The sequence below is a fragment of the Oncorhynchus nerka genome, linkage group LG25 (assembly GCF_034236695.1).
Source record: "Oncorhynchus nerka isolate Pitt River linkage group LG25, Oner_Uvic_2.0, whole genome shotgun sequence".
NCBI classification, from domain to species: domain Eukaryota; kingdom Metazoa; phylum Chordata; class Actinopteri; order Salmoniformes; family Salmonidae; genus Oncorhynchus; species Oncorhynchus nerka.
Genome location: NC_088420.1, coordinates 24,483,926 through 24,556,014, shown reverse-complemented (window position 1 = coordinate 24,556,014; position 72,089 = coordinate 24,483,926). Strand labels below are relative to the sequence as shown.

Genomic DNA, 72,089 nt, shown 5'->3' with positions numbered 1-72,089 from the left:
AAATCCCAAATCACACTGGTTGACGTTGGCTAGCTAAACTCATGCGTAGAAACACTTAATCGCGTTTAACGGTCGTCTCACCACAAACTGCGCATGTGCAGTCGTCAAATCAAAGGCACTCCTTCGATATAAAGTTATTTTTGACAAAAATGAAAACGTGTCAGTTTATCACTTTCACAAGCTTGGAGTAAAAATAAGATCAACTACTTAAGACATTGGGTGTAATCTAGGTTGTGACTTTGGATTTCGAGAAAATGAACAAATAAGGAAGACATTTTGACTTCTCTCATTTACTTATTAAAACCCAAAACCACAGCCTGCTCTGTTTGCTCTGTTTCGCAAGCGTTCCCGGAAGCGTAACTACGTTGCGCCTCTCAGTTTAGAAACTCTGTGATATAGCCAATTTTGACTTTGTGGCTGTGGTAACTACTGACAACAGTGGAGACAGTACAGAGTAAAGAAGGGGACAAGAATGATTCGCTCACTAGAATATACGTAACGCATATAATGAAATACTTCAAACTCTTCAAATCTGTTTATACATTTATATTATTCCACATATTCAAGCTAGCAAAATAAATAAAAAATGCAATCTTGAAGTATGCCTAAATTAGCATTTTCTCTCACTCATTTTGACAGAGAAGTACATCAGATACAGATAGTTAGCTAGCGAGCTAGTCAGTCTGATTTTACAAGCCGAAAGAACTCGATTTATGGCTAAAATATGACTTGGATGTTTCTTTAACTCATGGGACTAAGTTGAGTATTGTAACCCGACCACATATATAATTTTCTCGTGATTTTTTAAGAAATTAAAATGAGCAAAATACACATTTATAAAGACGTTTGGGGAAAAAAATCAAATGACCAATATATATTTCACTTTTCTGATGGCAGTTCTATGCGTTATTGCCACATGGTGGTGCTTTTGTGTCCTATATCTATTTACAGATGATCTCCAGCAAATATTGCAGTTCAGCAGGTAAAGTATTCTATTCCTAATTTCTTCATATCAATGTACAAGATTGTGGTACATTTAGTGACCAGTTGAGAACCTATTGGAAATAATCCTTGTGATGCTAAAAGAACCAGGGCGCAATGAGATCATGCTGGTCTAAATGACCAAATCGCCCTCTAGTATCCTCATGGATGGAATGTTATTAATGTTTTCCATAATTTCCTTATTAATAAACATGGTTTAAAAACAACTATGAAAGTCTGTTGTTTCTATGTCAAACGGTTTTGTTATATTTCAGTCTTCTGTGATGTACAGCGCATTCAGAGAATATTCAGAACCCTTGACTTTTTCCACATTTTGTTACTTTACAGCCTTTTTCTGAAATTGATTAAATAATTGATTTCCCTCATCAATCTACACACAATACCCCATAATGACAAAGCAAAAACAGGTATTTAGACATTTTTGTAAATGTATTGAAAATTTAAAAAAAAACTGAACTGTCATATTTACATACAGTACCAGTCAAAAGTTTGGACACACCTACTCATTCAAAGGTTTTTCTTTCTTTTTTATTATTTTCGACATTGTAGAATAATAGTGAAGTAATTAAAACTATGAAATAACATGTATGGAATCACGTAGAAACCAAAAAACTGTAAAACAAATCTAAATATATTTTATATTTGAGATTCTTCAAAGTAGCCACCCTTTGCCTTGATGACAGCTTTTCACACTCTTGGCATTCTCTCAACTAGCTTCACCTGGAATGCTTTTCCAACAGTCTTGAAGGAGTTCCCACATAGCTGAGCACTTGTTGGCTGCTTTTCCTTCACTCTGCGGTACAACCTGTAATTTAAATAGATTTTTATTTGGATTTCATGTAATGGACATACACAAAATAGTCCAAATTGGTGAAGTGAAATACAAAAAATTACTTGTTTAAAAAAATAAAAAATAAATTAAATGAAAAAGTGGTGCGTGCATACAGTATGTATTCACCCCATTTGCTATGAAGCCCCTAAATAAGATCTGGTGCAACCAATTACCGTCAGAAGTCACATATTTAGTTAAATAAAGTCAACCTAATGCTATGTCTGGTGCAAACCCAACACTTCTCATCACCCCGAGAACACTATCCCCAGTGAAGCATGGGAGTGGTAGCATCATGCTGTGGGGATGTTTTTCATTGGCAGGGACTGGGAAACTGGTCAGAATTTAAGGAATGATGGATGGCGCTAAATCATTTTCCCTCAAGGGAAAATCTTGAGGGAATCCTGTTTCAGTCTTCCAGAGATTTGAGACTGGGTCAGAGGTTCACCTTCCAGCAGGACAATGACCCTAAGCATACTGCTAAAGCAACAGGGGGGATACATTTAAATGTCTTGGAATGGCCTAGTCAAAGCCCAGACCTCAATCCAATTGAGAATCTGTGGTATGACTTTAAGATTGCTGTACACCAGCGGAACTCATCCAACTTGAAGGGGCTGGAGCAGTTTTGCTTTGAAGAATGGGCAAAAATCCCAGTGGCTAAATGTGCCAAGCTTATAGAGACATACCCCAAGACACTTGCAGCTGTAATTGCTGCAAAATGTGGCTCTACATAGTATTTACTTTAAGGGGATGAATAGTTATGCACGCTCAAGTTTTCTGTTTTTTTTTGTCTTATTTATTGTTTGTTTCACAATAAAAACATATTTTGCATCTTCAAAATGGTAGGCATGTTGTGTAAATCAAATGATACAACCCTCCCAAAAATCCATTTTAATTCCAGGTTGTAATGCAACAAAAATAGGAAATATGCAAAATGGGGTGAATAATATCGCAGGCTACTGTACCTTGAAGATCGGCCAGACCCCCCTGTGGACATATTCCACAACCGTGCTGGTGTGGCTGCAGTCAGAATCCTGTCACTTCAAAGTTTTTGTAGACACCCGGGTGGCCGAGATTCAAGAAGTTACAGACCTCCGTGCATGGCACTATGTGGATTTGGCGGGGAATCCCGTAGATGACATCACAAGAGGCAAGACTCTGAAAGACCTTGCGGAGCCCAACAGATGGAGTCAAGGACCACCGTTTCTCCTTCAAAGTCCAGGCGAGTGGCCAGCTAAGCTAAATGCTCATCCTGAAGAGGACACGTCTGAACTCCGAAAGCCCATCTTCTGCTGTGTCTCTACGGGTTGCTGGTCCCCAAAACCCAGATGTGAGCCAGTGTACCACATGGAAGGAGCTTCTGGAAGTCACAATGCAAATGTTACAAGGGGCGGCAGATCAGGGTGGTTACCCTACTGCCGAAGACTACCAGAAAGCGGAGACCGTCATCTACAAGAGAGCTAGCGAGAGAGTTTCACAGATGAGCTCTGTCTCCTGAAAGCTGGTAAGCCTCTCCCATCCAGCAGTCGCCTACTTACTTTGTCACCTGAGCTTGACGAGTCCGGAGAGCTCATCCGCGTTGGTGGGACACTAAATCGTGCTGAAGATCTAGAACATGCTACAGTTCATCCCAACCTTGGTCATCCATCCACTACACTCCTGATCCAAGATTACGACAACTGTCTGTGCCATCCCGGCCCTGAGAGGGTGTTTGCAGAGATCTGCCGCACCCTTTGGATCCTCCGCAGGTGGGAAGCCATTCGTTGCTTCGAGCACACCTGCACGGATTGCCGTAGGTGGAAATCCAGATCTGCTGTCCCCAAGATGGCTGACTTGCCAGCTCCACGCCTGTGCCTCTTCAAGCCAGTCTTTCACTCCACGGGCATGGACTGTTTCAGGCCCTTCCAGGTCAAACTGGGGCTGCGCATCGAGAAGAAATGGGGGATAATCTTCAAGTGTCTCACCACGAGAGGTGTATACTTGGACCTCCTGACCAACATCAATGCCGACTCCTTTCTGATGGCTCTTAGAAGATTCATCGCCTGCCTAGTGACGTCTGCTGAATTGTTCTCTGACCAGGAACAAACTTCCGGGGAGGCGAGAAGGAGCTGTGTGAGGATTTCGCTGATTTGTCTCCCAACCTGCATGTGCAGCTTGCAAAACAGAAGATTGCCTTCCGCTTCAACCGCCCTGCAGCACCGCACTACAGAGGAGTTTGGGGGAGAGAGATTCACTCAGTTAAGACTACCCTTTACACTACAGTGGGTGCCCAGTCAGTGACCGATGAAGTGCTCAGAACTGTCCTCATTGAAGTGGAAGGTATCTTGAATTCAAAGCCCTTGGGCTATGTGTCCTCCAGTATTGCAGACCTGGACCCCGTGACCCCTAACCTCCTGTTGAGGGGGCGGTCAGATGGATCCCGGAGACTGAGCTCCTCAACAGACGTCGATGGAGACACTGCCAGATCCTGCCAGATCACTTCTGGTCCAGCTACATCAGGCACTACCTACCCAGCCTGCAAGCCCGGTAGAAGTGGCATGCCATCCCTGCAGACCTCAAATAGGATATTGTGGTTATGTTGGTGGACCCCCAGCTTCTGAGAGCCCTCTGGCCCATCGGATGTGTCATTAAAGTTCATCCAAGCGCAGATGGTCATGTGAGGTCTGCCGAGGTCAAGATCAAGGACAGAACATGCACACGTCCTGTGGCCCGATTGATAGTCTTCCTAGCTCTCCCTGACAGAGAAGACGATGACAGTACGCATGCCGTAACCCCTCCCAAGAGCCCTTAGCCTTTCTCAGGAGCAAATTGATATCGCAATTTAGGGGCAGCTGTACGAAAGACTATTGAGAGGAAATATTAGTTCATCATAGGAGAGATGTAGCTCTGCCCACCGGTGATATGGAGCAGTGAATGCTGGGTGATCTCTGAGGAGAAGGAAGTAACTAGAGAAAGTACACACGCCGTGATAAGTTCCAGCCATCTCCTGTGATTACCTTTAGTTAGCACTCTTTGTTTTAGCCAAGGCCAGTGTGCGTCCTTCAGAAATGTCAGTTCACATTTCTTACAATTCATATGTTGTGGACACACCTCGTTGTTATGCTAATTAGCATTTTTTACCATGAGCTAGGAACTGTAAGTCATCTAATTTCAGAAATGTAGCATTTCAGTGTCTAGTCTTATTATATGGATGTATATTGTACAGATTATGTGGGTATTTTGTTAGAATTGAGCCTTGTCGATGCATTACACATTCAAGTTCATGCAGTTGTGTGAGGATGATGGTGCTGCTCTGTAGTGTTGTGTAGTTGCACTCTTCTGGTCATTCATTAGTGAAGTCACAGCCATATTGTTAGGTTGTATTTCCCTCTGCAGCAGATGACCTATTGTAGTCATATTATTTATAGCTTATGTAATTGGAGGTTGTATTAAGCCTATACCTGCCATTTACTATTGTGTTTAATGTCCCCCTTTTCAGAACCACACACACTCTTGGTTAACACAATTGTCAAGCCATACACTGTGCTGTTCCGTTACTGTTCTATGTGAATCAGCGTCATTAAACCACCTCAACTGGAATCCTACCGGTCTGTCATCTGTGCCCTTACAAGCACCTGGGATGGAACACATAGGGCTGAGTAAAACCTAACCCTGAAGAATGTTACAGTCCACCAAGTCCAACTACAGTAATATTGGGATGCAAACTCAACATTTTATACATTTCAACTCTTTATCTGACATGGTACAGGTGTCATCTTTTATTTAAGCTTATAACCATGTGTTTAAGGTGTATACTTTTGTTTCAAAGTAGATTTACTTAAGACTACCAAGAAACACTCTGTGTGACCCTGATTTAGCCTACTGCAGAAAAAGGTTATATAATTACATATTTTGGGGATTTGACAAGCTGTGGGTTTCAAAGATATTTTAAATATACAAAATTAATATGCAGATAGTATTAATCTATTTATCTGTTATAAATGCACATAATAGTTCAAACATCACATTTTTAATGCAAGAATGTACTGCCCAGGTGATTTTGTAGTTATGTAAAAGCAGGAAGCTTGATTGATAAGACCCAGTGCACCATGCAGGTCTGTTTTTATTTTGGATATGAAAAATACATGTCCTTTGATATTTCACTCTTTCACAAGTAGCTTTAATGTTATCTCTAGAGAGACATAACATAAGTGATTTATGGTCAGCTCTGGTCGCTTTATAAGATATCACTCCAGCATGGAGGGGTATTGAGTTTGCTGTGCTACCTTGAGACACGCAGTATTTCCAGTACTTGGCACCAAATGTTGAGAGTAAGTAGGAGTTTCCGCCTAACTGTCCTGCAGCCAATCTCTGCTCTCCAATCTGCTCGGCTGATTTTGATGTGTTATTTCATACTCCTGCCATGCCGAAACCATTATTTTTAGCAAATACAGAATCCATATACCAAGCATAGAATAGAATGAGGCCAAAGTAGGGTACTTTTTTATTGATTTGGACTAAATACAACATGTTGTTGCCAACATACCTTTAAAGCTAATTAGAAAAATGGCATAGTAAACACATAATGTACAAATTGCCTCGCCTAATTTACAAATTACCATGTCCTTGTGGGTCATTATGCCTTTAAAAAGATTTTCCATCACATTAGCTAGTCCAACATGAGGATTATTTATTTTTATCAGCTGAGAACATTTCACAGTGATATAATATTATGTCCCACTGGGCACACCACTTCATTTTAACGTGGACATTTAGGTAATATCTTGTTGAGACGTTGATCAACGAGATTTCAACCTTTATTCACCCACAAAAAAGATCATCCAGAAGTTTGTTGAATTCTCAATGTGTTATCAATATGCTTTCAACCATCTAAAGCAAGCAAAGATAAAATGGGAATACTATGTACATATATTGTTTATTTATGCAACAGATTAATGTGTTATCACTGTGCATCATTTAATAGAACCACCACATGATCTGGATTGCAGTTGATATTACATTGAAAGTACATGTGCAATTGATCAATTCTGTTCGAGATTCTGCACAGGTTATTATAGCAATTGTGAAGATCTCCACAGACCTGCGACCTGCTATCTTGAACATGCACGCTTTCTATGATTACATATAAAGACATTTATAGTTACAGTAACCCCAATCTGGCCATGGATGTGTTACTCATTTTAAGGTTGAGTAAACACTGTTACAATAGTTTGTCAGATAGCCTTAACTTTAGGCTTTTAACCTTATTACGAGAGTAATATTGAATTATACTTGGTTGACAATGCAAACGAATATCAACATTTTAAAGAAGATGCACAGTGCCTTCAGAAAGTATTCATACCTATTTCACATTTTGTTGTGTTATTCAAAGTTGATTTTTAAAAAACATCTCACCCATCAGCATACAGTACCCCATAATGACAAAGTTAAAACATGTTTTTATATTTATTTTTACATTTGTTGGAAATGAAATGGATGGGTGAGTCAATACTTTGTAGATGCACCTTTGGCAGCATTTACAGCTGTGAGTCTTTCTGGGTAATAAGTCTCTCTAAGAGCTTTCCACACCTGGATTGGACTAAATGTACCCATTATTATTTTCAAAATTCTTCAAGTTCTGTCAAATTGGTTGTTGATCATTGCTAGACAACCATTTTCCGGGTTTGCCATAGATTTTCAAGTAGATTTAAGTCAAAACTGTAACTCGGCCATTCAGGATCATTCACTATCTTCTTGGTAAGCAACTCCAGTGTAGAATTGGCCTTGTGTTTTAGGTTATTGTCATGCCGAAAGGTGAATTCATCTCCAAGTGGAAAGCAAACTGAACCAGGTTTTCCTCTAGGATTTTGCCTGTGCTTAACTCCATTCTGTCTATAAGTTATCCTGAAAAACTTCTTAGTCCTTAACGATTACAAGCATACCGATAGCATGATGCAGCCACCACTATGCTTGAAAATATGAATAGTGGTACTCAATAATGTGTTCTATTGGATTTACCCCAAACATAACACTTTGTATTCAGGACAAACAGCTAATTGCTTTCACACATTTTTGTAGTATTACTTCAGGGTCTTTGTGCCAAAAGGATGTATATTTTGAAATATTTCTTATTTTCACTCTATCAATTAGCTTAGTATTGTGGAGTAACTACAATGTTGTTGATCCATCCTCAGTTTTCTGCTATCACAGCCATTAAACTCTGTAACTGTTTTAAAGTCACCATTGGCATCACAGTGAAATCCCTGAGCAGTTTCCTTCCTCTCTGGGAACTCAGTAATGAGTATGAGGGTGATGCGGTCTGCGCAACGCATCACCGGGGGCAAACTACCTGCCCTCCAGGACACCTACAACACCCGATGTCACAGGAAGGCAAAAAGATCACCTGAGTGGGTTGAGTCACTGATGTGATCATCCTGTCTGGGTTGCCCCCCCCCCCCCCTTGGGTTGTGCCGTGGCGGAGATCTTTGTGGGCTATACTCAGCCTTGTCTCAGGATGGTAAGTTGGTGGTTGAAGATATCCCTCTAGTGGTGTGGGGGCTGTGCTTTGGCAAAGTGGGTGGGGTTATATTCTTCCTGTTTGGCCCTGTCCGGGGGTGTCCTCGGATGGGGCCACAGTGTCTCCTGACCCCTCCTGTCTCAGCCTCCAGTATTTATGCTGCAGTAGTTTATGTGTCGGGGGCTAGGGTCAGTTTGTTATATCTGGAGTACTTCTCCTGTCCTATTCAGTGTCCTGTGTGAATTTAAGTGTGCTCTCTCTAATTCTCTTTTTCTCTCTTTCTTTCTCTCTCTCGGAGCCCTAGGACCATGCATCAGGACTACCTGACATGATGACTCCTTGCTGTCCCCAGTCCACCTGGCCGTGCTGCTGCTCCAGTTTCAACTGTTCTGCCTTATTATTATTGGACCATGCTGGTCATTTATGAACATTTGAACATCTTGGCCATGTTCTGTTATAATCTCCACCCGGCACAGCCAGAAGTGGACTGGCCACCCCACATAGCCTGGTTCCTCTCTAGGTTTCTTACTAGGTTTTGGCCTTTCTAGGGAGTTTTTCCTAGCCACCGTGCTTCTACACCTGCATTGCTTGCTGTTTGGGGTTTTAGGCTGGGTTTCTGTACAGCACTTTGAGATATCAGCTGATGTACGAAGGGCTATATAAATACATTTGATTTGATTTGATTTAACCACCCGAGCCACTGCCTGTTCACCCCGCTTCTATCCAGAATGTGAGGTCAGTACATGTGATTCAAAGTTTGGACAGAGAGATTGAAATACAGCTTCTATCTCAAGGCCATCATATTTTTAAACAGCCACCACTAGCACAGAGGTGGCTGCCTACCTACAGACCTACAGACCTACATCATTGGCCACTTTAATATATGGACCACTGGTCACTTTAATAATGCCACTTTAAGAGTGTTTACATATTTCACATTACTCATCTCATCTGTATATACTGTATACTGTATCCGTCACTATCTATTCTTTACTATCTATTGCATCTTAGCCGCTCTGTCACTGCTCATCCATATATTTTATACTTATATTTTCTTATCCCATTCCTTTACTAGATTGCGTGTATTAGGTTTAGTTGTGGAATTGTTAGATATTACATGTTAGATACTGCTGCACTGTCAGATCTGTAAGGACAAGCATTTCGCTAAACTCACAATAACATCTGCTACCCATGTGTATGTGACCAATAACATTTTATTTTATTTGATGAAGGACTGGGTCTATTGATACACCATTCAAAGTGTAATTAATAACTTCACCATGCTCAAAGGGATATTCAATGTCTGCTTCTTTTTATTTTTTTACCCATCTACCAATAGGTGCCCTACTTTGCGAGGCATTGGAACACCTCCCTGGTCTTTGTGGAATCTGTATTTGAAATTCACTGTTCGACTGAGGTACCTTACAGATAATTGTATTTGTGGAGTACAGAGATAACGTAATTCAAAATCCTGTTAAGCACTATTGTCTATTATCATCCATGCAACGTATTAAGTGATTTGTTAAGCAAGGTTTTACTCCTGAACTTATTTAGGCTTGCCATAACAAAGGGGTTGAATTTCAGCTTTTAATTATTTTGTATTAATTAGTTTAAAGAAATGTAAAACATACCCCACAATGTCAAAGTGGAGTTATTGTGTGTAGGCTAGTGAAGGGATGTGAATACTTTCTGGAGGCACTGTATCTAATGTTTGGATAGTTCCATCTGAGCCACTAGCTTAATCCTATTCTTTGACTTGTATTTTTGGTTTAATTGGAGACGTGAATCCAAACATATTATTTGTAAATTGTCGACAAGTTAATAGGCTAATTTTACTTTATTGCAAAAGTGATATTAAATTGTGTTTGCTTGTCAACACAACCAAATATCAACATTTGAAGTCGGAAGTTTGCATACACTTTGTAACGCTTGTCGTCTGGGGAAGGAGAGGAGGACCAAGGTGCAGCTTGGTAAGTGTTCATATTATTTAAATATTTTAATGAACACTGAAAACAAAACAATAAACAACCAACGAACAGTCCTGTAAGGTGTAACACAAAACTAAACAGAAAACCACCCACAAAACACAATGGAAAACAGGCTACCTAAATATGGTTCTCAATCAGGGACAACGATTAACAGCTGCCTCTGATTGAGAACCATACCAAGCCAAACACAGAAATAGAAAATCATAGACAAACTAACATAGACAACCCACCCAACTCACGCCCTGACCATACTAAAACAAAAGACAAAACAAAGGAACTAAGGTCAGAACGTGACAGTACCCCCCCCCCCCCCCCCCCCAAAGGTGCGGACTCCGGCTGCAAAACCTAAACCTATAGGGGAGGGTCTGGGTGGGTGTCTGTCCGCGGTGGTGGCTCTGGCGCGGGACGTGGACCCCACTCCACCATAGTCCTCCACCTCCTTAACCGCCTCCGTGGCCTCTTAAGAGCGGCGACCCTCGCCGCCGACCTCGGACTGGGGACCCTAGCTACGGGTCCCGAATGGATGGGAGATTCCGGCAGCGCCGGAGTGAAGGACGACTCCGGCAGCGCCGGACAGGAGGGAGACTCCGGCAGCTCCAGAGTGAAGGGCAATTCCGGCATCGCCGGCATGACAGGCGGCTCTGGCAGCTCATGGCTGACTGCCAGCTCAGGGCAGGCGGGAGACTCTGGCAGCTCTGGGCAGGCGGGAGACTCTGGCAGCTCTGGGCAGGCGGGAGACTCTGGCAGCTCTGGGCAGGCGGGAGACTCTGGCAGCTCTGGGCAGGCGGGAGACCCTGGCAGCTCAGGACAGACGGGAGACCCTGGCAGCGCTGGGCAGGAGGAAGGCTCTGGCAGAGCTGGACAGGCGGCAGCACCTGTAGGGAGCAGACGGAGAGACAGCCTGGTGCGGGGGGCTGCCACCAGAGGGCTGGTGTGTGGAGGTGGCACCGGATAGACCGGACCGTGCAGGCGCACTGGAGCTCTTGAGCACCGAGCCTGCCCAACCTTACCTGGTTGAATGCTCCCCGTAGCCAGGACAGTGCGGCGAGGTGGAATAGCCCGCATTGGGCTGTGCTGGCTAACCGGGGACACCATGCGTAAGGCTGGTGCCATGTACACCGGCCCGAGGAGACGCACTGGAGACCAGATGCGCTAAGCCGGCTTCATGGCACCTGGCTCGATACCCACTCTAGCCCGGCCGATACGAGGCGCTGCAATGTACCGCACCGGGCTATGCACACGCACCAGGGACACCGTGCCGCCTCACGGCATAACACGTTGCCTGCCCAGTCCCTCTCGCTCTCCGGTAAGCACGGGGAGTTGGCTCAGGTCTCCTACCTGACTTAGCCACACTCCCGTGTGCCACCCCCAAGAAATGTTTGGGGCTGCCTCTCGAGCTTCCTTGCCAGCCGTGTTCCCTCGAAGCACTGGCTCCCATTACTTGCTGCCTCCGCTCTCCTGGCTGCCTCCACCTGTTCCCATGGGAGGCGATACCTTCCAGCCAGGATCTCCTCCCATGTGTAGCAACCCTTGCCGTCCAAAACGTCCTCCCATGTCCAGGAGTCCTGAGATCGCTGCTGCCCGATACCACGCTGCTTGGTCCTTTTTTGGTGGGTGGTTCTGTAACGCTTGTCGTCTGGGGAAGGAGAGGAGGACCAAGGTGCAGCGTCGTAAGTGTTCATATTATTTAAATATTTTAATGAACACTGAAAACAAAACAATAATTAACCAACGAACAGTCCTGTAAGGTGCAACACAACACTAAACAGAAAATAACCACCAACAAAACACAATGGAAATATGGTTCTCAATCAGGGACAACGATTGACAGCTGCCTCTGATTGAGAACCATACCAGGCCAAACACAGAAATAGAGAGTCATAGACAAACTAACATAGACAACCCACCCAACTCACGCCCTGACCATACTAAAACAAAAGACAAAACAAAGGAACTAAGGTCAGAACGTGACACACTTAGGTTGTTGTCATTAAAACTCGTTTTTCAACCACTCCACAAATTTTTTCTTCTTATAGTTTTGGCAAGTCAGTTAGGACATCTACTTTGTGCATGACACAAGTCATTTTTCCAACAATTGTTTACAGACAAATGATTTAACTTAGAATTCACTGCATCACAAATCCAGTGGGTCAGAAGTTTACATACACTAAGTTGCCTTTAAACAGCTTAGAAAATTCCAGAAAATGATGTCATGGCTTTAGAAGCTTTTGATGGGCTAATTGACATAATTTGAGTCAATTGGAGGTGCACCTGTGGATGTATTTCAAGGTATACCCTCAAACTCAGTGCCTCTTTGCTTGACATAATGGGAAAATCAAAAGAAATCAGCCAAGACCTCCGAAAGAAAATTGTAGACCTCCACAAGTCTGGTTCATTCTTGGGAGTAATTTACAAACGCCTGAAGGTACCACGTTCATCTGTACAAATAATAGTACACAAGTATAAACACCATGGGACCACGCAGCCGCCATACTGCTCAGGAAGAAGATGTGTTCTGTCTCCTAGAGATGAACGTACTGTGGTGCGAAAAGTGCAAATAAATCCCAGAACAACAGCAGAGGACCTTGTGAAGATGCTGGAAGAAACAGGTACAAAAGTATCTATATCCACAGTAAAGTCCTATATCGACATAACCTGAAAGGCCGCTCAGCAAGGAAGAAGCCACTGCTCCAAAACCGCCATATAAAAGCCAGACTGAGTTTATTTTTTATTTTTACAGGGACAGTGCACATTAATCAACGTTTCAGTAAAAGTGACGGTTTTAGCCAGCCGGCTAATTTTCAACCGCAGTCCCTGGGCAGGTTATTAAAAACAATTACAATATAGACAATAGCATCATAGAACAAGCAAGACATAGCAACATAGGACAAGAAGACATAGCATACAGACAGAGCAACATAGGACAAGCAAGACGTAGCATACAGACAGAACAAAAAGCAGCAAGACAAAATTCATAAAAGCAACAAAGTGTTTCCACACCTCACAAGCTACAGACAACAGACAACATGGAAAGCGGCAACTATGGTTTGCAACTGCACATGGGGACAAAGATTGTACAAAAAGAGAACTGTTTGGCCATAATGACCATCGTTATGTTTGGAGGAAGAAAGTGGAGGCTTGCAAGCCGAAGAACACCATCCCAACCGTAAAGCACGGGGATGGCAGCATCATGTTGTGGGGGTGATTTGCTGCAGGATGGACTGGTGCACTTCACAAAATAGATGGCATCATGAGGAGGATAAATTATGTGGATATATTGAAGCAACATCTCAAGACATCAGTCAGGAAATTAAAGCTTGGTCACAAATGGGTCTTCCAAATGGACAATGACTCCAAGCATACTTCCAAAGTTGTGGCAAAATGGCTTAAGGACAACAACGTCAAGGTATTGGAGTGGCCATCACAAAGCCCTGACCCCAACCCTATAAAAAATGTGTGGGTAGAACTGAAAAAGCGTGTGCGAGCAAGGAGGACTACAAACCTGACTCAGTTACACCAGCTCTGTCAGGAGAAATAGGCCAAAATTTACCCAACTTATTGTATTTAAAGGCAATGCTACCAAATACTAATTGAGTGTATGTAAACTTCTGACCCACTGGGAATACGATGAAAGAAATAAAAGCGGAAATAAATCATTTTCTCTGCCTTTATTCTTACATTTCACATTCTTAAAATAAAGTGGTGATCCTAATTGAGCTAAAACAGGCAATTTTTATTAGGATTAAATGTCAGGAATGGTGAAATACTGAGTTTAAATGTATTTGGCTAAGGTGTATGTAAACTTCCGACTTCAACTGTATCTTTTGTGTCACGGACTTAGTCTGGCTTTAATTCCAGTTTAATAATTGATATGTTGAATCACGTATCCATCTCAACCGAAAATCGAAGTCGTCAGACTAAATCATGTTTGATTTGATTTCGTCCTTTTCTTTGACTTTAACTTTGGGTTGAACTGGAGACCTGAATCAAACATATTAATATTTAACTGGAAGATACAATTTGAAATCAACCAAAGCTTGAAACCCTAGGCCTATACCTGTATGTATTGTCTATTTTTAGTTGAAACCAGGGTTGATTTAAAACAATAGCTATTTATGACTTCGCAAATGTTATACAGGCCAAAATAGCATAATTGATGATATATGACTACATTGATTACATTACATTTCACTTGCTCTCTTAAACACATCTTGTTGGAATGACTTTGATAGCAACAGTGAATCTTTCTCAATAATAATTTTCACGATAGCACATTGGCAGTTGTCAGTGACAAGTATCACTGATGATAAGCTGAGCTGAGAATAGGTTTTTATTACCGGCGTAAGGCTTGTTTTCCTTTAGAGGCCAGGAAGGAGCTGGTACGATGCACATTACTGGCAGTTTTAGATTTGAGTTATGTTATACAGTATATATTCAGGCCTCAACCACTACCCTGAGGGCACTTGATTCAGTGTATCATGCAGCCCTCAGGTTCATTACAAATAAAAAACACAAGACAAGCTAGCTACTCTAACTTGATAGCCTGAAGTGGCTTCTTGATAGCTTGTTATGAGGTTGGGAACCTACTTGGGCTAGCTAAGCCAGCTTCATAAAATTGCTAACTGGCTAATAGTATTACAGAGAACCAAACAAAATAATAATAAACTGCACAAATCTGAGGGGCACGTGCTACCCTATGTGAATGGTGCTACCCTATGTGAATGATGGCTCTGGTCACCGCTGCTATCCCTCAGTCATGTAGAAGTAATATATGGTGACAGGCAGCAGTTCAATATGAAATACAGTATTAATGAATTGCTCAAAATGTGTGTATACCTAGAATAAATGGGATTAATAAACACTGTAAATGTATATTATTGAATGTGTGTTACTATGCAAGTTATCTGTGTAAAAACAGATGGTAAAACTACAATCGGCAGACAGAAGGGTCCTTTAGGGCCAGCATGGCCAACTCCTGATGATGCAGTCATAAGAATAGAACATAACATGCTTTGTGTGTAAACGTGTGTATAGGCACTAGACAGGCATTGTCCCAGGCATGCTGGTAGGACAGCTGTCACCCCATAGAGTTGTTCCAGACATTCCAGCAGGGAATGGCCTGCACAGTTCCGCTCGGCCCCCGAGTACTCAGACACACAGCAATAACAAACTTCCTAGGCCTCTTAATCATGCGTCACTTATTTTTTTCCTCACTTAACGAGGTCCCTCTCCTACACACGCTGGCTGTAGCCATACATCATAAGAGCTGAGCATCACACTGTAAAATTCCAGAAGTGAGTGCCAGAGTTGTAAAGATTTCAGTAGTAATGGAAAATATGTCTGCCCAAGAAGTCAAGACAAACATAAAACTTTTCAACACATAAATTAAACACACATTAGGCAGTGTGGATTGTCTGCCAAATCAATTCCAGGTCATGAGATCTTCTCTTTGGTCAACTCATCCACAGTGTTTTTCCATTTGTGATTGTGTGACTAGGCTATGTGTCATAGACACTGTCCGCACTGCAATAGTCCATTAGCTTTGCCGATTACATCACTACGAAGCCACGGAAATATAGATGCCAGTGTAGTCGGCAATAACATGTGTGCACAATTAGCAGCAACAATCCAATCTCCTCTGTCATAGTGAAGGCATCTTAGTCACTCTCTCTATGCTCTTGCAATACCCAAGAGATCTTGATATAATGATAGTTTGGTAGTGAATTTATGACCCATTGCTTCACATTATTACATGTGTCAGACATGAGCGTGAACACAAAGTGTGCCTCCGTCCCTTATCCCAGAATCGGGTCACCATGGTGAGGAAGGGTGGTGAAGGGCCTTGGCAGACAGACTCAGATCCCTATCGTCTGCTGGAAGGTATTAGACGCAGCAGATGTGTCAAATGGATTTTGTCAAGGCTGGGTAGCCAGTATAAACTGTACTTCCTCAAAATAGTCAGAGTTAATCTAAGATAACTAAAAAAATCTGTCTTTAATTTTGATGTTTTTGCTGAGGAGAAAACAAGCAACAACAATATAGATAGAGAGTGGGGCCAGTGTGTCAGACTGTTGTTGTCGACACGCCCCTGCGCTGAGCCGGGGCAGATGGTATCAGGGCAGAGGCAGGCAGGCAGGCAGTCCTCCAGTCGAGAACTCCCTCACCATAAGTCTGTTGCTGAGATGTGTGTAATTTGATTTATTTATTTTATTTCACCTTTATTTAACCAGGCAGGCCAGTTGAGAATAAGTTCTCATTTATAACTGCGACCTGGCCAAGATAAAGCAAAGCAGTGCAACACAAACAACAACACAGAGTTACACATAAACAAACGTACAGTCCATAACAGAATAGAAAAATCTATGTATAGTGTGTGCAAATGTAGAAGAGTAGGGAGGTAAGGCAATAAATAGGCCATAGAGGCGAAAATAATTACAATTTAGCATTAACCCGGGAGTGATAGATGTGCAGATGATGATGTGCAGGTAGAGATACTGGGGTGCAAGAGAGCAAGAGGATAAGTAACAATATGGGGATGAGGTAGTTGGGTGTGCAATTTACAGATTGGCTGTGTACAGGTACAGTGATCGGTAAGCTGCTCTGACATCTGATGTTTAAAGTTAGAGAGGGAGATATAAGACTCCAGCTTCAGTGATTTTTGCAATTTGTTTCAGTCATTGGCAGCAGAGAACTGGAAGGAAAAGCGGCCAAATAAGTGTTGGCTTGGGGATGACCAGTGAAATATACCTGCTGGTGCGCGTGCTACAGATGGGTGTTGCTATGGTGACCAGTGAGCTGAGATAAGGCGGGGCTTTACCTGGCATAAATGTATAGATGACCTGGAGCCAGTGGGTTTGGCGACGAATATGAAGCGAGGGCCAGCCAACAAGAGCAAACAGGTCGCAGTGGTAGGTAGTATATGGGGCTTTGGTGACAAAAGGGATGGCACTGTGATAGACTATACATCCAGTTTGCTGAGTAGATGCCATCGCCGAAGTCATGGATCGGTAGGATAGTCAGTTTCTGAGGGTATGTTTGGCAGCATGAGTGAAGGAGGCTTTGTTGCAAAACAGGAAGCTGATTCTAGATTTAATTTTGGATTGGAGAAGCTTAATGTGAGTTTGGAAGGAGAGTTTACAGTCTAAACAGACACCTAGGTATTTGTAGTTGTCCACATATTCTAAGTCAGAACTGTCCAGAGTAGTGATGCTAGTCGGGCAGGAGGGTGCAGGCAGCCATCGGTTGAAGAGCATGCATTTGGTTTTACTAGCGTTTAAGAGCAGTTGGAGGCCACGGAAGGAGTGTTGTATGGCATTGAAGCTAGTTTGGAGGTTAGATAGCACAGTGTCCAAGGAAGGGACAGAAGTATACAGAATGGTGTCATCTGCGTAGAGGTGGATCAGGGAATCGCACTCAGCAAGAGCAGCATCATTGATATATACAGAGAAGAAAGTCGGCTGAGTATTGAACCCTGTGGCACCCCCATAGAGACTGCCAGAGGTCCAGACAACAGAGTATATTCATTCCTGACTTCCCTGAAACGTTGCATATCGCGGGGGCTATTTGATGCTAATGCAGAGTGCCAAAGGATGTTTTTGTGCTGGTCAAGGGCAGTCAAGTCTGGGGTGAACCAAGGGCTATATATGTTCTTAGTTCTACATTTTTTGAACGGGGCATGCTTATTTAAGATTGTGAGGAAAGCACTTTTAAAGAGCAACCAGGCATCCTCTACTGACGGGATGAGGTCAATATCCTTCCAGGATACCCGGGCCAGGTCGATTAGAAAGGCCTGCTCGCTGAAGTGTTTTAGGGAGCGCTTGACAGTGATGAGGGGTGGTCGTTTGACCGCAGATCCATTATGCACGCAGGCAATGAGGCAGGGATCGCTGAGATCCTGGTTGAAGACAGCAGAGGTATATTTAGAGGCCAAGTTGGTCAGGATGATATCTAAGAGGGTGCCCATGGTTACGGATTTGGGGTTGTACCTGGTAGGTTCCTTGATAATTTGTGTGAGATTGAGGGCATCTAGTTTAGATTGTAGGACTGCCAGTGTGTTAAGCATGTCCCAATTTAGGTCACCTAACAGTATGAACTCTGAAGATAGATTGGGGGCAATCAATTCACATATGGTGTCCAGGGCACAGCTGGGGGCTGAAGCGGGTCTATAACAAGAGGCAACGGTGAGAGACTTGTTTCTGGAAAGGTAGATTTTTAAAAGGAGAAGTTCAAATTGTTTGGGCACAGACCTGGTTAGCATGACAGAACTCTGCAGGCTATCTCTGCAGTAGATTGCAACTCCACCCCCTTTGGCAGTTCTATCTTGTTGGAAAATGTTGTAGTTGAGATGGAAATTTCAGGGTTGGTGGCCTTTCTAAGCCAGGATTCAGACATGGCTAGGACATCCGAGTTGGCGGAGTGTGCTAAAGCAGTGAATAAAACAAACTTAGGGAGGAGGCTTCTAATGTTTACATGCATGAAACCAAGGCTTTCACGGTTACAAAAGTCAACAAATTAAAGCGCCAGGGGATTGGCAGTGGTGCTGGGGGCTACAGGGTCTGGGTTAACCTCTACATCACCAGAGGAACAGAGGAGGAGTAGGTTAAGGGTACGGCTACAGGCTATAAGAACTGGTTGTCTAGTGCGTTCGGAACAGAGAGTAAAAGGAGCAGATTTCTGGGCGCGGAAGGATAGATTCAAGGCATAATGTACAGACAAGGGTATTGTAGGATGTGAGTACAGTGGAGGTAAACCTAGGCATTGAATGACGATGAGAGTAGTATTGTCTCTAGAGGCACCATTTAAGCCAGGTGAGGTCATTGCATGTGTGGGGGGTGGAACAAAAGGGCTAGCTAAGGCATATTGAGCAGGGCAGGAGGCTCTACAGTGAAATAAGACAATAATCACTAACCAAAACAGTAATAGACAAGGCATACGGACGTTAGGCAGAGGCATGTGTAGCCGAGTGATCATAGGGTCCAGTGAGTAGCTTGGCAAGCTGGAGACACAACGATTCAGACAGCTAGCGGAGCCGGGGCAAGCAGACTAGCAGTTGGGCCTTTGGGGTACTTCGCAACGGAAGAGCCTGTTGAAACCCCCTCGGACAGTTAGCAGACCAGTCGTGATGGATCGGCGGGGCTCTGTGTCAACAGTAAAAGGGTCTAGGCCAATTGGCAAAATAGGTATTGTAGCCCAAGAATTGGTTGAAGGACCTCTTCGGCTAGCTGGGAGATGGGCTCAAGGCTAGCTCCAGGCTAACTGGTGCTTGCTTTGGGACAGAGACATTAGCCAGGGGTAGCCACTCAGACAGCAGCAAGCTAGCTGCGATGATCCGGTGTAAAGGTTCAGAGCTTGGGGTAGGAATCCGGAGATGTGGTAGAGAAAAAGCAGTCCGATATGCTCTTGGTTGATATAGCGCTGTGCAGACTGGCTGATGTCCGAGTTAACGGTGATGTCCACTAGCAGTGGCTAACTGACTACTAGCTAGTAGCTAGTTAGCTGGCTCGCTGCTGATGGGGGTTCTGGTTCCAAAGTGTAAAAAATTGCAGATCCATACCACATTGTGTGAGACGGGTTGCAGGAGAGTATGTTCAGTCCTAAGATGAAAATTGAGATTAAAAATATGAAAAATATATACGAAATATATACGAAGAAAACAATACTGCATATACATGGGACGGGACATGACAAAACAAAACAGACTGCTACGCCATCTTGGATTTTTGAGTAGTCAGAGGAAATGGATCCAATATGGCTCCAGGAGATCACTGGGGGTGTATTGTTCCTTTGGGATGAAAATGGAATTCTCTGCAGTTGCTTTTGCGATCAGTGTTCTTATTGTTAAGCTATCAGGTTGTTATAAATTGGCACCTTTTACTTGCATCTTCTAAATGTTGATTTGGGATGCTGAATGTTCACTTGTCAAAAGGTTATGCAAAAAATACAACCAACTTTCGGTGGTAAATAGGCAGGCATTTTGGCCATTTCTTGCTTATAAAGTAGTTACTGCATGTGTCTTAGTTAGCCCACCTGAAAGTAGGGCAGTGATGTTGCTGATGGTGTGAGCAACAACCTTGCCAGGTATGTACAGATCTACTCAGTTACGTAAGTTGACTTTGGGTAAGACTGGGAACATTCAGTTAACATACTGTACTTCCCCCAATGACCCATTCAACCTGTGCCCACACATTGGTTCAATCAGTGACCTTGTCATCACAGGGTGCAGAGGTCAACAGTAATCCTATGCCATTCCTAGACCAAACAAATGGTTTTCTGTCGCAGCTGTAATGTATTGCTAAGAATATGTGTACATTATATCACACACTATATCACACTCCAGCTACCGTCTTCACTGACTCCATCAAGCCACACACAGACACAGCCAGGGGTCAGGCTGTCCCAGTAGACGCATCCAGGAAAAAACAAGTTGCATAATTGGGGACAATTTTGTTTTGCGCAACTTCCTTGTCTTGATGGTCTGATTTTCCCCTCAAAATCGAAAGCATGGCCCTCAATTGCTAATATGTTATTTTTTGTCACTGTGGATGACAAGTTTATGTTGACCACTTATTGAGAGATCTCAAGGCCCAGTGATCTATATATTTTTTTAAAAATTGTATTGTTTAATTTCACCTTTATTTAACCAGGTAGGCTAGTTGAGAACAAGTTCTCATTCACAACTGCGAATTGGCCAAGATAAAGCAAAGCAGTGCGATACAAACAACAACACAGAGTTACACATGGAATAAACAAGCTTACAGTCAATAACACAATAGAAAAAAAGAAAGTCTATATACAGTGTGTGCAAATGGCATGAGGAGGTAAGGCAATAAATAGGCCATAGTAGCGAAGTAATTACAATTTAGCAAATTAACACTGGAGTGATAGATGTGCAGATGATGATGTGCAAGTAGAAATACTGGTGAGCAAAAAGAGCAGAAAAGTAAATAAAAACAATATGGGGATGAGGTAGGTAGATTGGATGGGCGATTTACAGATGGGCTTGTTGATGGAATCAAAGGGATACTTCCCTTGCTGTACTTGAAGTCAATTGCAAACAGACTCAAAGATAGGTGCATACTCCTCATTATATAAAATAGCTATCTGCTATGCTACTAATGCAAAAAAGGTAATATTCTAAATGTATTGGGCCACAAATTATATTAGGCTAATTTATTTGAATCCATAAATCGTTTTTCGAAGGAGATTTTTGCATTGTGACGACCCTCCCACTCTGTCTGCCGTATTCTGTCTTTGTTCTTGTTTCCTTATTAGGATGCCGGTGGGCGGAGTTGGGAGGGTCGTCAGCTACATGGGAAACACCTGGGCCAGGTGTCTCCCAGGATAAATGGACCTCTTCCACATTCATGGAAGAGACTCTCTCCATGCAGACACCTTTTGTAGATTGTGTTGTGGTTCTTGGTGGCCTTTTGTTTGTTTGCTTTGGCACCTTTCAACACCCTGCATTATCACATTCATGCATGCAAAACACTCACTTACACTACTGATTACTGATTACACACACCATTGTATATTATACTTAGTTGCTTTAGTTAATAAATATATATTTTGCTACTCCTTATCTCCACGTTGTCTCCCTTTGTTACGGGCTTTGAGCCGGTTCGTGACAGCATACAATATCTATAAACTTTGGAGACCTATATGGAAAGGAAAGAAATTGGAAGGAAGTCACATTGATCAGTTTCAGATGTGGGGTTGGGACTGTTTAAATCAAGGCGTGATGTGGAGAGTGGGTGGTCTCTGGGAGCACCCCAGCATGTTTTCGTCAGGACGTCTACGCTGATCAAACTGTTGGGCATAACTTACTGGAAGTTGTCAGTCAACTGCAGCACCAAGACGACAAGAAATTGACAAAAAGAGGCATGGAGAGTGAGCAATGAAGACTTTTTCTGATCAAAATAGATGGACCCAACATCTCTCAAACTTGAGTGTTTGAGTTGCTTCAAGTGTTTGTTTGAAAGTCTAAACATCTTACTTGGAGCTCATGAGTCATGACAGAGAGGTTTGTGCAGTGTGCATCTGTTGGATTCAGAGCAACAAATCAGTGTGTTCTGGTCAAATCCACGGCAGTGCATGACACAATCTACTGCAGGATTGCAGACTCCTTCCATTCAGGAAGTGAAGGGAATACTTAATGGCCTTCAGAACTGCCCCCTTACATGTAGAAAACAGATGACACTGTGGACCTCCTGATCATGGTGTGCTACGAATCTCAGAGGTCTCACGCTAAACCTAATTACAATTGCTTTGAAATGCCTCATATGGTCTGTGCACTCTGAAGTTATACCTCCACTTTGGGATTGGGGAACATCATTTCCGTTGTGACTCAGAAGACATTAGCTGTAATAATACACTGTGTTTGGGATTAGGTTGTTCTTCCTGAATGTATATTACAAAACAGGGATGGCTGTTATGGTGGCCCACGTTGGTTTATGAAGACTTACACATGAACCCGATAAAGGCTTCATTGCCAAAATCTCAAACTATCCCTTTAAAGCTGTTCCTGGGGGACCAGGGATGGCAGTAGACTTGAGGTTGGAGACCATGGTTCAAGCCCCGGGCTGGGCAACACAAAAATGGGAATGGACATGAACTGGCATTTGGAAGGCTGCTGATCTCTGATCCCATGTAACATTTCCTGCCTTCGTGACCTTGAGCAAGGCACTCAACCCCCCACAATTGCTCTCCATCCAGGGGGTGCTGTACTGCTGCTGACCCTGTGCCTCTCAATGTGTGTGTATGTGTTTGTTTGTATCTAGGGGTGTTGAGAAAGGAAGGCAGAATTAACATTTAAGTTCTAACCAAGTTACAATGAAGTTGTATTCTATACTACTATTGGGTCACAGATACTCCTTTGGGTCACAGTTTAGTCTAGAATGGTTAAACATCGGTTTTGTTTATTGGGTGGGTCACAAGACAATTGAAAAGGCTTTACATGGGTTACTCATATCCCAAAAATGGTCTGGGAACCATGCCTTAAACATTTCATTTTCTCAGGCATTCTCCATAATGAAACTTTAATTGAAATTCCTTACATTTTAGGGAGGATCTTTCATATATTCTACTTTTATATGCTGATTATCACTATATAAAAACTGAGCTGGCATGAGAGCTCCTTCTTCCTAAGAATTGGAGCGTTTAGATGAAAAAAAGAGTAGTGCATGCCATTGGACCACATTGAGGTCAGGTCTGACAAGATCATCAGACCATTACAGTTTGTACCAGAACTCTATAAACTAGGGAATGGGTGGGTTCCCTCTATGCCATCTGATAATGTAGCATTTAATTACAAAACAGAAAACAAAAGAACAGCATTTACAATAGAGAAACGGTAGAATAAAAAAGCAGAAATAAGATGCATGCAAATCAGAAAAACAACCACTTTTCCATAACATTGTTATTGCCTGTTCGAGCAAACCTTTAATTCCATTATCAATGTATTAAAAGGGTGCTTGGATCACAATATAACATATCGCAAAGTTAAACCAGATGCTGGCCCAGTCAGGCCAGATGCTGACCCAGTCAGGCCAGATGTTGGCCCAGTCAGTCTAGGAGTGGTTTTCAGTCAGAGCAGAGAAAACAAGGACAATATTTCATATAGGAAAGTGAGTCAGTCAGTGGCCCTCTGTCGCTTACCTCACCCACCTCCTCTCCTCCAGAGGGGGCTCCTCAGGAACAGGAGATGAGGTGCCTGTGCCCTTGCTTTAATGCTCCACCGCCCCTCTTCACTGGTCTCCTCTCCCATCCTCTGAGGCTTGTCAGTGGGATGTCAGTTGCCAGGGCCATTGCACGCAGAGGTTGCAGCATAGTAAAAGCCGTCCAACACTCTAGCCCACCTGCTGCTCCCCTATGTGGGTAGGTAAGGTAGACGGTTCACTAAGGTTCATAACCATGGCCATGATCTTCTTTAGGCAGTAAGGGATAGACGATGTGCATATAAGCTTGTCACGACCTCCCCACGAGGCTTGAAATGACTCCATTGATAAATGCCTTTACTATTGTGTGTATTTTTAGACTGACAAAAGTCTAGAATCTAGAATGGCAATTACTGTGCATACAGTATGTTTTTACTGTAAGTTATATTTTGTATGATAGAGAATTCATAACAGAGGGTAGGACAAAGCCTATCTGGAATTATGCACTAGACTAGAGAGATTATTCTGACTAGTATAACATGAATTTAATGACTGTCGAAGTTGCACCAGAAATGAAAGAGGCATCATGACAAATACTATAGTTTATGTTGAGATAAAATGGCAGTACAAAAATACAAAAATAAGTAGATACATTTGTCATTCAAATTTCACAGTAGGAACACAGGTACATGAAATTGAGTTCTATTTTCAAGAAACTAGTGTAAATTGTTCAAAAATAGTATTTGTTTTAATTAAAAATCTATTATATCATCTAGAATAAATGGGTGGGCAGCACTATTCATTCATATCACAGTAACCAATAGCTATTTGCAAATATCTATCTGCCCATTTGGTTAAAATAGCCACGAGTACTTAAACGTTGAACAGATACATTCGGCTGTGAGTTAACTTTGAGTAAATTCATGTAATTTGGCATTATCATGTTTTCAATTTGATAAGGCTAACAACATTTGTCAGATTTTGCAGTTACACTATATTAGTGTATTCAACAACCTGAATGGCATTATATTGGTCTCATATTACCCACAAACATACAAAATAAACAAAGCCAGGACTTCAACAGTGGAGGTATTGTAAAGGCTTGGGGTTGAACCAACAGTCTAATAAAATTGCTGCACACTGAACTAAACTGTTCATTTGAGTGATCAGTGGGAGGCTTATACATTTTATTGGGCTCCAGCATAAACAGTTTCATACTCTGTGCAAGCAGAGTTAGAGGAGACATACTGTGCACTTTTGTTTTGGCTAAGTCTCTCATCACCTCCAAACAAACACTGAAGTACAGACAGCAGTTACCCTGTTTTGCTTCAAGTGAATTGAAACAAAATATGTTGTCATCCTCTAAATGTGGTATCCAGTATCCAAACAAATTGAGTTTTTTTTGTCATGCTGCTTTTAAGGGGACAATGCACTTTATTTAGGGATATGAAAAATACACAAAAATAAAAATTACTTGCCAAAATAAAAGAATGCCAGTGGCCATTCAAATACATGTACCTTAAAACCAAATACATGTACCTTAAAACAAAATACAATAAATACAGCTGACCTATTGATATATGGATTTGTATACAGGGTCAAAACATAAATAGAACAGATTTGATACCTTCTTCAATAAATAGTAGCAGTATTTACTTACAATATACACATATTTACCTATACTTAAAGCCCCCTACATATTTCTCCACAGTTTCATGAGCAAATCATCCTATTTAACATACATTGCATGCATCAACAAATACAGTATTGGTTTCCTTTTGGAAGAACAAACGGCTACTTCCAACGGGTTCCCCCACATCAAATGTATCATTGTTCTATGTACAGGGGGTAGGGATGGAGGGGATAAGTGATTGTAAAAAAAAGTAGTCAACATAAATCAGAACTTGGTGAGTGAACATCGGGACAATTTTGGTTCACGTATCGAAGGTGATCTCTTGGAAATCTTCATACCGGGTGGACTAAGCTAAGTCTAGTGCCAGGTGGACTGAAGTACCAGTTGGACCACACAAGAACTGTCCCTTTAGAGTGAATTCTCCTCACTGCCCTCCAAAGCCAGGGTGTTTCTTGGAACACCTGAGAGAGAGAACACAAGACAAAACACATCCAACACATGCCAAAATATCTAAAGTTAGAAAATCCATTCAATTTAGGTTGTTTATTAATTTATTGATTATACTTAGGCTATGTGTTGACAGATCAGGAACGGTGAAGGGGATTTACTAGTGCAGTTGCCATAGTGACGCACTCCTATGGAGCGCCCCAGGAAGCAGGTGGCTCTACGGAGGTGGCAGGCGCTGGGGTAGGTGATGTTGTCGTTGCCACAGATAGGCATCTCGGACTTCAGCGGTATTGGGCAGGGGGTTGTGCGGCACATGACACAGTGGGCACTGTTAGTCTGATCTGTCACACAGGTATGGGTACCTGGGCACACCACATTGGAGCAAGACTCTGGACAGAACATGAACATAGAGCATTAGTAATATAGTATCGCTACAAAGGAATACTGATTTGAATCCAAGAATGTGTGTAATATTGCTGCAGTAGCACAATTAGTATTTGAAATAACCAAACTGCTGACATGCAAGATAACTCTTGAAGTACAGGCGTGTCCTCACTTTTGCATTCTCCCTGGTACATGACCTCCAGATCAGGGTGTCCCTTACAGCGGGCCATCAGGAGGACACACTCGTCACGATAGGAGTTCCCATCGCTGCCACACACAGCATGCTTTTTGGAGATGTTAGTGCAGTCGGGAGAGCACGCACACTGAGGACGTCCAGCATTCAACGTACACACCTTCCCTGGGCCGCAGTTCACACCATCACAAGTCTCTGCAAAACATAGAGTTAAAAGTCAGTATTACTGTCGAAGCATTTACTCATCTTAAATGGTCTGTCGTTAAGTGATCCATTTCCACCGTTGCTTAAGATTCATTCTCAACAAAACAGAACAAATTTCTGAAAACTTTTGTCTTTAACCGCAGCATGATTTAGCCAGCAAAACATTTACAATAAACACATATTTTGTTTATGGTCATACACAAGGATGTCAAGTCTGTAAGAATGTGTCTGAGGTTGTGCCTGTTTCCACGACTGTAGGATCCCTGTAATGATGAAAGCAGGGCTAAGTCTTAGATGGATGGAAGGGTGTTTGAGCAGACCAACCAGTTCAAAGGCCTGTCACTGGGTATTACAGGCTGAGAGATGTTGCAGGAGGAACCGTTGACTCTCCAAGGCCCAGCCTGGTCAATAGGAAGTCACCCAGTACTGTAACCCTAAAACAACACAGACATACCATCGCCACCTTTCAACAGGCTTCTCAGGACCTGTTTGATCCTAATAGAGAGTGATATTCAGACCCGATCCTGTAAAAAGCAGCACTTTATTGCCTTTCTCTGCGAGCGCTTGCTTTAATATCCTGCTATTCTCCATCTCCAAAGAGGCCAACTCTGATACCTCTGGATTTCTCACACGAGTATCAGATTCATCCCCATTCCTCCCAGGGAAATCCCCAAAAATCCCTTTTTCTGTTATGTTTTGCTCCGGTTCACTGGCAGCTCGTTGCAATTCATATACGTTTTCACAAATCAATGCAGATTTAAATATAGGTCAGACATGGAGCACTAGTCAACACCCAGGAATGCTTTGAAGCACTGGAAATCAGTAGCCCCAATGGGGAGGATCAACTGTTGGGCCCAGTCTGACTCTGACAGGCAGTACTATGATAATAGACCAGCACTTCCCCGCAGTATCACATGTACATTGATGCTGTAGTTTTGTTCTTTTAGTCTGCTTAATGATCCAGATAGTGCTCCACATTATGAAAAACAGACGTCTGGGCATGTGGCAAACATTTCTCCCGTGGTAAACAGAAATTAATTTTTTTAATCTCTGAGGGGAGGCAGCCAGGCCTGTGTCTCAGCCAGTATTGGGAAATAATTTATGCAGAGTGAAAAAGAAGAGGGAGGAGGAGAAGGAGGTGGGTTATTGTCCATTTATTTGATTATTTCGATTTTATTCAATTGCACTGCAACTTGCAGGGACATTTTGTGGACCAGTTCCAAGGTGGGATGGACACACCTCTCGATATATGCCATACAGTGCCTTCAGAATGTATTCATACCCCTTGACATTTTTCACATTTTTTTAACTTTACAGCCTTATTCTAAAATTAATTAAATCATTTTTCCCCCTCATCAATCTACACACAATACCCCATAATGACAAAGCAACATTTTTGTTATTTTATCAAAAATAAAAAAACTTAAATATCACATTTACATAAGTATTCAGACCCTTTACTCAGTACTTTATTGTAGCACCTTTGGCAGTGATTACAGCATTGAGTCTTCTTGGGTATGACGCTACAAGCTTGGCACACCTATATTTGGGATGATTCTCCCATTCTTCTCTGCAGATCCTCTCAAGCTCTGTCAGGTTGATGCACAGCTATTTCCAGGTCTCTCCAGAGATTTTCGATTGGGTTCAAGTCCGGACTCTGGCTGGGTTACTCAAGGACATTCAGAGACTTGTCCCGAAGCCACTACTGCGTTGTCTTGGCTGTGTGCTTAGGGTCATTGTCCTGTTGAAAGGTGAACCTGCTCTGGTTCATCTTTCCCTCAAACCTGACTAGTCTCCCAGTCTCTGCCGCTGAAATACATCCCCACAGCATGATGCTGCCACCACCATGCTTCACCGTAGGGATGGTGCCAAGTTTCCTGCAGATGTGATGCTCGGCATTCAAGCCAAAGAGTTCAATCTTGGTTTCATCAGACCAGAGAATCTTGTTTCCCATGGTCTGAGGGTCTTTAGGTGCCTTTTACTGAGGAGTGGCTTCTGTCTGGCCACTCTACCATAAATGTCTGATTGGTGGTGCTGCAGAGATGGTTGTCCTTCTGGAAGGTTCTCCCATCTCCACAGAGGAACTCTAGAGCTCTGCCAGAGTGACCATCGGGTTCTCAGTCACCTCCCTGACCAGGGCCCTTCTCCCCCGATTGCTCAATTTGGCCGGGTCGGCCAGCTCTAGGAAGAGTCTTGGTGGTTCCAAACTTCTTCCATTTAAGAATGATGGAGGCCACTGTGTTCTTGGGGACCTTAAATGCTGCAGACATTTTTTGGTACCCTTCCCCAGATCTGTGCCTCGACACAATCCTGTCTCGGAGCTCTATGGACAATTCCTTCGACCTCATGGCTTGGTTTTTGCTCTGACATGCACTGTCAACTGTGGACCTTATATAGACAGGTGTGTGCCTTTTCAAATCATGTCCAATCAATTGAATTTACCACAGGTGGACTCCAATTAAATTATAGAAACATCTCAAGGATGATCAATGGAAACAGGATGCACTTGAGTGAAATTGTGAGTCTCATAGCAAAGGGTCTGAATACTTATGTAAATAAGGTATTTCTGTTTTTTTATTTTTTATTTTATAAAATTTCTACAAACCTGTTCTTGCTTTGTAATTATGGGGTATTGTGTGTAGATTACTGAGATGTTTATTTATTTAGTCCATTTTAGAATACGGCTGTAACGTAACAAAAAGTGGAAAAAGTCTAGGGGTCTGAATACTTTCCGAATGCACTGTAGCTAAATCATTGACGTTTATAGCTTGTCTTTTACAACTTGTCTTGTTACTTTTGTCATTCTAGATCACTTGAGGTTATCCACTTATCATTTAAGCACATAATTGATGAGAACATTTCATTATTTACTTTTGCTGTTATCATATAATTATGCTTGTTAATTCAACTAGTTGGTTTATACCTTGTTGTAATCAACAGCATGCTGGAATAGCCTTTATATCCCTTAAAATAAGACTGCTCCATAGAAGTGAAAACATGATCGATCATACAGTAGTTAGCAGGAATGCTACTACATTTTGAAACTAGGATTATATTGCTATTTGGTACATGCTGGCTTCAGCCTTGCTGACACTAATCATCCTCACGTGGTTTAAAATAATCCACTACCCTGGCAAGAGATCACAAGGACTTGTTAAAGTGCCACCGCAACCTTAGTTTATAAAAAAGGAATATATCCTTGAGTGAACCTGAATACCCATGGTGAAGGCTTCCAATAGTGGAAGCCACTCAAAACAGCTGTACAGAGTTAGATGGAATGACTGGCCGAGATCCACATTTCACAAAATTTAGAAACCTCTGGAAACTAACTTGACTTGGAAATTCCATATGGGTCAACGTTATCCCAAGAAGAAGACAGGTGGTCTAGTTATAGCCAAATTACCTGCCATTTGGAACTATGATCAAAATGTGACCCCTTAACGTCTTTGCTTCATTCATTGCCAGTTATGAGGGGACCAAGTGGACAACCTAAAACCATCTAACTTGTCTGAGGCACCTTTGGTACACTACCAGCGATGGTGGTTTGTCATAACAAGAGTCAAGAAATCAGCATCTACTTCTGTTAGTCAAATGGTTTGAGAAATAGCAAAACACCCCTATATTAATGATAGGGATATGATACTGTAATTTTGTTAGTTGGTTCACAGCAAGTAATTCTGCAAGTTCTACTGCATTGTTACCTTTGCAGGGTTTGCAGGACACGATTCCCAGGAAGCCCAGTAGGCTGACCTCATTGATAGGCAGACTAGTGTTGGACCAGGCCGTGTCCAGACGGCCCCCGGAGCAGCATTCCTCCCTGCTGACCCCACGCATCAGCACCATGTCACAGCGCTGCTCTTGGCTCTGCTGCAGCCAACACATCCCCGCTGAACACACCACAACAAACACAACAACGGATCTAGTTGGAGTTTTTCTACATAATTTATATACATGATTGACATATTTAAAGTAGATATACTTTGATGTATACAATGGCCTACTGGAAATACAAATAGCCCACTTCAGAGCCATAATATAGATTTATGGCTCTGGCCCACTTGTACAATAGCCAGGACTCTGTTTACTTTACATCAAACTGGACTGAATGGACCAGACGAGTCCGTAGCCAGACCTGGCTGACCTCACTGTCCACACGCAATACACTTTAGCAGCATCTAATCCACCAATTCATACAGGAGAATAGAGACCTTTTGCACAATCGTGGAGTTTTGTTTAAAGGTTTTAGGACTCATCACTGCCACAATCCATAAACTCTCACGTATTACTTTGTAATATATAAGGTATTCCAACGTCCCTAAATGAGAGAATAAAGTTACTTTGGAATAAACATGCAGTTCTGGATACTAATGCAAACCAGTGATTACGGTAAGTAACTGTTTGCACGTTACACCGTAGTAACACAATGCGCACCTGCACTCTGTAATTCTCAGTATCAAGCAAGCAAAACTATGGTTTAACGGTCATTATTCACAAATCATGTCAATCAAGTACTTTCGAATGTTTTAAGCGTTTTAAATTAAGATATCAAAGCTAGACTTCTTAAAGCAAAAATTGTTCCAGAATTATTTCATAATTAGTCTACATATCAAAGGTAATTTTTGATAAATAAAATAATACTTTACTCACCATTTACAGTATATCTTCCAAACATTTGACTCAAAGCAACTGTCACACCGAAAAGAGCAATCAAAAAGCCCATGGTGATAAAAAAATATAATAATAATTGTAAAATAAAACTTTGGTCAAAACTTTCAAAATGTCTGTTTGTTCTTTTCCAAACGTTTTCAAATAATGTTAACTTGGCAATGGAGAAGTTCGCAGTGTTCTCTCACGTGAATGAATGTGTTGTAAATGAAGGTCGTTCCCCTCTATATAAATATTTAGCCCAGACGAAATTATGCTGCTGGGATGGGCGATGCTCTCAGCCAGTTATAATGCTGGAACAGGGCTGGAATTGACAGTGTTCTACGTGTTCTGCGTTCTGACTCAATTTCCAGACAAGAGACGTCCCCTCACCAGAGTGCATCAGACGCAACTGGACATTTACATTACATTTAAGTCATTTAGCGGACGCTCTTATCCAGAGCGACTTACAAATTGGACCACGCGTCTTCTGATTACGGTGGTGTTGTGAACGTAGAGTAGGCCTAGCATATTTCGAATAGGTTTTACATATTTTCAAAGTATTATATGCGAATAGATAATAACAATTTTTTCTTTCAAATATTTCAAATAATGTAGAAAAACATCAGAACTTTTCAGTCCATACCATATAGCTTTCAATTGTATTACAAGGAAATAATTATCAGTCTCAATACCACTAAGTTAGATGTGGTTAGATAAATACCAACATGTTAGAGATGGGGTATAAGCCTTTTTCAATTTTTATGAGAGGACACATTAAAGCTAATAAGTGATAAAATACATTTGTGGCCCCAAGTCAGTCTATTGGACAGAAGAAGCAGAAGCAGATGCAAAGCATCAGTGAGAGCGATGGCAGGTTATTGTGATGGTTAGGAGGCACTCATTTCACTGATAGAACCCCTACGTGAGAATGTCAGAGTGAGCCTGAGTGTTATTTCATCCACATGTAGACCTCCATCTATCTTCCATCCCCTTTCTTTCTCTTGTCCCCTATCACCACCTCTCTTCTGTGGCGTATGATATTGCTTGGGAGCCAAAATTGTGCCAATCTTCCCATCTGTCTGTCTCCGGCTTGTAGTCCCTTTGGTGGTGGAGAAAATGAAAGTATCATATGCTATTTCTGTAAGTCGTGGTGAATGATGTTGCTGTACAGAGATCCCCAGGGCACAGCTGGAATGCTGACCCTGCAGAGTGGTGCAGTGGGTGGGCTGGAGAACTGGGTCACTGCAGCAGCTCACATGGTTTGGATCATTGGGCCACACAGATGAATAGGCTACGGTTTGGCAACCCAGACTAACCACTTCTTATCGCTATTATTTATGTATCTATGGCAATGCAAAACTGGTGTGACATTTCAAGTTGAAGAAATGTTGTAAAACGACATGACTATGAAGCATGTGTAGAATCTAGGGTTTTCTAAAAGTTATATGACTATAGTTTAAGGACATATTCTATCAATCATAATTCTGTTTGTATTTGTCTGTCTTTCTCTGTTTAATGGGCCACTGTATCATTGCTGTGACTATGCATTTGGTCCAGAAAAATATAATTGACCAGTGCTGCCATCAACTGGTGAGTGTTAACATCACATCCACATAAGGGAAAGCTGAATAAAATATGTTTTTATAACTATTAGCATAATCCAATAATTTGTTCACACAGCCTCAGAAACAATAATCACCTGTGATAGTGACATGACAGGGCCCATCTCCCCCTAATAAACAACGTTTGAAATATGTTCTACCCTTTTGTGGCTGTGAGACACTGACTTTTAACCCCAATGGTCCTGTGGTCATAGACAGAAGTTTGCATTGAGGTCAACTCACTGAAACCGTCCTATTTCTACAAGAAACTACACATTTTGTAAAAATACAGTTTTTAAATCTTGTTTTTTTTGTACCATAACCAACCATAGTAGCAGGCAGCCTGCATCGTATGACTTCGTATGATATCGAAAATTGTAACCTCTCGGGGGATCGCATGTATTCCTGTACCACAATTCTTAGCTGTTGCTATAGTTTTTCGCATTGTGAATTTCTATGTTTGGAGCATAGATAATGTAAACAAGATGGAGGCGTTTCTGACAGCCAACACTTCTTCATAGGCAATCGATGACACCGGTAAATGAGCATAAAAGGTAAAGTTGACCTCTTTCAACATACAGACAATATACCCCATACCTGAAAATGTAATGCAAAATGACAGGACAGGAAATTAATGTAGCGTTAGCTAACTTAATAGCTTACTAAGAGACAGCTAAATACTAAATCTATAACATTGATTGGTTTGTGGATGTAACTGCAGTAGATAAGATAGTTAGCTGGCAAGCAGGCTCGTTGGGGAGATGTTTATTGCACAAGACTCGGCTGCTACAATGAGTCTTCTCGTAATTGTTATTGTTCCTTTATACGTGTGCCCTTATAGCAAAACAATTAACGATATCTAGCTAACGTTTGCTAGCCTTGCTGTTTCAATATGCTTTGTGTTGTAACTCTAGCCGATTAAACTCACCGATTTACGATGGAGTTGAGCGGCAACTAGTGTGGGCGGACTGGTGCTCCGACATCACATCTACAATGAAAGTTTTATTCCAAACTATTGATTTAAACACCCAAATAATAGCCAGCAATTACACAGAACAATGTCGTGTGTAATTGCGAGCTAATCTTTGGGTGCTGAAATCACTAGTTTGGGATAAAAACTAGATTGTTTGGGACGCGTGAACTCCAGTCTTAACTGTTGTCGCCGCTCAAATCGTGAAATTGAGTTTATTCAGCTATGTTGTAGCTAGTCACGATAGACAGAGACCGCTGGTTTGCACTTTCTGACCTCACTCACTGACACTGATTATGCTATGCATGGCCTGCTCAGGGGCGAAAATCTGATATCAACTTTGGCGGGACAATTACATGAACATTTCTCAAGAGCAATTCCCGGACACCAAAAGTAGTGCTGTAACACATAGCCTACGTTGTAATATGTCAAATGTATATTGAGGAACCATAATTACTACTACTGGATAATTGATAGGTACAGTAGTTAACTGAAGGGTTGTCCCAACTTGTTAAAATGTTTACATCATTATAATACTACTAATAATAATAGTTATAGCAGTGTTCCTTATCAGTCCAGTATGTATGCAAGTGTTTGTATTTACAACCAGCAATACCAAGCAAGGCCAGTAGGTGGTACTGGTACTGTACACTGTATGGGTGCAGGTTTCATAAATGCAATGAACATGGTGCGATCTCATCTCAAAGAATCTCCATTGAGAACCATCACAAAGTTGGTCTCCGCACTGAACTGACCTTTTTATGGAACTTTTTCTGATTCATTTATATAGTCATTAAATATGTGCCACTGGTTTGAGTCTATTACAACATCTTTACAAGAACAAAACGCTCAGAATAAGTACAGTTCTAAAAGCAAAATAACTACTTCAATGGAAAAACCCAAACAAATCAACCAAAATATCCTTCAGAAATACTTAGTTATTGTTCAGTCAGTGTCACAACTCTTCAAACAACAGCTATGGACAAGTATGTCACACAAAGTATGCAATTTTAAATAAAATAAATAATTTGTAAGTGTACTGTCATGTACTAAAAACGACTAAACAAAATAACAAATAACATACTATACACCAGGGGTTCTCAAACAGGGTAGGTGGACCCCTAGGGGTCCCTGGTGTAATGGCAAGGGGTCCATGAAATAAAAAAGTATAATGAACGTATTCAGCAGCACAAGGATTCCACTAACTTTACATATAATATAGAGGGTGTGGAGGTCCCTGAGGACCACTCAAAACCTTGCCTGCCTTTCCTCAAAATATGCAGGGGTTCCAGTACTCAAAAAAGGTTGAGAACCACTGCTATACACACTACTGAACAAAAGAACCGAACATATGTTTGAGGGTTTCAATGGATCCAACAAATTGCTGGCAGATATTTTCCCTCAAGACTGTCCAGCCTGTCTTTATGTACATCACAGACAAAATTCTGATCAGCACCTCAACTTGGTGAACCAACCCCCGCACCTCCACTGGAAGCCTCCTGAGGACCTCTGCTACCTCTCAACTGCTGCTACAGGGGTATTTGTTGCGAAAAAGAGGCAACTGCACTGAAAGAGAATCTATGTTCATCTCAGCGTACTGATCTAGAGACTCATCCAACTCCCCCGTGAGAAGCACTCTTTACAACTTTTGCAGAATGTTTATTGTCCTGGTCAAAATGGTCGCCAAACTGAACCTCCACACCATCCAACATTTTTTAAAATTCTGCCCTATAGTGATCCACTGTTTTGCCAGCAAATCGTCTTGAGTTTGCATCAATGGATTCAATCAACGTTATTGCTTTCTCATACAGTGCAAGGTAGCTTTGTTCATTTCTGCTGTTTACCCCACGCGCTGGATAACTGGACACGGATTGGATTTAGCTGGTGTGCTGTTACAGTTACACAGTGGCGGTGGGTTTGGCTGTTTTGATGTGCTGTTACAGTTACACAGTGGCGGTGGGTTTGGCTGTTTTGATGTGCTGTTACAGTTACACAGTGGTGGTGGGTTTGGCTGTTTTGATGTGCTGTTACAGTTACACAGTGGCGGTGGGTTTGGCTGTTTTGATGTGCTGTTACAGTTACACAGTGGCGGTGGGTTTGGCTGTTTTGATGTGCTGTTACAGTTACACAGTGGTGGTGGGTTTGGCTGTTTTGATGTGCTGTTACAGTTACACAGTGGCGGTGGGTTTGGCAGTTTTGATGTGCTGTGAATTTTACAATGGCTTTTCTCCAGTTCCTAAATCCTGCACTAATGAAGGCAGCATCTGCTCTTTGGCCAAAAGATGGCTGGCTTGAAAACCCTTGGCTACAGTGAAAACACAACACTCCTTTTATTGATGGATTATAATGTAGCCAGGGGAAATCGCCAAACCATCTCTCTTGAAACGTCAACACTGTTAGCAAGAGTTTGGGGTTCTATAAATTGTGGGTGTGGCTGATATAGTTTTGTGCCATCACTGAGGTAACTGGACAATGCTGTGCCACTGTCCCCTATACTGGTGCTGCTGGCAACAAGGTTGACACCTGGTCCTGCCGTGGCTGTGCCACTGTCCCCTATACTGGTGCAGCTGGCAACAAGGTTGACACCTGGTCCTGCCGTGGCTGTGCCACTGTTCCCTATACTGGTGCTGCTGGCAACAAGGTTGAAACCTGGTCCTGCCGTGGCTGTGACACTTTCCTCTATACTGGTGCTGCTGGCAACAAGGTTGAAACCTGGTCCTGCCGTGGCTGTGACACTTTCCCCTATACTGGTGCTGCTCGCAACAAGGTTGACACCTGGTCCTGCCGTGGCTGTGCCACTGTTCCCTATACTGGTGCAGCCACGGCAACAAGGTTGAAACCTGGTCCTGCCGTGGCTGTGCCACTGTTCCCTATACTGGTGCTGCTGGCAACAAGGTTGACACCTGGTCCTGCCGTGGCTGTGCCACTGTTCCCTATACTGGTGCTGCTGGCAACAAGGTTGACACCTGGTCCTGCCGTGGCTGTGCCACTGTCCCCTATACTGGTGCTGCTGGCAACAAGGTTGACACCTGGTCCTGCCGTGGCTGTGCCACTGTTCCCTATACTGGTGCTGCTGGCAACAAGGTTGAAACCTGGTCCTGCTGTGGCTGTGCCACTGTTCCCTATACTGGTGCTGCTGGCAACAAGGTTGACACCTGGTCCTGCCGTGGCTGTGACACTGTCCTCTGAAGTCTCTCTCTCTGGCTCTTTCCCTTTCACCACCCTCACTACCTAACAGTCTGTCTCTAGAAAATAAATAAAGGTGTTAGCCGTACTCCTAACTACCGGTACCCAAAACTACACAATTAATCACAACAGCAATACCATTGCCTTAAACAAATCTTAATTCAGTCACCAGTTTAAGTTGAAAGTGGGGTTATCCATGGCATTTTCCAATTATGTCCCTATTTTACAAGTCAAAAAAATTGAGAACCTTTCATAATGTTGCCAAACAAAGACTCAACAAACTTACCTGAGACTCCCTGTCTCTGCCAGTCTGTCCCTGCCAGTCTGCCCCCAGCTCTGCTGTCTGTGTGCCCTCTGTTGCCTGTCTCTGCCAGTCTGTCCCTGCCCATCTGCCCCCAGCTCTGCTGTCTGTGTGCCCTCTGTTGCCTGTCTCTGCCAGTCTGTCCCTGCCCATCTGCCCCCAGCTCTGCTGTCTGTGTGACCTCTGTTGCCTGTCTCTGCCAGTCTGTCCCTGCCCATCTGCCCCCAGCTCTGCTGTCTGTGTGCAAACAAACACACACAGTGTGTGTAGGTTATTTACATTAGGAGATGGGCTTCTATCGTCTTATTTTCTATCATTCTATATGGGCTTCGATCTAAAAGGTAGCTAGCAAATGTGAAACGGATTGCAGTGTCAAGAGTTGACAGCTGTATGAGTTCACCATTTACACAACATATGCTGCAACCTTTTGTAATTTTAATATAGTTTGTTTCATATTGGCTGGCTTCCAACAATAGCTGAATTTGCAAAGCTAGCGAGCACCAATTCCGTTTCTGTGGTGTTTGCTATAATCTTTGCTATCGTCAGTTTACTCTAAGATCGGCACATATGTGCTTCAAAGTCCCATAGCGACATTTTAGCTTTTGCAACGAGACCATTAAAGATATTTAAGAATATGGTAGAAGAGAGTGTAGTTCAGTTTATCGCTAACCTTATCACAGGGACTTTGAAGCACTACAGCTGTATGCTGATTGTGGAATAAACTGACGATAGTGCATGCTCTTCAACCGATCGCTACCTGCACCTGCCCGCCTGTCCAACATCACTACTCTGGACGGCTCTGACTTAGAATACGTGGACAACTACAAATACTTAGGTGTCTAGTTAGACTGTAAACTCTCCTTCCAGACCCATATCAAACATCTCCAATCCAAAGTTAAATCTAGAATTGGCTTCCTTTTTCGCAACAAAGCATCCTTCACTCATGCTGCCAAACATACCCTTGTAAAACTGACCATCCTACCAATCCTCGACTTCGGCGATGTCATTTACAAAATAGCCCCCAATACCCTACTCAACAAATTGGATGCAGTCTATCACAGTGCCATCCGTTTTGTCACCAAAGCCCCATATACTACCCACTGCAACCTGTATGCTCTCGTTGGCTGGCCCTCGCTTCATACTCTTCGCCAAACCCACTGGCTCCAGGTCATCTACAAGACCCTGCTAGGTAAAGTCCCCCCTTATCTCAGCTCGCTGGTCACCATAGCATCTCCCACCTGTAGCACACGCTCCAGCAGGTATATCTCTCTAGTCACCCCCAAAATCAATTCTTTCTTTGGCCGCCTCTCTTTCCAGTTCTCTGCTGCCAATGATTGGAACGAACTACAAAAATCTCTGAAACTGGAAACACTTATCTCCCTCACTAGCTTTAAGCACCAACTGTCAGAGCAGCTCAAAGATTACTGCACCTGTACATAAACCCACCTATAATTTAGCCCAAACAACTACCTCTTTCCCTACTGTATTTATTTTTCTCCTTTGCACCCCATTATTTTTATTTCTACTTTGCACATGCTTCCACTGCAAATCTACCATTCCAGTGTTTTACTTGCTATTTTGTATTTACTTTGCCACCATGGCCTTTTTTTGCCTTTACCTCCCATATCTCACCTCATTTGCTCACATCGTATATAGACTTGTTTATACTGTATTATTGACTGTATGTTTGTTTTACTCCATATGTAACTGTCGTTGTTTGTCCAATATATTTGCTTAAGATTTGTCCAAGCAATATAATGTGTGGATAGTGGGATATGCGAGTCTATTTTGCGGCTACTTTTCTCACAGTTAGGGAATTATTGTTTTCCCATGGAACAGTAGAGTAAGCTATGCAGATCAACTGTAAAGACAAGTGTGCACTGTCCTTCAAATGAGTTTCAACGCACCAATAGTCACTTTCACCGGAAATGTCATGTTGCTGTAATTCAGTGGTATGACCACACGAGGTCTCTGTTGTCCTGTTGGGGGAATACGGCAACATGACCCTCAGTATTAGATGGACTAACTAACTTCACAAGGCCTTTACCTTCTCCTCTCTTCCTCCCCCAAACTCACTCACTCTTTGATTCTAATAATCTCTGGCTTGTCCTTAGAAGTCTGCCGCTCTACACCACATAAAACACTCATTACCCTTTGTGTCGGACATTAAAAGGGTCTCCCCAATTGATTTAGTACAGTTTAGACCATGAATGATTCAGCCAATGTTCAGTCAAGTAAAAAAATTAATCCCAATTTACATTTTAGACCACGTAATTGTTGAGGTGAGAACATATTATAGGAAGTTATGACATGGTTTTCATTTTAGTTGCTGAGTCATACTAGCTAGATTGACTTAATGGAATGGCTCCGCTTTGTCTAGCGACACGTGTTTGTGTTTATAATTTAGTGTCAAGGGGTCTGTTCTTTTCATCTGCAGCATGCTCTGTTGGAACATTGTGGCTCACAGGTCACTTTGCATTGCGGCTGTAAAAGAGCAGTGATGAAAAACGTGACTGAGTTATTTGTCTGGAACACAAATATGTTAAGGGCGTGAGAGCTCTGGCTTCTGCTTCTAAAAAAACTCTGAGAATAGTTGCAAAAAAGTTTCTAAAAGCAACACGGAACCATATGTTTTTGTTACCTATCTTTTTTACACAGAGCCAGAAGTGTGAATACGTAGAATTCTACCTTTAAAAACACAAATCATTTGTCTCTCAAAAATGTTCTTTCCACCCGCCCGGCCACCCCCTGTCTGAAAGCCCATGGCTCCTACGTCAGATGGGCCCAGCAGTGGTGAGTGCTCCTTCAGCCCCGTCTGACTGCAGCTCAGCTGCATCATCTATTCACTCAATTTACTCCTAATGTGTGTTACTGATTGAACCGGCAATGAGGGCAGCCCCCCTCTCCCTTCCCTTTTCCTCTCTCCCGCTCCTTCCTGTTCCTTTCTCACCGGTCATGTGAAGTCCCTCCAGCGGTTAGTTAATGGGGGTTCTAATATGGGTGTGAAGCGCATACTGTGGGCTGACTGGGCCCCCCCTCCCCCTCCTTGGGAGAGAGGAACACTGACGCAGTCGTGACTAACTGCCTCCTACTGTCATAGACCTGCCTGTTTACCCAACCAACCAGCCCTCCCCAATCCAACAGGATGGAAATATCCCCACCTTTCATGTCTCTCTCCTCCCTGCTCTTCTTCCTCTCTGGCTGGGGCTGCTGGTTAGATAAGTGCCTTCTATAAGTGACCCTGAGAACTGTGAATACAGAATTTAGTATTGTTTTGACATTCAATTTCACAATCCATTTGTACACTTTCATTGTCTCATCTTCGGTCCATTCAGGAAGATCAATTTATTCTCAGGGACAAATTGTATTTTTCCAGAGTTATCTTGGATTGACGATATTTTGTGTGTCTAGCTAGTTTGATGGATTAGTAACTAGTCAGTCAACCACATATTGATCAGTAATGTAGACAGGATTCAAGGTCATTTGTGTTGAATTAATACAAATCCTTTGGTGATGAAGATATAGCACTTTCGTTTTGATACCTTGCTAGGTTACCAGTATGAAACAATTGCCACCTTGTCTCTTTTCCTTGACTCTGCTTACATATATGGTGATGGAAAATTGTGTATGTGGAATGCAGGAGATGTTGGACAGTGTTGATGAGAAAAGGTTTCCAGTTTTTCAAGCTCATGGGTATGTTTATCTTTCATCTCAATTCAATAATTGTAGATATGTGGCTTGAAGATATCTGACCAAACACCGAAGTTAATACAGACACAGTTGAAGACAGAAGTTTACATACACTTAGGTTGGAGTCATTAAAACTCCACAAATTTGTTGTTAACAAGTCGGTTAGGACATCTACTTTGTGTATGACACAAGTCATTTTTCCAACAATTGTTTACAGACAGGTTATTTCACTTATAATTCACTGTATCACAATTCCAGTGGGTCAGAAGTTTACATACACTAAGTTGACTGTGCATTTAAACAGCTTTGAAAATTCCAGAAAATAATGTCATGGCTTTAGAAGCTTCTGATAGGCTAATTGACATAATGTGAGTCAATTGGAGGTGTACCTTTGGATGTATTTCAAGGCCTACCTTCACACTCAGTGCTTATTTGCTGACATCATGGGGAAATCAGCCAAGACCTCAGAAAAAAAATTGTAGACCACAAGTCCTTGGGAGCAATTTCCAAATGCCTGAAGTTACCACGTTCATCTGTACAAGGAATAGCACGCAAGTATAAACACCATGGGACCACGCAGCCATCATACCGCTCAAGAAGGAGACGTGTTCTGTCTCCTAGAGATGAACGTACTTTAGTGCAAAAAGTGCAAATCAATCCCAGAACAACAGCAGAGGACCTTGTGAAGATGCTGGAGGAAACGGGTACAGAAGTATCTATATCCACAGTAAAATGATTCCTATATCGACATAACCTGTAAGGTCACTCAGCAAGGAAGAAGCCGCTTCTCCAAAACCACCATAAAAAAAGCCAGACTACAGTTTGCAACTGCACATGGGGACAAAGATTGTACTTTTTGGAGAAATGTCCTCTGGTCTGATGAAACAAAAATATAACTTTTTGGCCATAATGACCATAGTTATGTTCGGAGGAAAAAGGGGAAGGCTTGCAAGCCGAAGAACACCGTCCCAACAGTGAAGCACGGGGGTGGCAGCATTATGTTGTGGGGGTGCTTTTCTGCAGGAGGGACTGGTGCACTTCACAAAATAGATGGCATCATGAGGAGGATAAATTATGTGGATATATTGAAGCAACATCTCAAGACATCAGTCAGGAAGTTAAAGCTTGGTCGCAAATGGGTCTTCCAAATGGACAATTTTATTATTTTTAATTTTTATTTATTTTACCTTTATTTAACTAGGCAAGTCAGTTAAGAACAAATTCTTATTTTCAATGACGGCCTAGGAACAGTGGGTTAACTGCCTGTTCATGGGCCACCAGCATACTTCCAAAATTGTGTCAAAATGGCTTAAGGAAAAATAGGTCAAGGTATTGGAGTGGCCATCACAAAGCCCTGACCTCAATCCTATAGAAAATGTGTGGGCAGAACTGAAAAAGTGTGTTCGAGCAAGGAGGCCTACAAACCTGACTCAGTTACACCAGCTCTGTCAGGATGAATAGGCCAAAATTCACCCAATTTATTGTGAGAAGCTTGTGGAAGGCTACCCAAAACGTTTGACCCAAGTTAAACAATTTAAAGGCATTGCTACCAAATACTAATTGAGTGTATGTAAACTTCTGACCCACTAGGAATATGATGAAAGAAATAAAAGCTGAAATGAATCATTCTCTCTACTATTATTCTGACATTTCACATTCTTAAAATAAAGTGGTGATCCTAACTAACCTAAAACAGGATTTTTACTTGGATTAAATGTCAGGAATTGTGAAAACTGAGGTTAAATGTATTTGGCTAAGATGTATGTGAACTTCCAACTTCAACTGTATACATTTCTCTTTTTACCCAGGTACTTTTGTCAGCTGCTAGATGGCTTGGAATATTTGCACAGCCAGGGAATAGTTCATAAAGATATTAAACCAGGGAATCTACTGCTGACGACGGACGGTGCACTAAAGATCTCTGACCTGAGTGTAGTAGAGGTAATTATATTCTCTAATAGTTTTTGATGTCAACTTTATTGCATTTCAATTTGGGCATAGTTCAACATCAGTGAGCTACATTTGCAAACCCCAAAACAAAATACTTGCCCAAGAAAAGCTCTGGGCCCTTCTGATGATGTCTGTGTCCCCCTGGTGTTCTCCCTCTCAGGCGCTGCACCCGTTTACGGAGGACGACACATGTTGTACGAGCCAGGGCTCTCCTGCCTTCCAGCCCCCAGAGATTGCCAATGGCCTGGACACTTTCTCAGGGTTCAAAGTGGACATCTGGTCTGCTGGTGTCACACTGTGAGTGGCCACTCGCAGTTTAATGGTTTCAGATGGCATATTTATTTCATGCCTGATTTTATTTTAATTTTATTTTTGGAATATATTGAATTTTTCCTTTCAGATATAACATAACAACCAGCATGTAACCTTTTGAAGGGGATAACATATATAAGCTGTTTGAGAACATTGGAAAGGGACACTACAGTGTTCCAGAGGAGTGTGGCCCTCTGCTCTCTGGCCTGCTAAGAGGTAAGAGTCTAGACTGACTAACACTACTGCTGGCACTCCCGATATTCTATTTCATGGTATTAAACCTTATTAGAGATGAAAGCATTAGTTGCAGTAGTAAGAGTATTACAAGAAGGGTATGACCACAGAATTATAGATTTTCCTCTTTATTGGACTTAATTCGTCCACTCAAATGTACTTTATAGTAAGTAGCGGTGATTCAATCTTGGAGGTTTTTCTTTAGGAGCTGTAGATGGCACTGTGGGGATTTTACATTAGCACAACAATTATCATTTTGATGTATCATGAATATGCAGTTGATAGAAAATGCATTTCTAAGGTAAAGATGGGTTTAATTGACACCCTTTTTTCCTTGATGGAAATGGTCATTATGCACAATTGTCTTTTTCATTGTTTTCAAGAAGCCCTGATTTGAACACAGCACAAAAATAAGGAAATAATGAAAGGAATAAATGCATCTCATCAAATGGTTACAAAGCCGTCAATAATTTATTTTGTATTTTTCTTCCAGGAATGCTTGAGTATGACCCTGAGAAGAGGTTCTCAATACAACACATTAGACTACACAAGTAAGTCATCGTACTCCCTTTGTCTTTGAAGCAGAATATGTGCTGAAGAGAGTGCTAGAAGTACAAATTGAAAAGGAGATGAACTGGGGAAAACAGCAGTCCGGTGATGAGCGGTGTCCAATCTATTTATTTTCAATACACGAGGATGAATATAATATGCATCTCTTATGTGATAGATTTGTTGTCATTTGCATCTGAGCTCCGCTGAATGCCAATTTGTCTCATTTTGATAATGGTGGGTAACAGGGGACTGGAGGAGAAAAAAGAAAATGCACCTCCTCACTCTATCATTTGCAGCTCTTATGGGAGGCCCATTGTGTTGGAACAGGCTTTTATGATCATTTAGCGCATATCTGTTTGTTTTCTGTCTCTTTTATCTGCATGTGTGTGTGCGCTTGACCAAGTCCTCAGCTCAGTGTGGAGGCGGATTCCTGTCCAGTGGTAAAGAGGAGCTACAGAAGGTCAACAACCTTCCCCTCTCTGAATCTCAGTCACGACATGCTGCTGCTTACAGATTCACATATTCATCTCTTTTCATGATGTTGACCTTACTTTTCTTTGGCCTTGCCCAAGGAATGCACTTTCTAGTCTGGAACACCAAGTAGACAATAGTTTGGCAAATTTCATTAGGCTTTACTGTGATGTTGTGGGGACAAATGGGGAATGACGTGGTGTTAATTTACACACCAAAAGGAAATATTCACATTTGCTAGTTAGCACAAACGCTGTAGTTTGTTATAACCAATTCATCTTCCAATCTTTTGTACGCCTCTATCTAACATCAGAGAACTCATGTGGTAGTATTTGTTGGGATGTGAGGGCCTCTGATGAGCTGTAGTTAAAGGCCCAGTGCAGTAAAAACAGGATTTCCTGTGTTAAAAAACCCCATCTATATCTATATCCACACACACACACACACACACACACACACTTCAAAGTAGCCACCCTTCGCCTTGATGACAGCTTTGCACACTTTTGGCATTTTCTCATCCAGATTCATGAGGTAGTCACCTGGAATGCATTTCAATTAACAGGTGTGCCTTGTTAAGTTAATTTGTGGAATTTATTTTCCTTCGTATTGCGTTTGACCTAATTAGTTGTGTTGGTAGGGGTGGTATACAGAAGGTAGCCCTATTTGGTAAAAGACCAAGTCTATATTATGGCAAGAACAGCTCAAATAAGCAAAGAAAAATGACACTCCATCATTACTTAAAAACATGAAGGTCAATCAATCTGGAAAATTTCAAGAACTCTGAAAGTTTCTTCAAGTGCAGTCGCAAAAACCATCAAGAGCTATGATGAAACTGGCTCTCATGAGGACTGCCACAGGAAAGGAAGACCAAGAGTTACCTCTGCTGCAGAGGATAAGTTCATTAAAGTTAATTGCAACCAAAATAAATGCTTCACAGAGTTCAAGTAACAGACACATCTCAATATCAACTGTTCAGAGGAAATTGTGTGAATCAGGCCTTCATGGTCGGATTGCTGCAAAGACACCACTACTAAAGGACACCAATAAGAAGAAGAGACTTGCTTGGGCCAAGAAACACGGGCAATAGACATTAGACCGGTGTAAATCTGTCCTTTGGTCTGTTGAGTCTAAATTTGAGATTTTTGGTTGCAACCGCCATGTCTTTGTGAGATGCAGAGTAGGTGAACGGAGCTGGTGGTTCCCACCGTGAAGCATGGAGGAGGAGGTGTAATGGCATGGGATGCTTTGCACAATCGCCCGACCTCAACCCAATTGAGATGGTTTAGGATGAGTTGGACCGCAGAGTGAAGGAAAAGCAGCCAGCAAGTGCTCAGCATATGTGGGAACGCATTCCAGGTGAAGCTGGTTGAGAGAATGCCAAGAGTGTGCAAAAGTGGCTAATTTGAAGAATCTCAAATATAAAATGAATTTTGATTATTTTTTGTTGGTTACTACATGATTCCATGTGTTATTTCACAGTTTTGATGTCTTCACTATCATTCTACAATGCTGAAAAAAGTAAAAATAAAAACCCTTGAATGAGTAGGTGTGTCCAAACTTTTAACTGTGTGTGTGTGTGTGTGTGTGTGTGTGTGTGTGTGTGTGTAATAGAGGTCGACCGATTAATCGGAATGGCCGATGAATTAGGTAATTGTGGACGCCGATTTTTATTTTTTATTTATATTTTTTTACAGGCAAGTCAGTTAGAACACATTCTTATTTTCAATGACGGCCTAGGAACAGTGGGTTAACTGCCTTGTTCAGAGGCAGAACGACAGATTTTTACCTTGTCAGCTCAGGGATTCAATCTTGCAACCTTACGGTTAACTAGTCCAACACTCTAACCACCTGCCTCATTAGGAGCCCACCTGTTACGTGAATGCAGTAAGAAGCCAAGGTAAGTTGCTAGCTAACATTAAACTTAATCAATCATAATCACTAGTTATAACTACACACGGTTGATGATATTACTAGTTACTAGCGTGTCCTGCGTTGCATATAATCGATGCAGTCGTTGCTCCAACATATACCTAACCATAAACATCAATGCCTTTCTTAAAATCAATACACAGAAGTATATATTTTTAAACGTGCATATTTCGCTAAAAGAAATCCAGGTTAGCAGGCAATATTAACCAGGTGAAATTGTGTCACTTCTCTTGCGTTCATTGCACGCAGAGTCAGGGTAATGCAACAGTTTGGGCCGCCTGGCTCATTGCGAACTAATTTGCCAGAATTTTACGTAATTATGACATAACATTGAAGGTTGTGCAATGTAAACAGGAATATTTACACTGATGGATGCCACCCATTAGATAAAATACGGAACGGTTCCGTATTTCACTGAAAGAAAAAATGTTTTGTTTTCGAGATGATAGTTTTCGGATTTGACCATATTAATGACCTAAGGCCCGTATTTCTGTGTGATATTATGTTATAATTAAGTCTATGATTTGATAGAGCAGTCTGACTGAGCGATGGTGGGCACCAGCAGGCTCATAAGGATTCATTCAAACAGCACTTTCGTGCGTTTTGTCAGCAGCTCTGCTGTTTATGAATTCAAGCCTATCAACTCCCGAGATTAGGTTGGTGTAACAATGTGATGTGAAATGGCTAGCTAGTTAGCGGTGTGCGCGTTAATAGCGTTTCAAACGTCACTCACTCTGAGACTTGGAGTAGTTGTTCCCCTTGCTCTGCATGGGTTACTGTCACTACGCCTGGAGTGGTGGGTGCGGAGTCAAACGCAGAGAGCAGAGGATACTGGGGAAGCCAGACTTTATTTCAGTTTCCAATGCTAACCCCCAAAACAACAGGCGATATAATCACAAAAATGTCCAACCCAACACAGGGCACAAACGGACAGGAACACTACACGCACAACCTGACTAACAGAAAACAAGCCCGCACAAAAACAGGCGGGCCTAACAGGCTTAAATAGTCCTGAATCAAAAACAAAATAAGAGACAGGTGCAACCAATAAGATAAAACAAACAGAAAAGGAAAAGGGGACCGGTGGCAGCTAGTAGACCGGCGATGCCGAGTGCTGCCCGAACAGGCAGGGGAGCCACCTTTGGTGGGAGTTGTGACAGTAACGCTGCTTCGAGGGTGGCTGTTGTCGATGTGTTCCTGGTTCGAGCCCATTTAGGAGCGAGGAGAAGGACGGAAACTATACTGTTACACTGGCAATACTAAAGTGCCTATAAGAACATCCAATAGTCAAAGGTATATGAAATACAAATGGTATAGAGAGAAATATAATTTTTGCCTATTTATCGCTGCCTCTCTCTCTCCTAACTTTCCAGTCTTTTTTTACAGCCCTTAAAGACTCTTGACTACATGAGCTGTTGCTTTGGCGAATGTCGGCTGCAGTTACCATGGCAACAAATGACTGAAGCATATCTGTGTGCTGGTGTGATGATAGACCACTGAGAGAGAATAGAGAGGGAGGGGCCGTGGGCGTCTCGAAACTGCTTTAAAATCATATTTCATTTTGGCTCACTGTATTGGGTGCTAAAAGGAATGAGAAAAAAAATATGAAAACCGGCAGATTCTTGTAGAGTGTAGGCACACACACACTTGTAATGAACTACACTAGCGTTCAAAAGTTTGGGGTCACTTAGAAATGTCCTTGTTTTTTACAATAATTTTTTGTCCATTAAAATAACATCAAATTGATCAGAAATGCAGTGTAGACATTAATGTTGTAAATTACTATTGTTTCTGAAAACAGCATTTTCATTTTCTTTTTAATGGAATATCTATATAGGAGTACAGAGGCGCATTATCAGCAACCATCACTCCTGTGGCACGTTGTGTTAGATTATCCAAGTTTATAATTTTAAAAGGCTAATTGATCATTAGAAAACCATTTCGCAATTATGTTAGCACAGCCGAAAACTGTTGTGTGTCACGTTGGCATGAAGGATCGGGAGACAGAAGCAGGAATGCGTTTTTTATTTTTTTTATTACACCCAAAATGACGGCGTGCCGTGTAAAGGCACGGGGACAAAGACCAAACAAACATGTTCACAAAATACAGGGTTGAAACCCAAACAAAAGAGCTAGGAGTACCTCGAATAAATAACACATGCACACGATGATTTACACACGGGATGAGACCTGCAATCATCTGCGCAATCCACAAGGGCACGAAAGCCCAAAACGCACAGGACAGGTACTCACACGCACAAACAGACATTGTAACAATAATCGACAGCACCATGGTGAACAAAGGGCACATACAGTGGGGAGAACAAGTATTTGATACACTGCCGATTTTGCAGGTTTTCCTACTTACAAAGCATGTAGAGGTCTGTAATTTTTATCATGTGTACACTTCAACTGTGAGAGACAGAATCTAAAACAAAAATCCAGAAAATCACATTGTATGATTTTTACGTAATTCATTTTTATTTTATTGCATGACATAAGTATTTGATCACCTACCAACCAGTAAGAATTCCGGCTCTCACAGAGTTAGTTTAGTTTTTCTTTAAGAATCCCTCCTGTTCTCCACTAATTACCTGTATTAACTGCACCTGTTTGAACTCGTTACCTGTATAAAAGACACCTGTCCACACACTCAATCAAACAGACTCCAACCTCTCCTCAATGGCCAAGACCAGGGAGCCGTGTAAGAACATCAGGGATAAAATTGTAGACCTGCACAAGGCTGGGATGGGCTACAGGACAATAGGCAAGCAGCTTGGAGAGAAGGCAACAACTGTTGGCGCAATTATTAGAAAACGGAAGATCACCTTCGGTCCGGGGCTCCATGCAAGATCTCACCTCGTGGGGCATCAAATATCATGAGGAAGGTGAGGGATCAGCCCAGAACTACACGGCAGGACCTGGTCAATGACCTGAAGAGAGCTGGGACCACAGTCTCCAAGAAACCCATTAGTAACACACTACGCCGTCATGGATTAAAATCCTGCAGCGCACGCAAGGTCCACCTGCTCAAGCCAGCGCATGTCCAGGCCCGTCTAAAGTTTGCCAATGACCATCTGGATGATCCAGAGGAGGAATGGGAGGTCATGTGGTCTGATGAGACAAAAATAGAGCTTTTTGGTCTAAACTCCACTCGCCGTGTTTGGAGGAAGAAGAAGGATTAGTACAACCACAAGAACACCATCCCAACCGTGAAGCATGGAGGTGGAAACATCATTCTTTGGGGATGCTTTTCTGCAAAGGGGACAGGACGACTGCACCGTATTGAGGGGAGGATGGATGGGGCCATATATTGCGAGATCTTGGCCAACAACCTCCTTCCCTCAGTAAGAGCATTGAAGATGGGTCGTGGCTGGGTCTTCCAGCATGACAACGACCCGAAACACACAGCCAGGGCAACTAAGGAGTGGCTCCGTAAGAAGCATCTCAAGGTCCTGGAGTGGCCTAGCCAGTCTCCAGACCTGAACCCAATAGAAAATCTTTGGAGGGAGCTGAAAGTCCGTATTGCCCAGCGACAGCCCCGGAACTTGAAGGATCTGGAGAAGGTCTGTATGGAGTAGTCGGCCAAAATCCCTGCTGCAGTGTGTGCAAACCTAGTCAAGAACTACAGGAAACCTATCATCTCTGTAATGTAACTAAATATTAAGTTCTGCCTCTCTGATGTATCAAATACTTATGTCATGCAATAAAATGCAAATGAATTACTTAAAAATCACACAATGTGATTTTCGGGATTTTTGTTTTAGATTCCGTCTCTCACAGTTGAAGTGTCCCTATGATAAAAATTACAGACCTCTACATGCTTTGTAAGTAGGGAAAACCTGCAAAATCGGCAGTGTATCACATACTTGTTCTCCCCACTGTATATTAAGGTGAATGCACCAATTTGTAAGTCGCTCTGGATAAGAGCGTCTGCTAAATGACTTAAATGTAAATGTAAATGTAATACAAATACAATCAGTGGAAATAGGGGCCAGGTGCGTGCAATGAAAGTTCCAGAGGGATCCGTGATATTGTGCTGATTTTAAAGAAGCAATACAACTGGCCTTCTTTAGACTAGTTGAGTATCTGGCGTATCAGCATTTGTGTATTTGATTACAGGCTCAAAATGGCCAGAAACAAAGAACTTTCTTCTGAAACCTCTCAGTCTATTCTTGTTCTAAGAAATGAAGGCTATTCCATGTCAGAAATGACCAAGAAAGTGAAGATCTGGTACAGTGCTGTATACTACTCCCTTCACAGAACAGCACAAACTGGCCCTAACCAGAATAGAAAGAGTGGGAGGCCCCGGTGCACAACTGAGCAAGAGGACAAGTACATTAGAGTGTCTAGTATGAGAAACAGATGCCTCACAAGTCCTCAGCTTCAATAAATAGTACCTGCAAAACACCAGTCTCAATGTCAACAATGAAGAGGCGACTCCGGGATGATGGCCTTCTAGGCAGAGTTCCTCTATCCAGTGTCTGTGTTCTTTTGCCCATCTTAATCTTTTAATTTTATTGGCCCGAGAATTGAACCCTGTGGCACCCCATAGAGACTGCCAGAGGTCCGTACAACAGGCCCTCTGATTTGACATACTGTACTATATCTGAGAAGTAGTTGGTGAACCAGGCAAGGCAGTCATTAGAGAAACCAAGGCTTTTGAGTCTGCCGATAAGAATGCGGTGATTGACAGAGTCGAGAACCTTGGCCAGGTCGATGAAGATGGCTGCACAGTATTGTCTTTTAGCGATGGCGGTTATGATATCGTTTAGGACCTTGAGCCTGGCTGATGTGCATCCAAGACCAGCTTGGAAACCAGATTGCATAGCAGAGAAGGTACGGTGGGATTCGAAATAGACAGTGATCTGTTTGTTAACTTGGCTTTTGAAGACTTTAGAAAGGCAGGGTAGGATAGATATAGGTCTGTAGCAGTTTGGGTCAAGAGTGTCTCCCCTTTTGAAGAGGGGGATCACCGCGACAGCTTTCCAATCTTTATGGATCTCAGACGATACGAAAGAGAGGTTGAACAGGCTAGTAATAAGGGCTGTAACAATTGCGGCGGATAATTTTTAGAAAGAGAGAGACCAGATTGTCTAGCCCGGGCTGATTTGTAGGGGTCTAGGTTTTGCAGCTCTTTCAGAACATCAGCTATCTGGATTTGGGTGAAGGAGAAATGGGGGGGGCTTGGGCAAGTTGCTATGGAGAGTGCAGAGCTGTTGACCGGGGTAGGGGTAGCCAGGTGGAAAGCATGGCCAGCCGTAGAAAAATGCTTTTTGAAATTCTAGATTATCGTAGATTTATCGATGGTGATAGTATTTCCTAGCTTCCGTGCATTGTGCAGCTGGGAGGAGATGCTCTTATTCTCCATGGACTTTACAGTGTCCCAGAACTTTTTGGAGTTTGTGCTTCAGGATGCAAATTTCTGTTTGAAATAGCTAGCCTTTGCTTTCCTAACTGCCTGTGTATATTGTTTCCTAACTTCCCTGAAAGGTTGCAGCGCGCATCCAACCCGGAAGCCAGCCGCACCAATGTGTCGGAGGAAACACTGTGTACCTGGCCAGCCACAGGAGTCGCTGGTGCGCGACGAGACAAGGATATTCCTACTGTCCAATACCTCCCTAACCCGGGCCCTATGCCAATTGTGCATCGCCTAACAGACCTCCCAGTCGCGGCCGGTTACGATGGAGCCTGGGCGCGAACCCAGAGTCTCTGGTGGCACAGCTGGCGCTGCCGTACAGCGCCCTTAACGACTGCGCCACCCGGGAGGCCATCCTGGTAGGTTCCTTGATAACTTGTGTGAGGTTGAGGGCATCTAGCTTAGATTGTAGAACGGCCGGTGTGTTAAGCATGTCCCAGTTTAGGTCATCTAACAGTACAAACTCTTAAGATAAATGGGGGAGAATTAATTAACATATGGTGTCCAGGGTACAGCTAGGGGCTGATGGGGGTCTATAACAAGCGGCAACAGTGAGAGACTTATTTCTGGAAAGGTGGATTTTTTAAAGTAGAAGCTCGACCTGTTTGGGCACAGACCTGGTTAGCATGACAGAACTCTGCAGGCTATCTCTGCAGTAGATTGTGTCTCCAGTTCTATCTTGGCAGAAAATGTTGTAGTTGGGGATGGAAATTTCAGAATTTTTGGTGACCTTCCTAAGCCAGGATTCAGACACGGCTAGGACATCAGTGTTGGCGGAGTGTGCTAAAGCAGTGAATAAAACAAACTTAGGGAGGAGGCTTCTGATGTTAACATGCATGAAACCAAGGCTTTTACGGTTTCAGAAGTCAACAAATGAAAGCGCTTGGGGAATAGGAGTGGAACTGGGGGCTACAGGGCCTGGGTTAACCTCTACATCACCAGAGGAGTAGTAGGATAAGGGTACTGCTAAAGGCTATAAGAACTGGTCGTCTAGTGCGTTGGGGACAGAGAATAAAAGGAGCAGTTTTCTGGGCGTGGTAGAATAGATTCAGGGCATAATGTCCAGCAATGGTATGGTGGGATGTGAGTACAGTGAAGGTAAACCTAGACGTTGAGTGACAAAGAGAGAGGTTTCGTTTCTGGAGGCAGCAGTTAAGTCCGGTGAGATCTCCGTATGTGTGTGGGTTGGGACAAAACAGCTTTCTAAGGCATTTGGAGCGGAGTCCTGAGGCCTCTACTGTGAAATAAAACAATAGGAACTAGCCAAGGCAGCAGTAGACAAGGCATATTGACATTAGAGAGAGGCATAAAGCCATCACAGGTGTTGATCAGGAGAGCTAAGACAACAATGGGTAAATGGCGATGAATGGGCAGAGCGGGTCAGTTAGGTACATACAGGACCTGAGTTTGAGGCTGAGGCCGACAGGTATCAAAATGAGATACAGTGTTATTGAAACAGTCCAGGGGGCCTCAGCTGTGTAGCCGAGTGATCATAGGGTCACAAGAGCAGCAATAGGTGAGTCAGGGTGCGGTAGTCACTACTACGCTAGGCGAGCAGGGGACACAGCGTTCAGAAAAGCTAGCGGGCCAGGGCTAGTAGATGGTTCTTCTGCGACATCGTAACAGAATAGCCTGTTGAGACCACATCGGGCAATCACATCAGCAGTCCAGTCGTGATGGATTGGCGGGGCTCCGTGTCGACAATAAAGGGTCCAGGCCAATTGGCAAAGGAGGTATTGTAGCCCTAGAATTAGCTGGTATATGGGCTAGCTCGAGGCTAGCTCAAGGCTAGCTGGTGCTTGCTTCGGGACGCAGGCGTTAGCTAACAGTAACAGCTAGCTAGCTGCGATGATCCGGTGTAATGATCCAGAGCGGCAGGAATCCAGTGATGTTGGACAGAGAAGCAGTCAAAATATGCTCTGGGTTTGTATCGCGCTGTGCAGTCTGGCAGGTGTTATCCGAGCTAAGGCTGGCTGATGACCGAGAAAAAGGGGAAGACCACTAGCCGTTGCTAACAACGACTAGTAGCTAGTTAGCTGGCTAGCTCCTGATGGAAGCAGATCTGTACCACATTGGGTGAGGCGGGTTGCAGGAAAGTATATTTAGTTCGTAGATAGAATGTGAGATTAAGATGTATACGAAAAATACTGGATAATTACACTGGATAAGACACGGTATTAGACAAAGTCAAACACACACGTCCTACTGCTACGACCATCTTGTAGTTGAGTGTAGATTTTATGTAGATGTAGATATTCCATAAAAAAATCAGCTGTTTCCAGCTACAATAGTAATTTACAATATAAACACTGTATTTATGATCAATTTGATGTCATTTTAATGGACAAAAAAATTGCTTTTCTTTCAAAAACAAGGACAATTCTAAGTGACCCCAAACCTGAATGGTAGTGAATGTTGAAGAGTTATAGTCTAGTTATAGAAACATTTGTCGTTACTTTTTACATTGGAAGTTTCTCATGGTTTAGATATGTCTAATATATGCTTTTTGAATATTAAGTTATTAAAATAGGTTATTCGTGGTTTTTTAACATGGTAGCAAATGTAACTCATCTGACCTCAAACTGTAGCCCTTTCTTTTATTTCCAAAACACTTAAGCGTTCTGTCTCTGATAAACTCTTGTTATCTCTCTCAGAACGATCTTCTTGACCCTAACCAGGACCGGTCTTCTGTGTCACGGAGGCTCTACACTGCCAAAGCTGACTCTCGCTCCTCTGTTCTCATCCTCCTAGATCTATCCGCTGCCTTCGACCCCTTGAACCATCAGATCCTCCTCTCCACTTTCTCAGGACTGGGTGTCTCAGGCTCTGCACACTCTTGGATTGCAGCTTACCTGGCAGGTCACTCCTACCAGGTGACGTGGTGAGGATCTGTGTCTGCACCACGTACTCTCACTACTGGTGTCCCCCAGGGCTCTGTTCTAGGCCCTCCCCTCTTCTCTCTATATACCAAGTCACATGGCTGCGTCATATCCTCACATGGTCTCTCCTATCATTGCTATGTGGATGACACTCAACTACTTTCCACCTGGCACCCAGGTGGCGACACGCATCTCTGCATGCCTGGCAGATACCTCAGCTTGGATGTCAGCCCATCTCCTCAAGCTCAACCTCGACAAGACAGAGTTGCTTTTCTTCCCGGGGAAGGCCTGTCTGCTCAAAGACCTCTCCATCACAGTTGGTAACTCAACAGTGTCGCCCTCCCAGAGTGTGAAGAACCTTGGCGTGACCCTGGACAACACCCTGTCATTCTCTGAAAACATCAAAGCATGCTCTACAGCATCCGTAGAGTACGACTCAACCTCACACAGGAAGCGGCAAAGGTTCTAATCCAGGCACTTGTCATCGCCCGTCTAGACTACTGCAACTCGCTGTTTGCTGGGCTCCCCACTTGTGCCATCAAACCACTGCAACTTATCCAGAACACTGCAGCCACTCTACCTTCAGGCTATGCTCAAACCCTACATCCCAACACAAGCACTCTGTTCTGCCACCTCTGGTCTCTTGGCCATCTCACTCCTATAGGAGGGTAGTTCCCGCTCAGCCCAGTCCAAGCTCTTCTCTGTCCTGGCATCCCAACGGTGGAACCACCTTCCCTCTAAAGCTAGGACAGTAGAGTTCCTGCCCATCTTCCAAAAGCACCTGAAAACCCTACCTCTTCAAAGAGTATTTTAAATAACGCCCCCCCCTTTGAGGAAACGTGTACTTACTATGCTGGTGATATGTAATGGTCCCACCTAGCCATCTTAAGATAAATGCACTAACTGTAAGTTGCTCTGGATAAGAGCGTCTGTAATGAGTTTACCTTGAACAGTTTAACTTGACGTTTATTTCACTTCCAGGTATAGAGTAGACACCATGCTAGAATGCGGTGTGTCCTGTGTCACCTAACCTATTTTAGTGCATGTTAATACCAAAATTAATAACAATTAATAAATCAGAATCTAATCAATCTCTCCTTAACATGTGGTCCTTCCACGTGTAGTCATGCCAAAAGGCGAAAGGAAGGATAAGGAGGAGTAAATAGAAGCTGTGGAAAAAGAGCTGTATAAATATTTCACCTGGCAAAAGGGCAGATGGGTCTTTAAAATTAATTTCTAAGCTCTGCAAATATTAACATTAAGGGGAATTACAATGGGTATAGTAGCCATGCTGAGTCAATGCAACTGTAATGTCCCGGCTCCTGAGGGGCACCCTATTCTTAAGGTGTAGCAGCTTCACTAGGCTGCATTATGGAGGCTTGATAACTTAATATCCCACACACACACACACAAGGCCTTGCACAGACCGGGATCAAGTGCTCAAAACAAAAACAGGGCGCACTCGGCGCTTGAAAAACAATTACTGTCATAATTCATACTGTATGTCTAAATTCCCAACTTACCAACTGCCTCTGTAGCAAGTAAAAATTTGGTGCATAGGCCTGTTTATTTCTGCAACAACACACATCACAAATTGTAAGCAAGCTAGTTACATTGCCTCCTAAAGACATGACTGACATTGGGGAAAGAGAGTGGGCTATCAGCTGATCACAGATTTTTTTTGTGTGTGATTTATCTTCAATGCTCTTAAAATTCTTACATAACTTCATATTATTAATAATCTTCTAACTCTGGCTAACGCTGGCTGGTCGGCTAGTGGCTTGTGTGGATATTTTAGTGTATGGTGGTTAGCTAGTGTCTAGACTAGCTGTGTTGCTACTGCCCTGACACACACGTGCAACTCCCGACTGAAGGAGGGATGGAGTTGGGTCGGAGGGTCGTTGATGCAGCTGCTCCTTTCTCTGCGGCGCATATCAGCCAACCAGATTGAATATTGATGATGATGATGATGATGATTTAAATCAGGTGTTTTTAAATACTACTCAAACGTTATGCTTCTTTGGCAGTACTGTTGATATTGAAACTGTGTAGCTAGCTACACACACTCGACCGGTGGCATCTCAAGCCATGCATGTTTGCATGTTTGGATACTGGGCGTCCGCAATCTCCGTACAGGGCAGACAATGTCACGACGACTTGTGGGTTCAAAAACCCCAATGACAAAAACTATCTACAGTACCAGTCAAAAGTTTGGACACACCTACTCATTCAATGGTTTTTCTTTATTTCTACTATTTTCTAAATTAGAATAATAGTGAAGACATTAAACTTATGAAATGACACATGGAATCATGTAGTAACCAAAAAAGTGTTAAACAAATCAAAATAGTCTATTTTAGATTCTTCAAAGATGTCACCCGTTGCCTTGATGACAGCTTTGCACACTCTTGGCATTCTCTCAACCAGCTTTACCTGGAATGCTTTTACAACGGAGTTTCAAATCAAATTTTATTGTTGTGTAGCAAAATGCTTGTGCTTCTGGTTCCGACGGTGCAGTAATAGCTAACAAGTAATTTAACACCTCCCCAACAACTACCTAATACACACAAATCTGAAAGGGGTGAATGAGAATATGTACATATAAATATATGGATGAGCGATGGCCGAGCGGCATAGGCAAGGTGCGATAGATGGTATAAAATACAGTATATACATATGATATGAGTAATGTAAGATATGTTTATTTTTATTTATTTATTTCACCTTTATTTAACCAGGTAGGCAAGTTGAGAACAAGTTCTCATTTACAATTGCGACCTGGCCAAGATAAAGCAAAGCAGTTCGACAGATACAACGACACAGAGTTACACATGGAGTAAAACAAAAACAAAATATTTAAACATGATTAAAGTGGCATTATTTAATGTTCCACACATATGCTGAGCACTGTTGGCCACTCGCAAACCATCTCAATTGGGTTGAGGTTGGGTATTGTGGAGACCATGTCATCTGATGCAACACTCCATCACTCTCCTCCTTGGTAAAATAGCCCTTACACAGCCTGGAGGTGTGTTTTGGGTCATTGTCCTGTTGAAAAACAAATGAGAGTCCCACAAAGCGCAAACCAGATGGGTTGGTGTATCGCTGCAGAATGCTGTGGTAGCAATGCTGGTTAAGTGTGCCTTGAATTCTAAATAAATCATGACATTGTCACCAGCAAAGGAAACCATCACAACTCCTCCATGCTTCACGGTGGGAACCACACATGCAGAGATCATCCGTTCATCTACTCTGCGTCTCACATAGACACGGCGGTTGGAATCAAAAATCAAAATTTTGGACTCCAAACCAAAGTAAAAAAATTCCACTGGTCTAATGTCCATTGCTCATGTTTCTTGGCCCAAGCAAGTCTCTTCTTATTATTGGTGTCCTTTAGTAGTGGTTTCTTTGCGGCAATTCGACCATGAAGGCCTGATTCACGCAGTCTCCTCTGAAGACAGTTGATGTTGAAATGTGTCTGTTACTTGAACTCTAGCATTTATTTGGGCTGCAATTTCTGAGGCTAATGAACTTATCCTTTGCAACAGAGGTATCTCTGGGTCTTTCTGTGGCGGTCCTCATGAGAGCCTGTTTCATCATAGCGCTTGATGGTTTTTGCAACTGCACTTGAAGAAACTTTTAAAGTTCTAGAAATTTTCCAGATTGATTGACCTTCATGTCTTAAAGTAAAGATGGACTGTCATTTCTCTTTGCTTATTAGAGCTGTTCTTGCCATAATATGGACTTGGTCTTTTACCACATAGGGCTATCTTCTGTATACCCCCCCTACCAACACAACTAATTGGCTCAAACGCATTAAGAAGGAAAGACATTTCACAAATTGACTTTTAACAAGGGACACCTGTTAATTGAAATGCATTCCAGGTGACTAACTCATGAATCTGGTTGAGAGAATGCCAAGAGTGTGCAAAGCTGTCATCAAGGCAAAGAGTGGCTAATATGAAGAATTTCAAATATAAAATATATTTTGATTTGTTTAACACTTTTTTGGTTACTACATGATTTCATGTGTTATTTCATAGTTTTGATGTCTTCACTATTATTCTACAATGTAAAAATAAAGAAAATAAGTATGTGTGTCCAAACTTGCGACTGGTACTGTAAGTAGGGGTAAAGTGATTAGGCAACAGGTTAGATAATAGACAGTAGCAGCTGTGTGTCCAGTGTGTGTGCAAGAAAGTTAGTCCAAAAAGGGTCAATGCAGGTAGTCTGGGTAGCCATTTGATTAGCTATTTATCAGTCTTGTTTAAAAGTCTTATGGCTTCGGGGTAGAAGCTGTTCAGGGTCCTGCTGGTTGCAGACTTGGTGCATTGGTACCACTTGCCATGTGGTAGCAGAGAGAACAGTCTATAGCTTGGGTGACTGGAGTCTTTGACCATTTCTTGAGCTTTCCCCTGACACTGCTTATTGTAGAGGTCCTGGGCAGAGCATGTGAGCAGAGCTGGAGTAGATCAAGGTGTGGAGTGTGCCCGATTTGACTGGAGCGCAGAGCGAGTTTGACAAAGGCTGGACCGTCGGCCTTCTTGCACACTCCAGTAGTGCTCACTTCACGAGCTCTGGGCATACCCAGCCCAGCATGCATTTGTAGGCTACTTGTGTGCTGCTATAGCCCCTTGCTTTAGCTACTGTCATGGAGTTCGCTAAATATTTTCATAAAGAAACTGATAAAACAAACAGGTTAAAAATCAAGGTGACTTACAAAGATGAGGAGGACCAAGAGCAAGAGAGGGAGTGCAATGATGTAGTGTCTACGACTAAATAATCATTGTGAGATCTGAAAAGACACATATCCCGCAAGCATGATGGGTACTTTGTCACGCCCTGACTTGTAGAGAGCTTTTTATGTCTCTATTTTGGTTTGGTCAGGGTGTGATTTGGGTGGGCATTCTATGTCCTTTTTCTATGTTTTGTATTTCTTTGTTTTGGCCGGGTATGGTTCTCAATCAGGGACAGCTGTCTATCGTTGTCTCTGATTTGGAACCATACTTAGGTAGCTTTTTCCCACATGGGTTTTGTGGGTAGTTATTTTCTGTTTAGTGTTTGCACCTTATGGGACTGTTTCGGTTGAATTTATTCTCTTGTTATTTTGTATTAGTGTTCAGTTCAATAAACAACGTGAACACTTACCACGCTACGCTTTGGTCCGACTCCTCTTCCTCATCTGACGACGAAAGCCGTTACATACTTACTATGTGTACATGCTACCAGAAAGGAAGAAGGTGGCTAGCTAGCTAAGTGTGTCATTGTAGCAAAGTATTTCTAAACTAAAAATCAGATCTCTTAAAAGTGTTCATTTTCGTTCTGTTATATATATACTGAATAAAAATATAAACGCAACATGTAAACCCATTTTTCATGAGCTGAAATAAGATCCCAGAAATGTTCCATATGCACAAAAATGTTTCTCTCAAATTTTGTGCACAAATTTGTTTACTTCCTTGTTAGTGAGCATTTCTCCTTTGCCAAGATAATCCATCCACCTGACAGGTGTGGCATATCAATAAGCTGATTTAACAGCATGATTATTACACAGGTGCAACTTGTGCTGGGGAAAATAAAAGGCCACTTTATAATGTGCAGTTTTGTTACACAACACAATGCCACAGATGTCTCAAGTTTTGAGGGAATTACATGCAATTGGCATGCTGACTGCAGGAATGTCCAACAAAGCTGTTGCCAGAGAATTAAATGTTAATTTATCTTCCATAAGCCCCCTCCAATGTCATTTGAGATAATTTGTCAGTACGTCCAACCGGCCTCACAACCGCAGACCACGTGTAACCACGCCAGTCCAGGACCTCCACATCCGGCTTCTTCACCTGCGGGATAATCTGAGGTGGAGGGGGATGCTGAGGAGTATTTCTGTCTGTAATAAAGCCCTTTTGTGGGGAAAAACTCATTCTGATTGGCTGGGCCTGGCTCCCAAGTGGGTGGACCCGGCTCCCAAGTGGGTGGGCCTATGCCTTCCCAGGCCCATCCATGGCTGTGCCCCTGCCCAGTCATTTGAAATCCATAGATTAGGGCCTAATTTATTTATTTCAATTGACTGATTTCCTTATATGAACAGTAACTCAGTAAAATCTTTGAAATTGTTGCGTTATATATATTTTTCAGTATATATAATACGCTGTCATTGATTTTGCCCCTGTAGGCCTGAAATATTACCTCTTTCAAGCTTTCTGTTTTATTAGGGTTATTTGACCTAAATACCTTTTTTTTAGGCCTAACTATAGAAGAAAAAAATACAACTCCACATCCCTGCCCAGTCTGGCAAGAGTGGCCCGAAGGCCCTCCCGGGTGGCGCAGTGGTTAGGGGCGCTGTACTGCAGCGCCAGCTGTGCCATCAGAGTCCCAGGGTTCGCGCCCAGGCTCTGTCGTAACTGGCCGCGACCGGGAGGTCCGTGGGGCGACGCACAATTGGCCTAGCGTCGTCCGGGTTAGGGAGGGCTTGGTCGGTAGGGATGTCCTTGTCTCATCGCGCACCAGCGACTCCTGTGGCGGGCCAGGCACAGTGCGCGCTAACCAAGGTTGCCAGGTGCACGGTGTACCCTCCGACACATTGGTGCGGCTGGCTTCCGGTGTGATAAGAAGCAGTACGGCTGGTTGGGTTGTGTATCAGAGGACGCGATGAGACAAGATAGTAGCTACTACAACAATTGGATACCATGAAATTGGGGAGAAAAAGGGGTAAAATTCAACAACAAAAAAAAGAGTGTCCCGAAGGCTATTTAGCCCCAGTGGCTTTGCAAGTGCGGAGAGGGTATTCTCTGCTGCTGGCCTACTCTCCAGGCACCATCACATGAGTCTGAAGCCACAGACTGTGACCAAACTCATGCCTAATAAGGTGTTTCTTGTTTCATTTTTATTTAAGTCTAAGTCACAGCCTATATGCGCAATTTATGGACTATAATGATTTAACACAATGTTTAAATGCTGAGCACTATAATGTTCCTGCCAGCCTAGTGTGTCGCACTCGCAAATACTTCAGTTTATTTATTTGTAGACTATAGCCTTGAAATAATAGGATAATAATATAACCTAAATAATTGAGTTTAATGTCTGGCCAGTTCAATCAATGTGGATGTCTATGATTGGTTCAGATTTGGTCCGGTCTGTCTGTTGAAATCAAGGAAGGTCTAGACCGCACCATTTATTTAAAAAATGTACATTAGCGTTGGTCCGTGCTTACTGTGGTGTAGCCTACAGTGTCGACCCACAATTACATTTTATGAATGGCCATCCATGTGGTAGGCCTAACGTTTGTGAAATGGTTAGTTGCATTGGCTTTATTAGTCCTGATTCCTGTGACTAATCAATTTGGCTATTTAAAGATACAATATACAGAAATCTCTCCACCATTTCCTGGTTTCTAAAATTCCAGTAGTGCTCCTAATTTCAGTTTACTGTATGTGACAAAACAAGCAGTCATTGTGAAGAATCATTGTAACATCTAAACCGCTGTGAAATATATTTTCCATAAATGAAAATATTGTATTTTAGCTGTTTGAAACTGGTGTACAAAACCCGAAAGTAAAAGACTCCAAAACAAAATGTAAGAACGGGCAGCAATAAAATCGAGCACATAGAACAGATCTACCGCTTCTTAGGCTTTCAATGAGAATGGCAGATCTGTAACTCATTTTCTATGTGAATCACCCAAAAAGTTACATATTGCAGCTTTAAGCTCTGAATGTCAGCTGTCCAACTGTATCAGGAGTTATCCTGAGCCTGTTTTCAATGAGAATCAATGTGTTTACACAGCGGGTAATGCAGAACTATTGTGTTTTTCCCTATGATCACCTTGTCAAAAATGTACGGATACAAACTCCATTACGTGTTGTCCATTTTACTTTGACCTGTCCTGTTTTTAGGATATGATTGTTAAAATGCCATATTCACATCAAAGCACATTTTTTATTTGAAGGATGTTTAAAATATGAGTAACACATCAAACAGCAGTGTTGCGTCAGCCGGTTCTTACTTCTGTGTAGACCTGCTAGACCTATTAGTTTCCCCAAATATTTCACCTTAATGGAGTTAATGAAGTCCCTCCACCCCCTCTCTTTTCCTCCCCTCTCCTCTTTGTCTCTGTCATAATAATGTGATGTTGCCAATAGCCAGAGCCTTATCTAGTGCAGGAGAGGAGACAGCCAGGCCTGGTGGAGCCAACCAGATGCTGCTGATATTGTGCAGCACTAGGACCTACTTGGGGAACCACACTAAGACAAATGTCAATGTTATGTGTTTTCTTTTGGATGTTTTTTTATTTTTTGAATGACAAAAGCACTGTTTGGCATGGATGCACAATCCTTTGTCTGTTAGCCATCTGTAGTGGTGTCATTAACACGGCAGTTATGTCATGCGTCAGAGCCCACATCCTCAAATCAAAGTTTTACTCGCTTCTCACTGAACGTTTTTCCTTCGTATGGATTGGATTGTTATCTGTGTGTGTGTGTCTGGTGTGTCCATCACTGCAGAGGATCTGATCAAGCTGCTGTCTGTCAGTCTGTCTGTGATTGTGTCAGCCTAGTGCGTATGTGGGCTGGTAGCCACTATGGACCAGTGAGTCACTTTGCCCAAGCTGAGACTAGTGATTGAACAAGGTCAGAGCTGATAGGAGAGTAGTCTGGAGGAGGAGGGAGCAGAGCAGGTGAAGTTGACTACATCAGGTTCAGAGAATGTCCATGGAGGAAGGAGCAGAGCAGGTGAAGTTGACTACGTCAGGCTCAGAGAATGTCCATGGAGGAAGGAGCAGAGCAGGTGAAGCTGACTACGTCAGGCTCAGAGAATGTCCATGGAGGAAGGAGCAGAGCAGGTGAAGCTGACTACGTCAGGCACAGAGAATGTCCATGGAGGAAGGAGCAGAGCAGGTGAAGTTGACTACATCAGGTTCAGAGAATGTCCATGGAGGAGGGAGCAGAGCAGGTGAAGCTGACTACGTCAGGCTCAGAGAATGTCCATGGAGGAAGGAGCAGAGCAGGTGAAGTTGACTACATAAGGTTCAGAGAATGTCCATGGAGGAAGGAGCAGAGCAGGTGAAGTTGACAACATAAGGTTCAGAGAATGTCCATGGAGGAAGGAGCAGAGCAGGTGAAGCTGACTACGTCAGGCACAGAGAATGTCCATGGAGGAGGGAGCAGAGCAGGTGAAGCTGACTACGTCAGGCTCAGAGAATGTCCATGGAGGAGGGAGCAGGGCAGGTGAAGCTGACTATGTCAGGCTCAGAGAATGTCTATGGAGGAGGGAGCAGAGCAGGTGAAGCTGACTACGTCAAGCTCAGAGAATGTCCATGGAGGAGGGAGCAGAGCAGGTGAAGCTGACTACGTCAGGCTCAGAGAATGTCCATGGAGGAGGGAGCAGAGCAGGTGAAGCTGACTACGTCAGGCTCAGAGAATGTCCATGGAGGAGGGAGCAGAGCAGGTGAAGCTGACTACGTCAGGCTCAGAGAATGTCCATGGAGGAGGGAGCAAAGCAGGTGAAGCTGACTACGTCAGGCTCAGAGAATGTCCATGGAGGAGGGAGCAGAGCAGGTGAAGCTGACTACGTCAGGCTCAGAGAATGTCCATGGACTTGGTCACTGGGATCATTTCCACTTTCCATGGAAGAACTCATTTCTTTCTCTAATCACTCAGTCAACTTCTCTCTTATTAACACAAGGCAGATGCTGTGATGTGCTTGCCTGGACTTTCACATGATATCTGATTCATTATATTGGATGACATTGGCACTAACATTGTTGAATGTGACAGGCTGGTATAGCAGTAGTTGTGGCCTGAAGGTGAACTTATGTTGCTGTCTTGTACTTGTTTTGTAACATAAGGTGCTAGAAGCACTCAATATGTCCTCGCCTGCCTTGGCTAATTACTGCATGTTGTTGGTGTCATGGCTCTGGTTAGAGACACAGTACAGTCATTCTTGGCCCACTGCTAAAGCCCTAGACACTGGCTGTGATGTAGAGCACACTACACAGAAAACAATGTATTTCACTGATATCAGTACATTTGATACATGCCATAAGACCATACAGCTACTTGCCTGTTTTAATGACTCATTTTAGTGGTTAGTTTTGGGTTAATTTGCTAATAGCCTACCTGAGTCATCATATAAAAGACTGCCCAAACTGCCTCCTCTCTGATAACACAGTGAAGTTCAAAATCAACACTCATTCAATCATTCCTAGTTTTTCTTTCTTGTCTTATATTAGAGATAAGAAGTGATGGAAATTGTTTTATTATATCAGCTATCAAGTAAATTACTTTATTCATCTTTCCACAATAGAGTTTTATGAGCTTGCTTGAACTGTGATAAGGTGTCCAATCTGGCCTTACCCAATTACATACCTTTCCTCCCCTAAACAGCAGTCTTTTATTTTGTCATTTGTCTGCTGGGGTTTCTTGTGCATTATGTGTTGCCAATTAATCAACGTTAAGCCCATTTAAACCTGAATCTTGTTTATGTTGGGGGAAAATGTCATTCCCACCTCTCCCCTTCAAAGGGATGCACAAAAAGATGATTTTGTATTTTCGATTTGATTCACCGCTGCTTCCGCTGTTGGGCGGCCTGCGGAAGGTATTTGTGAAATTATACCCACTATACTTTCCTTTTCCCTTGCTGCCGTCTGTTGTGTGTTTGCTCTCTGTGCCATGCTGTGGCTGTTAAAACATGTAGAATAGAGCTTAAAAATAACTGGAATCACAATCATTTGTACTAGCGTGGCTTTGTTGGGCAATGCCTGTTGGGAGGCTGATTTGTATGTAGAAGTGTGATAGAAATGTGCAAATTCAATTGAGTTAAATTTGTTCATATAGTAATCTATTTTCCAGTCCAACTCCTCCCCAGTCTGAGCCTCCTATACTGCACAACACACAGTCCTGTATTCTTCATCATTCCTCCATTAATCCATATCTTTCTATCTCTGTATCTCTCCCTCTCTCTCGCTCTCTCGTTGTCATTCCGCTGAAGGCTGAAGCATTAAGGGGTTTTAGAATTCCTATGGGGTTTATATGTGTGTAGGGAGGCTCAGTATACCACCGCTGCTTATCTAGAGACCAGAAACCACCCCTGCAGCACCAACTCTTACTGTGCAACAATGCATCCCACTATAGAGGGAGCCATAGCTTGACTACATTAGAGCGGTGAGGTGTTTTTGAGAAAGAGAGGGAGGTGTGCATATGGCCTGTGGTGTATTTGACGTCAAATGTCCTGGTTTGTGACCCCCGTATCAGCCTTTCTTGCTCAGTTTGTGCCCACACACAACACCACCACCACTTATTTCAATGATTTCCGCAAACATACATTCCCCCTCCTCCCTCCGCTCGCCGGCTCCAGAAGCAGCAGTTTGAAATTGCCGATTAGAGAGTAGCAAGTGTTTAAGTTGCCATGGCAACTGGGTGAGTCATCCCTCTGCGGTCAGTTTAGTCACACTTGCACTGTATATCCCTCCCTCTTCCTTCTCTCCCTCCTTTCCTCCCTCTCGCTCTGCTCTGACAACGTATGATTCTACCTTTTCTTTTGTCACCTTTGCTGTCGTCAGAGGGGGTGGCAGATGCAGGTCTTTACAGGTCAGCCACTGTTAGAGTCGTGAGTCAAGGATGGTAGAGAGGCGCTGTGACGGGGAGTTTGATGAGGGCAACCCGAGTGTCGCTGTGCTGCCTTTGATGACTTATTTATGGCCCAGGCTAATCAGTAAGCCCAGTGTCGACAGCTTCACAGGGGGGATAAAGGAAGAGAGAGCGCGGGGGGGATAAAGGAAGAGTGAGCGCGGGGGATAAAGGAAGAGAGAGCGCGGGGGGGGGATAAAGGAAGAGAGAGCGGGGGGGTAAAGGAAGAGAGAGCGCGGGGGGATAAAGGAAGAGAGAGCGCGGGGGATAAAGGAAGAGAGAGCGCGGGGGATAAAGGAAGAGAGAGCGCGGGGGATAAAGGAAGAGAGAGCGGGGGGGATAAAGGAAGAGAGAGCGCAGGGGGATAAAGGAAGAGAGAGCGCGGGGGGGATAAAGGAAGAGAGAGCGCGGGGGGGATAAAGGAAGAGAGAGCGCGGGGGGATAAAGGAAGAGAGAGCACGGGGGGGATAAAGGAAGAGAGAGCGCGGGGGGATAAAGGAAGAGAGAGCGCGGGGGGGGGGGGGGGATAAAGGAAGAGAGAGCGCGCCCAGACAGACTTCATTTAGCTGGTCTTCATTTGCTGAGAATGCCCAGAGCGCTTGGATTTCTGATTGAACAAGTCTAATAATGTGCGGATGTACATTTTGGTTAATTGTGGGGATGATTGTCGTTATGAGTGTGGCTTTAGTCATCTGGTGCTTTGAACCTGTGTTCACATGAACCTGTGTTCACATCAGGGCCAACTCATTGCCCAATTCATGAAAAATCATGACTCTATTATTATTAATGTCATGTAGTTTGAGTTTTATTTTCCTATTTCAACTTGGCATATTTTACTTACCTGTTAGACACTTTGTAATCTTGGTTCCTCAAGCAACAGATGACTGACAGATGTAACATGTTCTCCTCTCTATAATGAAGTGAAACCAGCTGCATATTGCTGCTGCTGTAACTACTGCTGCTACTCTCTATACTAGTCTGTTTTCTGTTAGCTCACCTGCACCCCGGCCTGCTCCTGTTTGGCTGCTTTTCTTCTCAGAGGGGAATTGGTATATATATATATCACTGCCTGTAGTTGATTAATAATGGTAATAATTGATTGAGCTCCCCTGAAGGAGCAGAGCCTAATGCCAAGACCACATGTGTTGTCATCTAATATGTGGGTTTCCTGTCTGAAGTTCTGTTGTTGAACAACTTCAGTTTGGATCAGCTACTCTACACTAGGCGACGGTTTACTGGGACACAGAAGTCTTGTCTTGGACAAAAAAACAAATTTTCAATTAAGAATCTCAATTGAACATGATTTTTAGTCTAGGACTAGTGTCAATCTGTGTCTGGGGAAACTGGCCCTGTATGTAGATAGCTGTGCTCTGTGCTAGTGGGAATACTGTTTGCTATATGTAGATAGCTGTGCTCTGTGCTAGTGGGAATACTGTTTGCTATATGTAGATAGCTGTGCTCTGTGCTAGTGGGAATACTGTTTGCTATATGTAGATAGCTGTGCTCTGTGCTAGTGGGAATACGGTTTGCTATATGTAGATAGCTGTGCTCTGTGCTAGTGGGAATACTGTTTGCTACTGGAGGGTTTTATTTGGCAAGTGGGTTTTGATTTTAACTCCAGAAGAACTATATCAGCTGTAAATGAAGCAGGCTGTTTTGGGTTGTGCTTTCACACAGTGAAGAGCACAGAAATAGCATGAAACACTTTGAAATTAAATATATTCTCTGTAGGCGAGACATTTTAATTTTCATCAGCAGTTAATGTGTGAATGTGATTTTTCTTGTTTGTGAATTGCAGAGTTTGATTTCTATGCAAAATGTCCTAATAAAAGAATCTTAGAAATTAGCAAGTCAGTCAAAAGCGCCTGTCATCAACCATCTCTGTAAAAATGCAAACCACAGAGGTACAAGTTAAAAAATAAGCCTACATTTTGTAAAAGCACACAGTAAAAATAAGCCTACATTTTGTAAAAGCACACAGTAAAAATAGGCTTACATATAGCAAGTCTCCCAGCACTTTCTGTCTGTCTACAAACTGTTGTTCAAAGCTGCTCTGTGCTCACCTCCCTCATTATCTTGATTACTCTGACCTGTTTCTAACAGTGTGTGGAGGTGAGAAGGAAAAAGTTCATCCTACTAGACACTTACAGTGTCTGACACAGATCTAATGTCAATTTGTAATTTCCTCCTAATGGTAAGCTGATCCTAGATTTGTGCATAAAGCTGATTTCTACCCGGAGTCTAACAAGATGGCTGACAGCATACTGTATGTTTCTCTAGTGAGCCATCTCAGACCGCTGACCTCTAACCCCTGCCTCTCTGTGTCTTCTCCCCAGGACGGGTGCATGAGGACGGGCTGGAGCAGAACGGGTACCGGGGGGCTGGGGCTCAGGACCCTGTGTGTGAACGGCACAGACACAGAGACAGACCAGGACCACTACCCAACCACCAGCAGAACCAGGTCCCGATCAGAACGCCTCTCCAGCTCCTCCTCCAACCCCTCACGCAAAGGAGTGTCCACCTACAGCCGCATCCGCAAGCTGTCCAACTGTAAGCAGCAGTGAGAGCAGCCCCCGAGTCCCCCAACCCTGAACACACACTGGACAGGTGAGGAGAAGGAGTAGTCATACAGGACACCTGTACAATGTTGTGGTCTACATCTAATTATAAATTGGGTGGTTCGAGCCCTGAATGCTGATTGGTTGACAACCGTGGTATATCAGAGCGTATACCACAGGTGTGACAAAACATTTCTTGTTACTGCTCTAATTACATTGGTAACCAGTTTATAATAGCAATAAGGCACCTTGGGGGTTTGTGGTATATGGCCAATATATCCACTCACTCTGTGTTGTGAATAAGAACATCCCTTAGCCGTGGTATATTGGCCATACACCACACCCCCTCGTGCCTTATTACTTAATTGTATGGAGACACCCTTTGGGGCTGATCCTGTGACCTTGAGATGATAATGCTACTTAATCCAACTAAAATGTTGTCTTATCTGAGATGTTCTCTTCTCTGAGATCCTTAATAAATACAAATACAAGGATGAACTGATCCCTTGATCCCCTACTGAAACATACAGCTAATTGAAAATGTATGCCCCCACCCAACATATCAGGGAAATAAGATTCTGATTTCGTCTACCTGGAGTAATTATTCATCAGTGCCTTGATTTCTTTCTTCTGAGACACTCTCTATGTAAACAACAGGCCAGAAGAGTCTGAGTGTAATTATGGAGCCAAATAGAACAGTGGAGTGGTGCTGCCTGGGTGTCTCCAGGGAGAGAGAGAAGAGGAGAGGCAGGCTGGTTTGGTGGAGAGCCTAGATGGGGGCTGGATGACGCAGTTTAGGGTGCTGAGAGGGGTGGGGGAGGCAGGAAGAGCCCTGACTGACGCTGATGCTCTGTATGGACGAAGAGGAGGAGAGGAGGAGTGTGTGGGCAGACTGCGTGGAAGGGAGATGCAGCATAATCAGCTTTTTTGAGTGTTTTCTCTTCTCCCTCTTTTTCTATATATTTTTCTCTCTGTCGGCCCTTTTTGTTTTTCTCTTTCCCTCTCTCCACGATCCCCCTGTGGCACCTGCTTATTCATGTGGGTTCCTCTCTTTCTTCCTCTCTCACTCCTTTCTTTCTCTCCCTCAGTCTCTTTCTGTGAGTCATTCCTGAGTACGCGCTCTGACTCTTTAACAAGCTCCCCCTGCCTCACGCCTCACATTCCTCTTTCTGAAGGAGAAATTAAGGATCCCATCAAATGTGCTGCTGTACTCCTGCCTGGTTAACAGGATCGTACAAATGCTTTGTGTTCCAACACAAATACCCTCACACCACCTCCCGAGCCAATAGGGGATTCTGATGCTGATTGAAGAATACTTCTGATACTAACAATATTCCTTCCTAACCCACATGTTTTTGGCCATTTTATCATAGTTTACAACATTGTGATGGTACTATATGAAAAAAACTATTTGTCTGACAATTTGTTCAAAATAATGAGTTAAAATAAAATAGTCCGGAGAACTAATTGTATTGTCATATTTGAAATGCCACATCATCTACAGTACTGTATGTAATTGAGTGTGACTGATAAGATGACATCATCTCCAACTTGTTTTTATGCCGTCAGTCACATGGATGGATCTGGGACCACAGCTAGTCAGTGAGAAATGGAATAGCTGTCCAATAGCAGCAACGAGCCAAGCGGCATCCTTTCTGAGTCATCGGCATGCAGGCTTCTCCCACGCAGTCTGCCGAGGGGGAGAGGGTGATCACTCCTCCACAGCATCATCCCAGAGACATCCGTGAATACTGAGAAGCCTTTTCACAATAAGGGAGAGAAGGGTGGAATGGAGGACGTGGTGGTGGGGGAAGAGGGGGACACCATCCAATCTATATTAGTTTGTGCAATGAATGACTCACAGCCCGGCTGAGACTGGGCGTAATGGACTGGACAGGATATTGTGTTTGGTAAAAGTCGGACTGATCGAGGTCCTGGCTGCAGTCTGGAGCCTGCTGTCTGACAGAATGTCCAGCAGATTCCAGCTGTAACAGCCTGCTGTCTGACAGAATGTCCAGCAGATTCCAGCTGTAACAGCCTGCTGTCTGACAGAATGTCCAGCAGATTCCAGCAGTAACAGCCTGCTGTCTGACAGAATGTCCAGCAGATTCCAGCTGTAACAGCCTGCTGTCTGACAGAATGTCCAGCATATTCCAGCTGTAACAGCCTGCTGTCTGACAGAATGTCCAGCAGATTCCAGCTGTAACAGCCTGCTGTCTGACAGAATGTCCAGCAGATTCCAGCTGTAACAGCCTGCTGTCTGACAGAATGTCCAGCAGATTCCAGCTGTAACAGCCTGCTGTCTGACAGAATGTCCAGCAGATTCCAGCTGTAACCGCCTGCTGTCTGACAGAATGTCCAGCAGATTCCAGCCATAACAGCCTGCTGTCTGACTGAATATCCAGCAGATTCCAGCTGTAACAGCCTGCTGTCTGACAGAATGTCCAGCAGATTCCAGCTGTAACAGCCTGCTGTCTGACAGAATGTCCAGCTGTAACAGCCTGCTGTCTGACAGAAAGTCCAGCTGTAACAGCCTGCTGTCTGACAGAATGTCCAGCAGATTCCAGCTGTAACAGCCTGCTGTCTGACAGAAAGTCCAGCTGTAACAGCCTGCTGTCTGACAGAATGTCCCGCAGCAGAATGTCCAGCAGATTCCAGCTGTAACAGCCTGCTGTCTGACAGAATGTCCATTCCAGCTGTAACAGCCTGCTGTCTGACAGAATGTCCAGCAGATTCCAGCTAACAGCCTGCTGTCTGACAGAATGTCCAGCAGATTCCAGCTGTAACAGCCTGCTGTCTGACAGAATGTCCAGCTGATTCCAGCTAACAGCCTGCTGTCTGACAGAATGTCCAGCAGATTCCAGCTGTAACAGCCTGCTGTCTGACAGAATGTCCAGCAGATTCCAGCTGTAACAGCCTGCTGTCTGACAGAATGTCCAGC

At 43.1% G+C, this 72,089-nt stretch overlaps 2 protein-coding genes and 1 pseudogene across 3 annotated transcripts; 2 read left to right on the top strand and 1 right to left on the bottom strand.

The window, feature by feature from the left end:
* The first annotated feature begins 10,838 nt into the window (after positions 1 to 10,838).
* Positions 10,839 to 11,270, top strand: LOC135564569 (sericin-1-like). Its single transcript, XM_065009930.1, has one exon. The coding sequence runs from the start codon at positions 10,839 to 10,841 to the stop codon at positions 11,268 to 11,270; it is 432 nt and encodes a 143-aa protein (XP_064866002.1).
* A 13,284-nt stretch (positions 11,271 to 24,554) lies between these two features.
* Positions 24,555 to 31,783, bottom strand: LOC115109262 (follistatin-related protein 3-like). 2 transcript variants are annotated; one of them, XM_029633989.2, is made up of 5 exons: positions 31,476 to 31,783; positions 30,530 to 30,715; positions 26,604 to 26,819; positions 26,165 to 26,436; positions 24,555 to 26,061 (listed from the first exon to the last, which is right to left on the bottom strand). In XM_029633989.2, exons 1-4 carry the CDS (start codon positions 31,546 to 31,548, stop codon positions 26,165 to 26,167), a joined length of 747 nt encoding a protein of 248 aa, XP_029489849.1. In that variant the 5' UTR covers positions 31,549 to 31,783; the 3' UTR covers positions 24,555 to 26,061. The 2 variants fall into 2 exon arrangements, with proteins under 2 accessions (XP_029489849.1, XP_029489848.1); XM_029633988.2 differs by having other exon boundaries at positions 26,209 to 26,436; positions 31,476 to 31,782.
* Positions 31,784 to 33,484: 1,701 nt separating this feature from the next.
* Positions 33,485 to 69,279, top strand: LOC115109780 (serine/threonine-protein kinase STK11-like; annotated as a pseudogene).
* The last annotated feature ends 2,810 nt before the right edge of the window (positions 69,280 to 72,089 follow it).

What these genes read in the sequence shown, in the direction of transcription:
- LOC135564569 (XM_065009930.1), top strand. Translation starts at nt 10,839, where the DNA reads ATGGGAGATTCCGGCAGCGCCGGAGTGAAGGACGACTCCGGCAGCGCC.
- LOC115109262 (XM_029633988.2), bottom strand. Translation starts at nt 31,548, where the DNA reads ATGGGCTTTTTGATTGCTCTTTTCGGTGTGACAGTTGCTTTGAGTCAA. An exon ending in GTACCAGGGAGAATGCAAAA is followed by an intron (nt 26,437 to 26,603) that starts GTGAGGACACGC and finishes TGTTCTGTCCAG; the next exon opens with AGTCTTGCTCCAATGTGGTG. An exon ending in TCACTATGGCAACTGCACTA is followed by an intron (nt 26,062 to 26,208) that starts GTAAATCCCCTT and finishes TCTCTCTCTCAG; the next exon opens with GTGTTCCAAGAAACACCCTG.